Below are 66117 nucleotides of genomic sequence, written 5' to 3'. Positions count from 1 at the left end.
AAAGCAACAGCAAAGACATCTTTGACTATTTAAATAGGAATGATTTTTGAACACAGGGTGTCCAGCTAAGCATTCCTAGCAAAACCTTCAATGAATTCACAAGTAACAAATTATTTAGGTTTCACATTCTTGCTCAGCATTAATAAATTTTCAAAACTCAGTTGTAGAAACAAATTTTGACCACTATTTGATCTCCATAAATATCTTTGCTATTTTAAAAAAAAAGTATATACTTTACTCGGAATACTAACAGACTTATTTTAGTGATCATTCTGACATCCTTATAAAAGCAAAGTCAAATTTCCGCTTCATGCATTTTAGACATGCCTAGTGTACTTGGCTTCACCTTTTCTTGGGAGATGGAAGGAGATAGTGCAAGAACAGGGATATAACTTTTATAGATCAATCTCAAAACGCTGCAAACTTGATCATTAAAATTTAAAAAGTAACTTAATGACTTTTGGTGATCATGGTATTATTCTCACATTTTTATTTAAGCTTGTATGCCACTTGCATACAGGGGAATATGGAGATTTGTTGATAGCAATGTTTGTTAGTGATACTTTAAAAAAAGTTCAGGGCATCTATTCCAAACTGAAAGCTTAGTTTACATCAATAGAAAAAGCTATAAAAAGAGTTCATTTAGTACACAGTCATCCTTTCTGTTTACCAGACTATTCTCATTATGCTCCACCTATCGTAAAAAATAAACCCCTCCCTGAGCCAGCCCAAATTCTTAAAACTAGAAAACACTAAAAACACTAGAAGTGTTTTTTCAAAATGATCACTGTTCAACTGTGGAAGGTAGGGAACAAATCTGACGGCAAATCCTGCTGACAGACCCCGTCCTTCTCTACCGCATATGGACCATATTTTAGCACAAGCATCCCTGGCTACTGCAAGATCAGTAGTATCACTGTTGGTTAAAAAAAAAAAAAAAAAGTCACTGCTCAGTAAAAATTTGATGCAAGCACTTAGGATTACCTGTTTATTATTTGGTATTGTTGTGTGGAGGTTTTTGCTGATGCCAGTATTCTGAGGTCCTCCAAAGAGGAAGTGTAGCTCGGAGTCAAGCAGCACAGAAGTCAGTCAAATACCTTGGGATAACTAGATGGGGGGAAACAAGTTCCAACCCGAAGTAATTTAAGTCTGTCATTTTTCCATTTTAACCTTTTTGTCACTGCAATTTCCATCCTTTACAGAACATTACCAAACCTATCATTAGCTTTTCTGTGTTTTCTGAAAATCCTCCTCCTGCAAGAAAAGTACAAAATACAAAATAGTGGCAAAATACAGCCACTATCCCCCACCGCTCTGCAAGCAACGGGTTTAACCAGTTTCCAAAAGAAAGGCTAGTTAGGGCAGGGACAGAGAGCCACCACATCAACAACAGGAGCTGTTCTAAATTTTTATTCCCTCTAGCTGCTTCTCTAGAGGGTCTGTCCTATGAGGAACGGCTGGGGGAACTGGGACTGGGGATGGGGAACTGGTAATCCTGCTCCGGCAGGGGGATCGGACTAGATGATCTTTCGAGGTCCCTTCCAATCCCCAACATTCTGTGATTCTGTGATTGTTTAGCCTGGAGAAAAGGAGGCTGAGGGGAGACCTTATCGCTCTCTACAACTACCTGAAAGGAGGTTGTAGCAGGGTAGGGGTCGGCCTCTTCTCCCAGGCAACTAGCAACAGGACTAGAGGACATAGCCACAAGACGTGCCAGGGGAGGTTCAGGTTAGACATCAGGAAAAATTTCTTCACAGAAAGGGTTATTAGGCATTGGAATGGGCTACCCAGGGAGGTAGTTGGGGTCACCATCCCTGGAGGTGTTTAAGAAAAGGCTAGATGTGGCACTTAGTGCCATGGTCTAGTTAACACAGTGGTATTAGGTCAAAGGTTGGACTCGACGATCCCAGAGGTCTCTTCCAACCTAGTTGTGATTCTGTGTGATTCTTTCCAGTCTTCCAGAGGCTGTAGCCCTCTGCCCGTGGAGTGGAGCAACCACCCATCTGTCCCCCTGCAAAGGTCGGCAGCTTCACCCAGATTGCTGCAGCTGCAGGTTTAAGTAAATGATGTGACTACTCACACGAGGAACTTTAACTAGTCTGTATAAATATTTGGATGCTAAAAGCCAAAATGATACGATTGGCCTTCTCCCTTGGCAAAACTAATGCTGGGCATCAGCAACTTAACTCCACAAAGGGGAATGGCAACAGCAAAACAGTACTTAGGTAAATGCCTTTTTCTGGAGTTGTATAATGATTTCCACGGGTTTTACTTCTGAGATGTTCTGCATGCTGCAAAGGGCAAGAGATCCAAGAGCTAATACATACCTCCACTCCGGAAATGCTCTGTGTTCTCAGAACAAGCTTCGATTTTCAAGCAATTATACTTCCAGACGAAACAATAAAACCCTCTTAAATCCTATACTCACATACAGCTGCTAGCCAACGTCTATCAATTTAAAACACTTTTAAAGGCCATTATAAGAGGACTGGGACTCTGCCCATGCCCAAAATAGCACACTGATTTTTACACTGATTACCTTTACCTTGGGTTCTTAGGCAGCCTACAGGCATTCAACTGACAGCAAAAGGAAGAAATGATTTGCTAATACCAAAGTGGATTTAATCGTTGGAGCAGTAACTGATGCCCATTTTTACACTTTGTTTTACAGTCCTCGGTCTTTGTTATTCAGTCCAGCCTTGATCCTCGTGATGAGCCTGAAGAACACAGGACAAGGAAGAAGCTCTTGAACCTAATCGGCACCTTCTCACCCTTGCAAGACAATATGATACGTTTTAGATCAAATTCAGTTTGAAAAGTAGTCAGATTATTATTTCCCTTCCCCTAAGCATATATATATTTATGTGAAAGGTGTTAGAAGTTGACTTTAAATATCAGGCTTTCAACTGTTTTGTTATGTCAACTTCTTTTCACACCTTATAATCCCCTCTCTGACCACATATTTGTATAATAAGCATAGCCTAACAAAAAATGGATGGCAAAAAGATAAACCCACCAAGCTCTCACTTAAATTAATCAATTAAACAAACCACCTCTTCATCCATAGAGCATCTAATTTTTGCACTATGACAACTGTGCAGATACAAATTATCACAGGGAATTAGGGGAGAGGTCGTTCTGTCCACTTCAAAGTTGAGGGCTATTTGGAAGGAGTGCTGATTTATAAGGTGGCTAGTACTTAAAACAAAAATACTAGTGCAATCCTTCTCACAAGCACATTAATACCTTCTGCATCCCTCCTCTTCTTCATATCAGATACCGTCAGATTGTTGGTAACAATCTAGTAACACACTGGAAGTAATTTAAATGAGCCTTTTTTTTTTGAAATCTTTTTTTTTTCCTAAAAGCCCCCCATAAACCGATTTCTTTTCCTCTTCCATTCATCCAGAAGTATCTATCACTGTTATTGTGTTCCAAAGTAAAAACTGCGGCTACTATACTAGATCCATAAAATCTTTTCTTTAGTACTACAGTAAATATCCCCTTGTTTTCTACCTTGCACCAGAGTAGCATTTTCTCAGGTAAGAACAGGCATTCAGGGAAAAAAAAAGGCACTCTGTTGGGTAAAGGTGAATTTTATTGAAGTGATGGCCACATGAAAAGGCCAAAGACATTTCCAACCAAAACACTTCTCTGTTCAGACTAGCAATTCTGAAATTACTACAACAAATATATTTTTACTTCTTCATACGTTTGGTTTCTCAGCTTGTGGGTGGTGACTGCTATTTGCAAAGCTCCTAAGGGAGATATTTTTACAGTACCAGTAATAGTAGAACTAGCAGGGAGTTCAGGAAGTAGAGGTGCACTTGGGTGAAGCCAAAGCAAATGAAGCATAGGTGGTTATGCTGTCTTCAAAGCCACTAAGTACCAATTAAGGAGAGTTTTTGAATATTCCACCGCAATTCCAGGATATATCATCTGTTATCAGACCAAAAGGATGGAGGGGAATAGCCAAAGGAAGATTTAAATTTAGAAAATAATCTAACCATGTATTCTCTCAATTATGCTTTGGGGAAGGAGGGTCAGGAAAGAAAAAAGCAACTCTACTCTCCCGTGTGTCACTTCTAACACGGGTTCCCTTTGGCCAGCCTGAACCCCAAATCCAACTGGCCACATCCACACTACAGCCTGACAAGCTCTGGTCTTCCTGTCTTTCAAATGGAGCACGTTTCGCTTGCACAGATGGGTCTCCCTTCTGGGTAAAGGGATCATGGAAGGCACAGAACTCGTTTCCAATACAGCCAGGACAGGCAGTTAAAAATGCAGCTACAGTGCACACACAGGCCTGTGAACTCAGAATCACTCCCATTTTTGGTTTTTAATTAATATGTACTCTGCATAGTGACAGTAGAGTCTTTTTTTTTTTTTTTTTTTTTTTTTTAATTATGCCTTCCTCAGGCTTGGGCTGAAGGCTAATAGAAGAGTAAAATTTGGTCCTAAGCTTAAAAACTCTTTGGGCAGGGGTTACATTTTCTGGGAAACATCCTAACAAAATATGGCACTATAAAGAAAACAAACAAAGATCGAGAAAGCAAAGTCAGCACAGTGCTCTTCCAAAAAAGAACACCACGGTATATCAAGAAGCAGCAGTACTAGTTACAATTTTAAATTGCTTTCTGAAAGCAAATTACAGCTACAATGCTGTACATTACAAATGCAAATATATGACATATACAAAGTTTTCTATGCAAAATAATCCTGCTTCCAGTCCACATTCTTCTATGCCATTTACTGCAAGTGCATATTAAAACTTTGATATATTTGCTTAGAGACAGTTTATTGCCACAAATGTAAGTTCTGGCAATCTTAGCAACAGAACACAGTTTAGTAGCAGTTATTAAAATATCTCTACTTTAATTAAGATCTTAATCTTCCATCCTAAAAAAAAAGTATATATATAGTAATGCAAGAGGTGTCCATTACATTCATAAGTACAATACTTGAGTTTTACTAAAAACAGTGAGCATGCAACTCAGACCTGAAAGAAGTCAATAAGCAACTGGTATTTAATACAGCCAGTGATATATGTCACTTGGATATATTTATTCACAGCTTACAATGTTAAATAATCTACAGTTCTGAAATATGTGCATTTTAAAAGGAACTTGTCAAGCTCTTTAGAGATGGCTGAGCAGGCATTGTGCAGAAGAGATTAAATCAGGTCAGCTGCAAACTGGGTTTGAACTAAGTAAGACAAAGTTGTACCCTTCCACTCACGTGCTTCCATTGTTAAAATCACAGCAGGAGAATGACTTGCACTTATTTTTATGCATATTTCAAATCTCTCCTGTCACTCTCTTTTGGCATTCTTTTGAGTGACATTAACCAAATCCAGCTGTGAGTAAGAAGTTAGAATTCAATATCCGAGATCCAGAGCAAATCGTGAATGTTGAAGATACGGTAATCATTTCAGAAGCAAATGCAAGAAAGCCTAAACATAGTCGTGTATTTGCTATCTACATTTCCAAACTACAGATGCCTAAAAGGCTCATCCCCGCACTACCATTTATCAGTTCTGCAATCTGAAAGTCCACAGAGAATGTTTTCACAGGTAGCCCAAACCATAAAGATTCCAGTTAGAACACATATTGCAGGGGGAAGGAGAGGAAAAAAAAAAAAAAAGGTGCTTAAGACTGTGGAAAGAAAATAAAATATCTAAATAAAGCCTGTTGGCTTTGTTGATTGTGTACTGCGATATATACAAGCAGCAAAAAATTAAACCAAAAGCACAGTTACTGAACAGTTTATTCTCAATGTGTGCTAACTTTCTGCTGTTCTTATGTTCAGATTAATCTCAGTCTGAATAAGGTAATATTAAGGAATGAGCATCATTTCCTCAGGGCCTCAAGTTAGATAGGAAAGAAAGAATACTATTTCATATTGGTATGTATACCAGGGAATGATTCACTGTAGAACAGCACAGAGTGAAAAAGAAAGGCTCTTGTTGGAAGGTAAGCAGGGTTTAAAAACATGTGTATGCATTTTAATAATTTACAAATAAATTAAGATGGTCAAAGGCAGCGTGGACTAGAAAGGGGAAAAAGAAGACTGAAGCTAAAAAAAAAAAGGTGTGTTGATAATAGAAAAAGTAATTCTATGGCAGAGATGTATTTTTCTTGGAAAAAAACCCTCAAACAGTCTGTTCAATAACCTGGAACAGAGATTCTCTCATCTATGTGTAAGATTTGTGCAAATGACACGTGCAAACACAGAGAAGCAAGAGAAGGATATAACATCTTCAATCATTAGAACATTTAAAAGATGCATCTATTGACAAAAGTTCTGTCCTTTTCTCTCAGAAGTTATAGTTAGGAGTCAGACCTATGGACTCAGATCCTTCTTTTAGTGTCTTCAATATGACTACATCAGTATGAGTAGTCTTTTCATCTAAGCACAGGCATCATGACAGTAACGAAACATTTCGTCCTGGTCTTGAACACAGACTTTGAACCTCAGGGTAAAAAGCCATAGCTTAAACCCTTTCTCCCAAAGCTTCAGCTCGCTTAGGACCTCTGATTCTTGGACTACTATCCCAAGACTTCCATAGACGCCATTAATCTCTACTACAGTACCACGCCGCAGATGTGCTGAGCATTATATCACATATAGTTTTAGGCACCCTTTACATTCTGTGGGTTTGCGGAAAAAAAAAAAAAAAATACAACCAAGACAAACAATTTAGTCAAGTCAAAGCAGAAAATGCTATTTCTGTTTCTTAATGATCTTACATTTTGTAAGCATCACCAGAGAGGAAATAACTCAATTTTAATTTCTCCAACGTGCAGAGAACAACACTAACCATATAAATTAGTGAGCTGACAAAAATATGTGAAAGAAACCGTAAACACTTCAAAACCCTTTAAGTCTAAAGTCTAATTATTCCAGTTACTATATTAGATCAAGTTTTTAAATCAGCATCAGATGATATGTCACAGGTTTGTCAAATTCTGTTTTCAAGCAATTTGCAATTAATTTGTCACTTCTCATTATACTTCTGATCATCAGCTTTAACATTTCCAAGAGGATTAAGTTCACTGCTGTCAAAGCATAATATAGGACAGTCTTTCAGAGCTACTGAGGGCTTCTTTCTTAGAAGAGCCTAAAAAGCTGAAACTAACACACAGAAATAAAATCCTGTAGTTCAATGCTACAACACCAACAGATTGTTGTTCTACATTAAGATTTCTCTTTTTGCAGCTGTGGAATGTGTTTAAAGATTCAGTGTTTCCACTGTCTCATCGAAGTCCCGACCAGCTGTGGAGGTATGAAGCCCACCCAGAGGGCCGTGAGGTACTCTCTTCCTCACCTGAAGGAGAAAGAAAAAAACATACTTTAAACCAAGTTTATGTTAGACATTGCATTATTGATTATATGACCTTGTTTACCCCCCGCCTCTGTCCTTTTTCAAATGCTGTAGTAAACTTGTTTTACAGAGGTAACATTCAACACTCACTCTCAGGCTACCATAGATGTGTTCATGGATTTTATCACTAAGTCTACTTTACTTTGGGTACTTAAGGATGTTTTAAAGAAGCCATTTATCACCTTTCTCGAGAAAAATCCAGTAAGTGTTCATTAGAGTGCCAGAAGAACATCAAAATGCTATGGACTTAATTTACATCTCATGTTTCCAAATGCAAAGCCTATCATGGAATGCAGTACTTTGCCACTTTCCTTATTCATGTGATTTTGTTCATGAGTTTTAAGTGCTTATATATACACACGGTACTTACTCTTTATAATAATTCTAAAATAAAGTATAGGTCAGTTGCTAATGAAGTATAAGAACCTACAGGTTGTTATTGAGAAGTGACAAACAATACCTTAAAAAGTGTTTTTAAGGGGACAGATGCTCAAACAGGGTATTTGAAGCAGAGACAGAACGTTATTATGCAGTCAGCTCTTGGGTTAATTTCTTGCAAAGGCTTAACTCTTTCTTTCCTTCCCTAGTTCCTTTATTTCTTAAAGGAAAAGCATATTTTCTTGAAGAAATTTTTAAAGTTAATATATTGAAACTAATATTAGATCTGCAGTACTGCCTTGAGAGGACAACTTTAATTTAACTTCTATAAGTTTTTAGAACATCTGCCAAGAAAGTAATTCATTTATAGTAACTGCTATTTTAAGGTCACTGACAGAAATCTTTAACCCTACTCAAAACATGAACACATTAAATCTTTACAACATACTATCGTCTTCCTAAAACGTGTATGTTTCAGAAGAAATTATATTTTACCTGAATTTTATTTATATTTTTGCATATTTGTTCTGTTTTCTGAAAACTGAGTAGTAACTTCCCAACAGAGCAAAATGGTTTTATTGCTAGCTCACTGGCATGCTGCTAAGCTTTATTTTTCCCTCAAATGTCTACATAAAAGAAAGCACAGAACTTCAGTTGCCTTTATTTCCACTTTGCCTTTTTTTGCGACAATGTTTTGAACACCACCTACCTTGGGCAATTGCAACTAGCTTCCCCTTCTCTTCAGGGCTGAGATGCAACATGGTGTCTATTACTGGGAGCAGCCTTTCTTTCTCGCTTCCTGATTTTAGAAATATGAACTGCAATAGAACATTCTTCAAGTATTCTAGATTAGCCACAGACTTTTCTCTCTCTTGATTTCTTTCCAATCTTCTTATTTCATTCTTAAGAAGCTGCAGATGAGGGAAAAAAATATGCAATATTGTTTGCTTCATATAATGAGCAATTGAACAAAGGTCTTTTGAAGAGCTAAAAAGCAAATTATGCAGCTTGCTTCAAAAAGAATAGTGTGTGCATAGCAACATATTCTGGACAAAAATCCAGTGAAACTTGAACACGTGATAATGTTGTCCAGAATTAACTTTTTATTGATCAAAAATCACTTTTTTTTGATAAAATCTGTGCAGTAGTTATAATGATATATGGTACTAACTAATCAATTTCAGTAATAAAGAGTAAGAATTGAACAGTTAAATACACAACGTGGATCAAAGATTTAGCAATATTATTGTTCATTAAGAAACATTTTATAAAAGAAAGCTTAGCATGTTTAGAGAATATGTTAACTCAAAAATGTTTTCAGAAAACTCAGGGAGGTACAATCAAATCAAACTCTATTAGCACATGTATCTCCTTTTAACTTAAGACAGTTAAAAGAGGTTACAGGAAGAGAAACCAGACAGTGCTTCCCTTGGAATTTACTGCTTTCATCTAAGTGAAAGCAGTAAAGGCACTTCACTAAACATTGAACTTTCAAACTCTTGAGGGTTTTTTTGTAGCAGCTTTTAGTCCTCCGCCCAGCCTGACTAGAAACTGTGAGGGGAAAAAAGAAACCAGAAAATGGAAGTCAGCTCTGGAAGTGCTAATTAGTTATGTGGAATAAAAGCCTTTCCAAAATTAAGTTTTACATCAATACATTTTTATAGACTGCGATTTTCTCAAACATTTTTGGTGTTAAACATTTGGTCTAGGAAACAGACCATAGGAATTAGAGCTGTCCCCACATTTCCTGCATGTCTGCTAACCTTGATTTGTTCCATTAGGATTGCATTGGTTGCTTCTGATTCACGAAGTAATTCATTCAAGTGATCAGCACTCTTCGCTGTTGTGTTTAGCTTCTGAATCAGTTCATCCTTGGTGAGTTCTGTTTGCCACGGAGATAGTTCTGCAATTAATCGGAGAAGAAAATTGAGAGAAGGAAAAAGCACTTGCATCTACTTTATACTAACTTAACATTAGGACTTGATTAATGTAGTTTCTTAGAAAGAAAATCCATGCAAAGTCAGACTGCAAAATTAACAGGCTTCATTGCTGCTGCTGCAAGCTTGTTTTGTGATCTATTTTTGTATATGTAAGTATATTAAAAGGAGATTGGCAAATCAGTTCTAAGTACATCGAGATATATGGTTTTAATTTACCCCTTGTTTCCTCCCCATAGATGTAGATTTTCAACAGTTCTCCACAAAGTGTTCAGTAGACTTTTAAAACATGATCAGACGCTACCATATATTTTTCTACTTTTTTGGGGGACACTTAGAACACTGTTCTTCATGCTGGCTTTCATTTTCCTAGAAGAACAGGAATTTATTCATAGTTTTTAATAAGCCACATTAAGATGAACTGACATTTTACCCTTGCATTAATGAGAGTTAAATCAACACTTAGGTCTCTCTAGCAGAGACTAGTCTAGAATACAAAAAGTTCTGTAACTATGCACTGACTTGCTCATCCAGTCTTTTCCCTTTAGAAAGTCACAAATACGAAATCTTTAAATCACTAAAAGCTGTACCAGTATTTTATTGTTAGTTCTTACTCAAGGACAAAACTTCTACAGAAATTCAGTGGAGTGTATACTTAGTGGCACTTAAGCACTCTTGTGACTTGCCCCTAAAAGCAAGAAAACACAACATTCTCAGCTATTTTGAGGGCACAAACTTCTGCAACTTATGTAGGGAAGTGCTTCAAAAACCCACATGTTCTACCTACCAAGTTTTGATTCCGTGGAGTTCAGAAGTTGTTCCAAGGACGGTACATAGGTGCTGGCTGAAGAAACAGACTCGGTGTCTGTTGTTTCCATACCTTCTCCCTCTTCCCTAGCTACAGTGTGCACATCGAGAACAGGAAGGTCAGTGTTTCGCCGTTCTCTTAAGTTCTTCGTTGCTGGATTTGAAACAGCTGGACCTGAAAGATACTTACTAATGTTTGCCATCAGAATGCAACTGATATGGCTATTGCATTGGTGTGACTGTCTCAAACTGGAGAGCAGTATATAAAAATAGTCTTCAAAAGCAAGGGGAGGAAAGGTGAAGAAAAAGAGAGAGAGCGGGCCCGTAACAGGCATAACATTTATAATAGAAAATATAGCCTTTCACCTCCAAATGACCATGCCAATCAAAACCTGTTTCTAAATCCAAACTTGACTGGCAGTTTTTATTTCAGTGACTATGAAACCTTCATGCAGCTCTCCCTGATAATGTATTGTAGCTATGACAAGAGTGTCAAATGTTTTTAATGCAAAACAGAATTAGCTTTTCTTTCAACCACTCCTGTGGGAGGTGTAAATTATTCTGTTTTAATATTGTGTGCACTATCCTGCTGCTTCAGTAATATATGGAAAGAGTAAATTCTTAAACCATTACTGGTGCTTGGCATATATCCAACTACGTCCCAATTAGTAACTTTACAGATATGAAAATAGTGGTATCAGTGATTGATACGGCATGCTGTACATTCTCCAGAAGTTTCCGGTGTATTACAGAACCATGCACTATAAGCACGTTCTAGATTCAGATGCAGGTACACAAATTTGTGTCTAACCCAAGAAAACCTGGTATTATGACTGAAAGTTACCTCTACTGTTTGGTTCACTCTTGAGTTGGAAGAGCTGAGCTTCTACTCTGGACAGCTGCTGCTGAAGTGTCTCTACTGTCTTCCTGTGCTCTTCTTGCAGATTTCTGACCTGATCTCTGAAATTGTTCCGGAGAGCTTCGTTCTGGGCTGTCAGCTGACTCAGCGTCTGGGCATGCTCTGTTTTCATGACCATATTCTCAGACTGTATTGTGCAGAGCCTGAAAACAGTGTACACACAAAACGTAAGAAATGAACAGCAAAACACTGTCATTTTTACATTTGAAAATTTTTAGACTTTACAGTAGCTTTCAATTTTTGTGTGTATGATTACCTTAGAATGACCGTGCAACTTTTTTTCCATTTAAATTCCTCTTTTTGCAGGGAAAATCTAAGACTGAGAAAGTTCCACTTATTACCTATCATATGAGTGCACTGTGCTATATAAACTCTTGATTTCTATTTCAGAAAACAAAATTCACACATCTTTGGGAAAAAATGAAAGTATTAGAGACACTGTGGTCTAAACATTCTTAAATTCTAAAATTGCAATATGACTGTTTATAGTGTCATACAGGGCAGGACACTTACCTTATACTCCACTTCCTTTAACATTTATTTACCAAACACTTATGCAGGACTTCTGAAAATATAAGTTTCTAAGAAGCTAAGTTTATTTTTTTAAGCTTCAACTCTCAGTGCAAAAGAGGGTAGAAGAGTGTAGTTGTTAGCAAGAAAAACGTCAGTAACACATCAATTGTAGTTGGTTTGGAGGTACTCCAGAAGCAAGACAAAATTGTCACAAGCAATTAAACAAGTGCATGTATGGAAAGACTAAGCATAGGACTTGCTCTTATAAGCATACAAACTTAAATATAGCCAGAGTAGCAAAGAGCTAGTCTCTCTGGGTACAAAGGAAACCTACTGTGATATAGCTTATTTGCAGAAAAATGCAGAAGGACATAATTTAGTTGATTACAATGAATAATCATGTGGCTATCGGGAACAGAAAAAACAGTACAAAGATAAGAGACAAGAAGTCAACAGTTCCTAATACTAAGCTGTAGTTTCTAATGAATATTTCATGTGAACTCCTTTGTACCCTAAATGGAGAAGAAAAGGCAAGGAAAGACCCTTTTTGAAGAGCTCAAGTATTAGGTACTTTTTCAAAAAGTAATACAGATTAAACAGATTCCTTTCATTTTGAAAGAAATAGCACATTAACATTGTGGCAAGCATAGACTTAAAAACCAGTACTTTCTGTAAGAAAGGCACTTGGGTGGATGCAGGACTGGATATTTTATCAGTGAAATTGTCTGCCCTGCACTTAACTACCTTATTTTTCTAACATGAAACATGCATAAAATTTAGTTGAGCAGTCCAACACAAACGTAGTGCTGAGCATTGGACTTAAAAACAGTCAACGCGCTTAAGAAAGGTTAATTTTTAAACTTGACAGTTAACAGGTAGAAATATGGCAGAAATCTCAAATTCCCTGATCAGCTACTACTTTGTTTTCATTGCAGAAACTGATGAAAGTTTCTGAAGGCTGATGAAAAATAGCTAACAATCGTTTTGAAAATTCCTTTAACTTTGAAAGTTAAAGTTTCCTTGAACTTCCCTTTCATTGGGAAGTACAGTTATAGGCCACTGCATGCCCAGCCCTTAAAGTTCACACAAAATAAAATATCTATATCTATTCATCAGCAGACCATACTTTTCACGGAGTTCTGCCTCTTTTGCAACAGTCTCTTGCAGCATCTTATTGTGTCTTTCCAGCAGGGTGTCGTGTTCAGACTGCAATGCCTGGAGCTCGGATGCATTCATCTGTGAATTATGCTGAGCATCTTGCAGCTTAACTTTAAGTTGATCTATCACCATTTCCAACTGTTCTCTACAAGAGGAAAAAAGAAATAAACAACATACATTTATAAAGAATTATATTGTTTCAGAACCTGTATTATATCCACAACATTTTGGATAGCTGATCCAAATTGCTATTAATTAAATCAATACAGCACCATGACCAAAAGAATCTTAGAATGTGACTGCAGCAGAAATAATGAGGAAAGTTCTGCTTGTTTTTCAATATAAGTACAAATACGTTTATCATGTCCTATCTGAACTGCTGGGAACGTAACTATTGGGCTAGAAAGTGTGGAAGTGTGACTACCACTTTCTACTTCAAGCTGATTTGGAGGAACAAGACAGAAGGAGAATAATATGTGGGATGCAAATGGGAGAAACAATTTCTTCTTTAATGTGGTGGAGGTTTTTTTGTTTGTTTAGTAAATACTCATCAGTTCAATGAGACTGAATACAGGAGACAAATGGTTGGAGGAGATTTTGAGCAAAGGACTAGAAAGCAACATCAATGCATAAAAACAGATAAACTCTGTTGAACAGAAATACATCAAAATCAGATATACCAGGAGGAAAAAGTCTTAAGTCACACATATTCTCCTTTTATGCTTTCTGTATTTATATATGCAGACATCTCTATTATCTCATGAACTGTATCTCATTAACCCTTTGAGTTGATACTTGTAAATCATTTCTTTGAAAACTATTTGCCATCTGTTTATTGCTTGATTACTTGTCCATTTTGTTTCTAAGGTGGCCCTCTTTCACAAAAACCTAACAATACCAGAACTTCTCAAAATTCTGCAAAAAGGAGAGAGAAAGAAATGCGACTCTTGCAGTGTGCTTGCTTCAAAGAAAAGAAGGGGTAGCTCTATTTAAAAAAAAAAAACGAACAAACCACAAACACAAAGTCCTCTTCCAAAGCACAAGTCTCCCTCTGGTGGATTTTCAGCAGCAATTGCATGTACTGGTTTAAGAGCTGTGTCAGAAACGACTTCTGACATCTCACACATGAACGCCCAGCCTGTCACCAAGGGCAGCTATCAATAGCTTATAACTTACAGAAACCGATGTACTTTTGCAGTGGGTTCAGACATTTTCTGACGTGAATCTGAATATACCTGGCTTACAACTATACTTAAATGATTTTCAGGGAACTTCTGGCAGTGTAGCTTTTTTGGCAGTCTTTCCTCTTATAACAGCTGATAAGACTACAGTATTTTGTAAATCTGCTGGAACTGATGACTGAATTGGCAGCCAAAGCTTTAGCCACACTAAACCATTCCTTCCAGAAAAAGTTCAAAGTGAGCTAAGCTGAACAGTACCAATCTGTTCTTTTCTTCTTGGTTGGAAATGGCGGTTTGCTGCAATACTTTATGTCAGAGACAATGACATGTCAAGTCCACACAGACGATGCTGGCTAATTTCTGCTTGTAAGAATCATGAGAACCTTCCTAACACCTTACTTCTCCCTCTGACTGTAACAACAGGTGATCTACACAGAAGCAAATGTTAGAAAAGGCCAATCAAGGAATTAGAAACTAACATAGTACCACCATAGTACAACCTGATGATCTTTCTTCTATTCAGATAGGTAGAGCCACAGTTAGATTACAGATCAGATAAAAGTTTATAGAAATAAAGAGCTTTTTTTTTTTAAAAAAAAAAACAAAGTAACTGGGGAAGCCAACTGCCTCCCTTCCGATATTTTCCTTATTCAAGCAAAGAGTTAAACAGTGGAACTTGCTTGTTGGTCAGAAATGAGCAAAGGCAAGCACAGTAACTTGAGTATCAGTATTTTTCTGTATGCATATAAAAATTTTACTTTTACCTTTCTTGCTTGGCTCCCTCAGATTCTGTCTGAGCAGCAGATTTATTCTTTTGCTGTTTTAGAACATTATGAACACGGACTTTGTAGCTCTCGAATTCAGATGTAACAGATGCTTGTTCAGCCTATCACATAGAAAACAAACCCTTAATAAGTTATGCTGTTGACTATTGCTCCCTTATTTCTCTAAAATGAAACGCATCTGACACTGAAAAAACCCAAAGAACCACCTGTAGCATTTCCTTCTTTTAAATGGATAATTAAAATTGTGACTACCATAACGGATCATGTTTCTTTAGACTTTAACTGAATATCATAAAATATGAAACTTAAAAGAGACACTGATTTTCAACATACCAGTATTCAAGAAAAGAAAGAATACTTGCAAATTCAAAAATTGCATTCCAGAGATGCACAAGCAAGGGGTTCTATCAAACGGCTTTTAATGAAGGCAAAGGTGAAGGAAAAAAAAAAGGGATAAATCTGTTCTCCTTTTATACTACACAGGTGACAAAAATCTAACATGCCTTAAAGTTATACATAACTTTCAGGAGCTAAGTCAGTCTTGTAATGGTAATACACAGCACAAGATACAATATTCTAATTGATTGCAAGAGTGTTTGTTCTGTCTTCTCTTCCAAACTCAGCTGATACATGAGTTTCTGTGGACATCCAGAAAACTACCTTACAACATAGTAGCTTCATCCTTGACTACACTATACAGCAAGAATTATTCCCATCCTTCAAGTACTCATGTTATATATTTTTCTGAGAAAACACAGATGCAAGTTTTCATTCTTGCATCTTAGGAGAAACTAATGGATTCGTTATTCATCCTTAAGATGACTGAGATGCTCTCATCTTCAAGAGGAGGACTTTGCAAAGCTTCTCTTCAGCTGAACCGGTGAGTGAAATTCCACAGTGCTGACCCTGACTAGCCACTGCTCCAGCTTTTCTGGAGTCTGTAAGATTTCTGGGCATTTTCTTTAAATTAATTCTTCTCTTTTCTTCCAGTCAAACTATGTGACCTAGAATATTCCTAAGTCCTCAGGTACACAGCCTTAAATGTCAGCATGACCTTTGCCTTCTAACCTAGTATCTGCTTTGGTGTCCACCTTTCCTTTAGACAGAATTTTCCTTTGTTAATAACCTTGTAATAATATCTATTTTGTAGGTGTAGGGCACCTAAAAAGGAAGGCTAATCTTCCAACAGCTTCAAGCCATGCCATCATGGAAGATCTACACCAATCAAGGAGCAAGTCACCACTGATAGGTACCATAAGTCCCTAGTTATGAAGAATGCATTTGTAAAACCATGATCCATATCTACCAGTATGACTCGAGCAAGCCTCCTCTAGCAGCCACCACAAAGTTTGTCCATTTCAGTTCACCTTTTAAAATTTAGAAGTTTTTTGAGAGGGCTGCTTCAACTGTTACTTATCTGCAGGATGCACACCTATCATACAAAAGGGGCCATACTGTGGTGCAGTAATCTCCATAAAGATAGTTTGAACATAACAGTCTGAGCTGATTTTGTCTGGGATAGAGGTAATTTTCTTTGCAGTAGCTGGTATGGCTATGTTTTGGATTTGTGCTGAAAACAGTGTTGATAACACAGGGATGTTTTAGTTATTGCTGAGCAGGGCTTACACAGAGTCAAGGCCTTTTCTGTTTCTCACACCACACCACCAGCAAGTAGGCTGGGGGTGCACAAGAAGCTGGGAGGGGACACAGCTGGGACAGCCGACCCCAACTGATCAAAGGGATATTCCATACCGTATGACGTCATGCTCAGCATATAAAGCTGGGGGAAGAAGAAGGAAGGGGGGGGGCGTTCAGAGTGATGGCATTTGTTTTCCCAAGTAACAGTTACGCGTGATGGAGCCCTGCTTTCCTGGAGATTGCTGAACACCTGCCTGCTGATGGGAAGCAGTGAATGAATTCCTTGTTTTGGTTTGCTTGCATGCGCTGCTTTTGCTTTACCTATTAAACTGTCTTTATCTCAAACCACAAGTTTTCTCACTTTTACTCTTCTGATTCTCTCCCCTATCTCACTGAGGGGGAGTGACTGAGCGGCTGCGTGGGGCTTAGCTGCCGGCTGGGGTTAAACACAACACAGTCCTACTATATTCTGAATCTGTCTGTCTCCAATGCCAACACTAGATTCCAGGAAGATATAACACAGTGTCTTATCAACAAAAACCCAGAAATAATAACCACCTCAGCAATAGTGTCAGTTTCACATGTAGCTCAGCTGCCAATTAAGAAGTTGCTCATATAGCACTATATTAAAAGGTGCTTGCAAATACGTATTTTCACAGGTTTGGTTTTTTTGTTTTTTTTTTTTTTTTTTTTTTTAAGTGGTACTTGTGTTAACTGCTTTTATATGGACCAAATTATATTCCTTTTTTGTTTAAAGACATCTCTTTTTCCCGCAGTGTATACTTGCTGATAATCTTAAATAAACTCCGACTCCTCACTACCACCACAAGGTTTTCCCTTTAAGAGTGCAGTCCAGACGTCCCACCACAAGGGACACATGACAACAAGGACAGAGTCTGGCTTGTCCTCTATACCACCACTCAAATACATTAAGCACTGGGATAATTCCCAATTCTTGACAGACAAAAAGAGAACAGTGAAAGATCTGCAAAAATATTTTTAGAGAAGCAGACAGAGAGTGCAGTAAATCTTCCTTCTAAAGTCTCTGACATTACTTCTTCCACTAGAGTACCTGGGCTGCTCTGCACTCTTCTTGCAAGGTTGCAATTTTTTGCTGGTAAGCACTCAACGTACGCTGGTGTTGCTCCGAAGAAGTTCGCAGGTGTTCCTGAATTTTATGCTTTTCTGATGTTAGTACAGCCACTTGAATCTGAAAAAGTCAGTTGAAAACTTCACTATGACAAAATTTTTTCTTCGCTCTCCAAGGAGACATGCCACAGAGAACAGGATTCTACTACAGTAGTTCCTGCACAGAACTGATGAATATAAAATTAAAATCCAATAAAAATAGAATAAAAATAGACATGGGTTACCATGTACTTAATTTTTAAAATGTATTATGTTGTTTAAAGAGAGAATTGAAGATAAAATTACAGTAGTGGGGTGGCAGCATTTAAGAAAGCCAACCCCTCTCCCTTTCCTGCTACCTTTCATTACATTCAATTCCTATTCTGCCCAACCAACAATATTTATACAAATGGACAACACTTAAGATTTTTGCTGACAATGTTGCATTCTTCTGTTTTTAAACTGAGCAACTTCCATTTTTAAATAAATTATTTTAAAACATATCCCAGTTACAAGCTTCAAACTACAGTCCTCTCTTTTGGTGGAAAGGGAAAGGAAAGAGGAACGAGGAAGGGTAAACCTGTTTAAAGAACATCACAGGGGAAATATTTGGGGAAAGCCGCAAACAGACAAAATTCATTTAAGAAAAAGAACCAGTGATGTAGTAGTAAAAATAACACCTTTTCATTCTTCAGCCTATATTCCATCCGCCCAGTACAAATCACACCCTTATTACTTAAATAAGAAACCTTATACTAACAAAAAAATGAAGTTTCTTGCCTTATAGGCTTCCACTTGCTGTTGACTGGCTTCCAGTTCCCCTTTTAATGATGCCTGCAACACTAGCTGGTCATTTTCCTGCACGATAAAATTAGCTGGTTATTAAAAAATCTCAAACCTCAGCAACTTAATAATTCAGCTACCAGCCCGTTTTTTAAAAGTTAGCTTAAAAATGGAATACACAGTCATTAACATCTGGACTTACAGCCTGTTTTGAATCAGCCAGTTCTTTTTTGGTTTTCACCAGGAGTTGTTTTATCTTGGCATTTCTTTCCTCATCCTGTTGCATAGTCGACTGAAGTGACTCTAATGCAGAAAACAGCAGTTACATGCAAAGGAAACTTCCCCTCCTATATTTGCTTAAAAATATTGGAAAATATTGAAGCAAATTCTGACAGATTTAAGAGCTGCAAACAAGTAGCTTACAGTAAGTTTAGTATCCTATTTCCAGGTACCACAAAGATCTTCAAAGAAATTAAATTGCTTTAAGACTTAACACTTAAGGACAGGAAGAAATGAAATTTTTAACCACACGCTAACTAGTAAAGTTTTGTGAGTGTGGTATGTCAGAATGAAAACCCTTGTCAGTAATGAACTTTCAGAACTTACGATTAACTTCATCAGGTAAGAAACACAGTTTATCGGGCAGGCAATTGGGCTTTTATTTGCTGAATACTAGATTAAGTCACTGAAAACCTAGTAAAGTTTCCTTTATGGAAAAGTAATTTTGACTATGTTAACTGTTTAGTATCCCCTGCAAACCTTACTCTCACTCATTGACCTGAGAAATTGTTTCTGAATTGTACTTTTTATCATTACTAACTATACCATAGTGACTCTTGCTGTTTATAGTTTACTCACTTATTTCTTCCTGTAGGGTCTCTTGCTTCTGTTTCTGAATCCCCGTCTCTTGCTCAAGATCTTCTATTCTGCCGTCTTTATCAGTAATCTTCTGATTAAGTTCTTTTACTAGCCTTTCATAATCAGCTATTTCCATATCCATCAGTGTACTCTTTTGAGCATCCTGCAAGTTACACAGAAGGCAGTTACAGCTTACGATCTGCCTTGGCTGCTATAATTTTTTTTTCCTTAATTATATTAAAAAACTATATTGTCCATCTAACAAAAAGTTTATAATTATCCCTATCCACAAGCAACACCCATGCATCAGGTTTCCAGACATCTGAATTCTATTCCTATTTCTACTCATGACAGGCCACATAACCCCAGCCAAAACAAACAAACAAACAAACAAGAAAGAAACCCCAAACCCAAAAGTATACATCAGCTCTCCAAACACAAAACCAGGGGTAAAAGCCCTCATGTTTTCCCTTTTGCAAACTTTGGGCTTTAAAATCCTCAGAACAGAAAGGGAGGCATTCAACACAGCAAGATGGGCCAAAATCTTTGGCAGTCCATTAAGCACTAACATGAACAGCAATTCTACCTTTCTGGCCAGCTCTAGTTCTTGCATAGTCTTCTGCAGATGTTTCTTTTCCTTCTGGAGTTGCATCTGAAGCTCCTCCATTTCTCGGAGAGCACCATTATGTTCCTGAAATTTAAATACGTCTCAATTATGCAGTCCAATTTCAAAATAATGTCAGCATCTATTTACAGATATACACACACACACACACTTAGGTTGTACAAAGATAATTGATTCCTTTTTTAGGAAATCACTGGCAACCAAAGAAAAGCCCAGAAGATTATGAAGTGTTTTTCACATTCTGTAACAATGTCACTCTAAGTAACAGCCTTGCAAAGTTCTTTCAATGAACAGACCAAGTCTTCAAAAAAGACCGAGTCAAATAACAAGAAGAGAAAGTATGGAACTTGTTCTATAAAAACACAGTTTACAAAGGTCTAACAGAAGTCACATCCAGTGAAAGTAATGCTTCAGCCCATTCACCATCTCTACAGAGTACTACCTTTGTTTTCTGTTCTTTTAGAAGCTTTTCAGCTTCTAGTTCTTTGTCAGCCTTTGTCTTGGCTCTTTGTATCTCCAGTATCTGAGCTTCCAGCAGCTTAGCATTATGTTGCAGTGTTTCAACACGAGCCAGGAGGTCTTCATTAGCAGAGCATAACTGATCATGCTGAAATGATCACAGTCAAAAGATAAAAGTGTAAGCTGAATTTGTGTGCAACTTTGACAGATAAGATACTGTCTATATTTAAAAAACAAATATCGGTTTCTATCCAACTCCCTTACAAACAACACTCCTACAGATGAGTCTTGTCCATCTTAATTGTTTTAAACCAGAATAAGAAATAGGTTAAATTAAAGTCACTAGCACAATTTGATCATTTTATTCAGAGTTCATTTGCCCAGCTTTCTGTAAGATGGCTAGAATTACAAAAAAACTGGAAACAAATACCCCAACATTTATGCTTTCTGCAAGAACCACCTTCCTCCCTCAATAATACACAACGTTTGAGTACTTATTGTCCCACTTCAAATACAGCTGCTGTATTTATAAATAAATGATCATACTATTAATTGCTAAAAACGTTTTAACTGCAGCACCATCAAGCCTTCAACGAGATCATATCAGTACATAGTAAGAACTTCTCCTGTATCTGGGCTATTTTTGCAATGATTTTAACAGATTTAATTTTGACATCTTCAATGTTTTATGTTGGTCTATATTATGCAGATTAAGAATGAAGTATAAGTGAAAGAAGCTGCCAATTACCTAAACAGTGTTTTTATTTACAAAATACTTCATAGCAAACTTGAAAAATTCAATGCCTGCATAATCAGCAGAATATATGCTACTATTTGTCATTTCTTCCTACGCTATTCACTACTAGCTTCTGTTTATAAGGAAACGGTGGCCTAGGTGGATCTTCAGTGTAATCATGTATGGGGCCTGGGAGTTTAAAACCTAAATCCCAAACCCATTGCAGTTAGCTCTGCAAAAATGTGTCTCACAGCTGCTTAATTACCATCTTAGACTCTTCTGAATGCCACTATAGTACTCTACAATGCATCCTAAAGTCTCATCCCTGTGAACGATGCAAAAAGCCGTAATTTATTTAGTATGTTTAAACACTCTGTTGATTAAATAACAAAACTACATTTTGTCTAAGAAACAGAAGGAAAAAAATATAAAAGGTTCCTGTACTTCATGAGAAGTGTAGGTGTGAAATCAGAGAAATAGTGCAAGTTTGATACTTTGTTTTTATATCCGGTATATGCAGCAGAGTTCTATGTCCAAACCAAGCCAGAGGTGATCACCTGCTCTTTTCTGTGAGTTGACCTGGGGTAAATTAAACCCTTTCAATTGAAAAAGCCAGATGTTCTAGATATATTTACCTTTGTCACAGCCCAGATGAGATATCAGATATTGAAAAAGAAAAACCCTCTGAATTTCAAGTCACTATCCAAAATGCACTTAGGTTATGAAACTATATACAGTAACAATTACAAGAATAAAACTTACACTCAATAGGTAAAATAATTTTTACTGTAATTATCAACAGATCAGACACACATACAGAACTGACCTGCTGCAACGACACCTGTAGCTGTCTTGTGATGTCATCCATCTGACGTTCAAGATTATTTGCTCTGCCTTTTTCAGAATCCAGCTGTTCTCCTTGCTTATCATATTCCATCAGAAGATTCTTAACATACACAAACACAAAACCATCATTTTTTACAATATGCATTGCATAAGCACATTCTATACCTCAGATGCGTATTATCTTCCTAATATTTCAGCATATGAGTTGTCTTACCGCAATATCCGAAATATCAGAATGAAATGAAATGAAAGCTATTGTTCCATTACAGGCTCTGGCAAAAAGCCTTTTCAGTTCATGAAATTTGAGAATAATTCAGGTTGGAAAAGACCTCAGGAGGTCTACATTCAACCTCATGCTTAAAGCAGGGTCAGCAGTGAGATCAGATCAGGTTGCTCAGAGCTTTGTCCAGTCAGGTCTTTCCAAGGACCTGCTTCCAAGGATGGAGATGGTATTACACCTCTGGGCAACCTATTCCAAACCTCAACCATCCTCATAGGGTAAAAATGTTTATCCATGTATTCAGTCAGAATCTCTCATTTCAATTTAGGACTACTGTCCCTCATCTTGCACCACCATTAATAACCTGACTATTTCCTTTATAATGCCTTTGTAGGTACTGGAAGGCTGCTGTTATGTCCCTTTGAAGTCCTCTCCAGGCTGAGCAATTTCTCAGCCTTGTACATCACTTATTCCAGTCCCTGATGATCCTGGTCACCCTCCACTGAAATCACTTCAGGTTATCCATGTCTTTCTTGTATTTGGGGGAAGAAGGAGGAACCGAGACTGGTTGCAATACTCTCAGTGATGTCGTAAAATCATTTAGGTTGGAAAAGACCCTTAAGATCATTGAGTCCAACTGTTAATCTAGCACTGCCAAGTCCACCACTAAACCATGTCCCTAAGGACCACATCTACATGTCTTTTAAATACCTCCAGGGATGGTGACTCCACCACTTCCCTGAGCAGTCTGTTCCAATGCTTGACAACCCTTTCAGTGAAGAAATTTTTCCTGATATCCAATCTAAACCTCCCCTGGCACAACCTGAGGCAGTTTCCTCTTGTCCTATCGCTTGTTACTTGGGAGAAGAGACCAACATCCACCTCGCTACAACCTCCTTTCAGGTAGTTGTAGAGAGCGATAAGGTCTCCCCTGAGCCTCCTTTTCTCCAGACTAAACAACCCCAGCTCCCCCAGCCGCTCCTCATAACACTTATTCTCTAGAACCTTCACCTTCATGGGAGTGCTGACCAAAGAGAGATAATGACTTCCCTTGACCTACTAGCTGTTTTCCTGTTCTTGCAGCCCAGGATGCTGCAGCTACCTTTGGTACAAGAACAGTTTTCTCATTCTCAGTGCACTGCCTACAAAACCTTGAAATGCATTTCAGCAGCCACACTCTTCAGCTTGTATCAAGGAGTTCCTCTCTCCCACATGAAGAACTTTGCATCTGTCTTTGCTGAACTTCAAAAGGTTTCGGTCAGTCCATTCCTCACATTTGTCTCTGTCTCTCTGAACAGAAGCCCTGCCTCCAAGTCTATTGACTGTTACCAATTAGAAATAATCTAAGAACTTAATGAATTTGTACTCCATCACCTTCTCCAGTTCACTGTTAAACAGGACAGGTCCCAGCACAGACCCCTTTGGTACCCCATTTGTTATTGGCATCTAGTACAAGCCATTAATTGCTACTCTCTGAGCCAAAGCATGAAACTTTTTTTTTTTTAAGCACTCATTCAGTTGTTTATCCATTTAGTTCACGATGTCCTAGTGCAGATACAAGAGTAGTGAGAGAGCATCAAAAGCTTTCCTAAAGTCAAGATAAGTGACATATGCTGTTCTCTTCTCATCCACAGCTCCAACTGTTTTATCATGGCAGACAATCAGATTAATCAGACACAATTTACTCTTAGTGAATTGATGCTGACTGTCCTCAGTCACCTGCTTCTGCTTCACGCACCCAGAGATATGCTTCAAGAGGACTCGCTCCCAGGGAATTGTTAGTTTATGTCTTTATCACTTAAGGACTGTCTAATGAATTCCCAATTTAACATATTTTGAAGAATTCATAAGGATTTATGTTTTGCCTCAGCAATACATTGTTTGATACATACGATACTAGATTTAAAAGATTTAAAAATACCACCCAGTAGAAAGGAAGTGCCTTACCTTCTTCTGACTGCAGCCGCACAGTTCTTGTTACCAGAACCTTACATTTCTTGATTTGGGTACTCAACTGAACTGACATAATTTCTTTTGCCAAACATACTTGTGCATGTAAATAGCAATACATATCCAGGCTAGTCTTCAAAAGCAAAGTATTTTCTGACAGTTAACTGGCTTTTGTAAATATAGTACTATTCTTACCTTATAGCTTTCAGCTCCTTGAATGACATCTTTCATTGAAGCAGACAACTGATCTTTTTCTGATCGAACCAACTCCAATTCTTCCCTCAGAGTCTGCATCTTATTACAAAGAAGTGTGTGTTATTAAAACAGAACCCCACATGCAGAATGTTCTTCATATTAAGAAGCAGTCAAGGTACCTCTTTTCGGCTGGCATCTAATTCTTTCTTTGCTTTCACAGCAACAACCTTAATTTTATTTAGCTTCTCTCCTTTTTCTGCAGATTCTTTTTCCAGCCTTCCTAAAATAAATAAGAAAGTGAAAAAATACACCTCCCCTCTTCCCCAAGAAATGAAATGCAATTCAATTCAACTACAACACGAATACCAGCATGACTTTGAAACAAAACAAAATATAAAGCAGGGGGAGATGTTCAAATGTTTCATTCAGTTAAGCATTTAAATTTAATTTGAAGCTAGAACATCCAGCTGCACACACAGCTTAGGGACAATCCTTCCCTGTTTCAGAGGTTTCCATCACAGTAATGTTAAAAGCCATATTCCTGTCTACTTCTACGTACAGTTGTAACAACTTGGAACTATTTTCTTCCTAATGTGTTGGGATAACTACAATGAAACAACAGTAGTTTTGGCAAAGTGTTGCTTTCCTCTCCTCTTGGCAGCCTTACGGATTCTTATTGACACAAATATTTCCCATACTTAAAAAATAAACATGAAATCCACTACACTGTTTATAGCCAAATCTACACTGGAAGAAAAAAAATCTTAAGAAAAAAATCAAGTGATAACTGACTTAAGATTGCTAACAATATTTTAAATCCCTAATGGAAGGAATATTGTAGAAGTTGTATTGATATCTACTTCCCCACCTTCCTTGGCTTGCAGGAAATAGGGGACAATCATGCAGAGAAAATAAAACTAACAATCCAAAAACCCCAAACTGTTTACATAGAAGAGAACAGTGAGAAAGATACCAATTTTTTCTTGAAGCTCTGCTACTGAAGGCTGTTGATCAGTTTTCTCAGTCAATGTCTCCATTAAATTCTGTATTATAAACAAAAGATATAGGAAGTATTACAAAAATTTCTTTGCGATATCTGTTATTCCCCTAACAAGCCACCAGAACTTTCAGCTACAGCTAGACTGTCTACATTCTTCCTACCAAGAAAGTCTTTATGTGCCATTTCATATCAGCTTGGTAACTGAAAAGGATACTTATGTTGAAAAGAAAACATTCCAACCTTTTAACAGCTGCTTTCCATCCTGTCCGAGGACAAAAAATGGGAGACTATTAATTCTGCAGTTGCCAGTTTTACATAACCATCAGTTCCCAGGACCTGAAGCTAGCAGTAGCTAATGCAGAACAAGCAGGAGTTTTGTTTGAGATGGAGATCATAGAATGTTAGAGGTGAAAGATTATGAGGTCAGTTAGTCCACCTAGTTAAATGATCACTTTGAGGGGTATTGATAGGAAGAAAGGTTCAAGTACAAGCAACTTTTATCAAAATAGCACTATGACTGGTTTTGTTTGGTTGTTTTTTTTTTCCTGGGGGGAGGGAGGGGATTCTGAGGTGCTAGGAAACTTAGAAACATGTGCTTTCTAGAAGGGAAACTCACTTTGAGGCCAAGGAAGGGGGGGGTGGGGGTGGGAAGAGAGAGAATTGAAAGTATTTTTTGAACCTTAATTCTGAAGACTTTAGAGGTTTAGTCTGTATACTTCAATAACAAAATATAACCTTTAGAGAACTCAGTTCGTCTTTCACATTTCTAAGTTCAGTTTCCTTTTGTTCCAGAATGAAATTGAAGTCGTCTTCTTTTTCTGATCCTTTTTGCTGTTCTTGCATTTGACTTTCATAAAAAGCAAGTTTTTGAGTAATATCTTCAATATTAGCTAAAAGATCTTGATTTTCAGTCCTTGTTTTTTCACTGGCATTCTTCAGCTCCTGGATATCATGTTGAAGTGCTTCTTTTTCAGACAACACTCCTTCCAATTCTTCTCTCAGGAGATCCTTTTCTTTTTCAAAATCCTGAATCAGGGATCTATGTTCTGTATATTGAGCTGCATTTTCTTCCTCTAGTCTCTCAACTTCCCGCTGCAAATGAAGAACTTCCTCCTCATTCTGTAGAGCAAGGCACTGCTCTTCTTTCATTTTTGACAAGCATTCATTTGCAATTTCTAACAAGTTAAGAGAATCATATTCTTCATTAGAATCAGAAACGCTGGACCCCACTTGCTCAAGCAAGTGGTACAGCTGAGTTCTTACAAGGGATCTGTGCGCTTGTTCACTTTCAAGTAACGTTGATATATGGTCTTTTTCTGTGGTCATCATTTGTAGTTTCTTTTCTAAGTTTGCAGACTGCTCTTTCAACACTAACCAGACATCTTTTTCACATGTAATCTTTTCCAGCTCTTCACTTAATTCGCCTTTTTCCTGAATGATTTTCTTATTTTCCTCACGAAGAGTATATGCTTCAGATGAAAGGTTCTCTCTTTCACGCACCAGAGATTCAATCTGGTTTTCCAGTTGCTTTAGCGTTTCAGCATTTTCACTCTTACTAGTTAAAGCTTCGTTCAGTCTCTCTGTTAGTTCCTCCACCTTTTTCTTCAGGTCACTATTGTACTGGTTGGCAACATCTACTTCTTGCTGAAGTTCCTGAATTTTTCCTTGTTCTTGCTTGCACCTTTCCTGTAGGGTTTCTCTCTCTTCACCCAAGCATTTTACTTCATTTAAAATATCTTTGTTTTGATTAGTAAGAGCAATGATTTTCTCTTCCAGTTCTTTTATAATAGTCTCTTTTTGGTCATTGGAGCTTGTTATTGTGTTATTCTCCTCCTGAAGACTAACAATTTTACATTTAAGTTCTTCTATCTCTAGCTGATTAGATGGCAATTTTTTTGTTTCTTCCTGGAGACGATTCACAGTTTCAAGAAGAACATCCTTTTCATTGAAAGCAGTCCGGAGTTTCTGTTGCAGTTCACTGACATCAGAAGCTTGCTGTTGTCTCATTGATTCAAACTCCTGGCTGATCTTTCCAGCAGATTCCCCTAGCTCAGTCTGTAGAGTTTCCATTGTTTCTCTCAGGCTGTTGTAATTGGACACTGCTTCTTCTTTCTCCTGAGTTAGCTTTTCAAGTTGTTCTCTAAGATCCTGCATTTCAAAAACCAATGCCATCTTTTCTTTTTCCAAATCAGACAATAAAGTTTCATTTAGTTCAGAAATTTCTCTCTTATGTTGCTCTTTCAGAGTCCGAGTCTCTAACTTATGCTCTTCTACAGTGGTTTCACAGTGCTGTCTTGCTGCTTGAAGCTCCAATTTTAGTTTTTCAATTACACAACAGTAATCTTCTTTAGTAAGTTGCAATTCATTTATCTTAAAGTCCAAGTCTTCCCGCTCATGAAAGTACTCATCCTTTATGCGATGGATTTCCTCTTCCAGTTTTAGTTTAACATTACTCATGTAAGTTAACTCATCTTTTAATATACTATGTTGGGACTGGAGCTCTTCTAAGCTAAGCTCCAGGTGCCTAACCTTTTCTTCCACTTTTGCTTCTACACAAGGTTCTTCTTGTGTATCTACAACATCTATCTTCTTTTCTACATTTTTACTTAAGACTTCTCTCAGCTGCTCCAAGTCATATTCACGCTGGTCAGTATGAGCACACACTTCATCCTTCACGTCTTTCTCTTTTATTAAGCCCTCCTCTGCCAAACTGTGCTGTAACTGATTTATCTGATTTTGCTTTTCTTCATTTTCTTTAGATGATATTTCAATCTGATGCATCAACTCTGACACCTCTTCCTGATGGGCAATTTTTAATTTTTTAAGCTCTTCATTCAGATTTTTGATTTCATTATGGTAGCACTGAGAGTTGTTTTTAATGGTTTCTTGCAGATTCATCACTTCCTTGTTTTTGTCTTCATTCACAGTTTCCAACTGCTTGCTCAGACACAAAATTTGTTCCTCATAAGTAGATTTAATTCTTTGAACATCATCTTGTAATCTTTTAACTTCTTTTTGACTATCACTATGACATTCAATCTGTTCCACCATTTGTTTCTTCACTTGTTCCCCTAATTCCATTTGCAGCTTTATTAAGTCCTCATTGTGTTTGCATTGTGCATTTGCTAATTCACTCTTCAGAGCTTCTATTTCTTTCAGAGAGTCAATACTTGATTGCTCCAGTTGCTTCTGCAATTCTTCTGTCTTAGCCACTGCAGCCTAAACAAACACGCAAGTTATTACATACTGGTCATCTAGCACACTGAATTTCCAAACAAACTGTTTACAATAATGAACTAGAAGATTTAGGAGTCCTTAGTTTTAAAAATTGCTATAGTTTTTAAATATCTAACTATATTAGGACAAGTCAATTCAGGAGACACTGCAGAGAGTACAAAAATGTTTGCAGAATGAGAAAGGAAAACTAAGTCTTAAATCATGTTTACCAGCATAATTTCACAAAATGGTCATGACAGATTACAGCTTTAGCAGCTATTCTGATAATGTATTAGTGAAGACCAAATTACTTTTAGTCTATCAAATTCAAGTTATCTGGAATATAACAATGTTCATCAACTGCAAGCAATTCACTCTTTATTATTAATTGATATTACTGATATCATTTAGATGCCTCAGCTAACAGGCTCCTTCCTATGCATATCTGAATATAAACCTCCTATTTCCCACGGAAAGACAGAGCTGACTGATTGAAGCCATCACATGTGTAGGCTACTAATGCACAGACTGAATTAATTTTGAACAGCTGTGGATCTAGCTGGTGCATATAAGAATTTTATATTTATTGTCAGTCCTATAAAAACTATAAATTAGGGGTACAGAGAAAATATGCTTTAACTTATGAAGCCTTTATATTTTTAAAGGTAAAACAGAATACAGGTAAGTGCAGAAAAAGATTAAAATGAAAGTGAAATACACAACAAGCAAAACTAGAAAACAAACGTAATTCTGAAATATTTTGGTAATGCTCTAATGTTCATTTCAGTACCTCCGCTTCTTGCTTTCTCTGAATATTTTCTTTTTTCAGAGCTATGCACTGCTGCTGACTTTCAGCTTTTTCCAGAAGTACAACATCCAGTCTTTCTGTGAGAGCCTAATTTTAAGGGAGAAAAATCACTGAAATAAGGGTTTCCTAACAATGGAAGCCTGAACAATTTTTGCAAACCGTAGGAACTCACATATTGGTCATTACTTTTTTTGTCAATTAAACAGATCAGTCTGATTTTAAAAGTTACTTTCCACCCAAATATGACAGATATGGAAGATGCAGACTAAAACAATGATGCTGAGTAACAGATTCTGTTCAAAATCCTATTTCTGATCAGCTAATTTTTTATCACCAGGTGGTGGTGGTGTTGGAGGAGCTCCCCTTCCACAGAAAAGAAATCTCCATCCAAATTATTAAAAACGATTTTCCGGTTGATAAACTCCTCCTCACTACCAATTTTCATTTTCATATGCTATAATCCTTTTTTTGAGAAAGACAGATGTTCTTGCCACTTAAAAAAAATTCCAGTTACTTTTCTAAAAGTATTTCTTGTGACATGCAACTTTAATTATGTTTTTCTGATCTCATCAAATGACTGTCTCAGAAGTTTTCTAAATGGCTGAAGTCTTTCTGCAGTGGTCATTCCAAAACAAACAAAAGCCTGTCTAACCAGCTACACAAGGAAAAAGTCTTGCTGAAGAAATTGTACTATTTTGTACTATTCCTCACAGAAGTGACAGTGTTTTCTGAGAAGCGAAGTAAGGATGTAGGGGAGGAGGAAAAAAAGAGGTTTCAGGAAGTGTCCTGAATTTGTGAAAATTGGTTACATTCAATTTGATTAACAGTTTAAAACCTATTTACCAAATTATTTCTGTAGATTTATTTTAGCTAACATTATGTAATACATTAGAAACCCATTACATATTCCTACCTGAATAATATCATCAGCTCCTCCAGTAGCTACTTTAGATCTGAGTTCTTCAATCTCTTTCTCTAGTTCTTAAAAAAAGCACAGAAATTTCACAGTATGAATTGATGCTCCATCACAGCAGCAAATTACTAGTAAATCCAGTGCCTAACAACACTCCTATTCAAATCAGACATGTCTTTTATTTCATCAATTTTTGGTTGTTACTGAGTGATAGAAAGGGCTAATGGAAAGAGAACAAACACTCAGTACTTCTTCAGTCCTGACATTTAGCATGGTTTCCTGAGGAAGCAAAGCTTCCTTGTTTGGGTGGAGGGACAACAGAGAAATTCGATGATTGTCTTACCATCTATTTCATGATCAATTTAAGCCACAGAAAAGATACTCAGTTTCTACTGGTTCTCTAAAAATAGGCAGCAGGTAAAAGAACAAGATCTGATGAATAACCCCAGGAAGGAATAACTAGGAAAAGTCTAGTATAGCCCATTCCCTATCCTTATTGTTTCGCTGGGCAGCTACCAGCAGTCAGCATAACTAACTCCAAACAAGGGAAGTGAGACCAGTCCGAGTAGTGGGCCACTGGAGGAAAAGGGTCAGAGAGGAGAGGGACAGCACATGAGACCACAGATTTACACAGGATACTTTTAGGTGGTTAACGCAAAATTTTGTTTGGTATATTTTACATTTTCTTGTTAAAGAAGGCAATGGTCAAACGTAAAGTAGCTAACTATTTTAAAGAAGCCATTGTACTCTATAAGAGTACTAATTATGCAAAAATCTATCAGAGACATTCCTCCTCTCATCTGCTTCCTGAAAAGCAACAGGTATCCCTGCAACTGACGAGGGGAACAGACAATGGCAAGTCCCACTTTGACTCTTGCACAAGCTACATTGTTCCATCATGCCAGACTGCCAGATAAAAATTAATCTAATACCTGACAAAAGCAATGCTTCTTTTTCTTCCCTCCCTTGCTCTAAGGACTTCAGTCCTTATCCTCCCAAAAAATACTGAAATTGCAGAAAAAAAATCTAGGATATTCGCCTAAAATTTAAATCTACCTAGCAAAAATATGCAGTGATATTATGAAAAGTCAGATAGCACCAAGCATTAAGACAGACATTGTTCTCTTTCCAGTAAGGTACCTGTACATCTTGACTTCACTTTCTGTATAAGCATCACTTGCTTTTTTGCAAACTTGATGAGATCTTCTTTGGGCAATGTGTCCAGCTGTAAAAAAGTACATATTAGAGGAACCAGCTTCCTCTAACCCAGAGGTAAACAGAAAACAGGGCATTTTAGCATCTGACTTCCAAGAAGTTAAATTTTAGGGTAAGAAACTGTCCTACCACACATCTGCAAGAACAATAACAGTCCAAGTTGCTGCTGTTCTGTTATACAATTCTGTTATTTCCAGTGCAATAACAGAATCTACTCCTAATTCTGTGCTTTTCTGAAGTTGTTCTAGAGCACACAAATGGCCAGCATCAGTTAGACAGGAAAACTCAGTTGGGAAGGGTTACAATTCAGTAATATAATTTGAACAATGTTTTGAAAAACAGCATGCTGACCTAACATTGACATTGTTTAAATTTACTTCCAACATATGCAAAGAAGTCTGTGTACATTATGAAATAGACTACTGCCAAAACTGGATGGTATATATTTTATCAAATATTGTAACAGGAAGTGAATATATCAATAAGAGATTTTTTTTCCGCGTGTTTTCCAAAACACCTTAGCCTAGTGTTTATAAATGAATTTTTTTAAGAAGTCTAGAAGACAGGAAACTGTTTAAAAATACCTTTATGTCTTCATATTAGTCACAGCTTGCATGCTAAGCTGTAACCCTTTCAACTACTGCTATCTAAGTTAGATTTGTGAGGACTGATTACCTTTGATTTCCCTGATCCTGATGTGACAGAAGACGCCACCATCTCTTGCCCAGCATCTTGAACCTACAACAAAATAAACCACAGTCTGTGGTAACTGAACTTTTTAATGTAAGACTACCAAAAGAACTAACTGAAAGTCTGCAAACACCGAGAATAACTGAATATAGTGAGAGCTCAAGAAAAAAAATTTAAAATGTATTTGTAGGACTAGTCAGAAGGATAATGGAAAAAAAAAAAAAAAAAAAAAAGATAGAGATCTGTTGTGATTAGTACAATGAAACAGCAGAATAAAAAACTGATTTCCAAACCAGTGTGACCTTATGATTCCATTACTGAATTGACATCTAGAGTTGATACACTACTGAAAAATCATCTTATTTACAAGAGGTTACAAAGGCATGACTCACTATCTTGTTCTTAAAAGACTGATTAAAAAAAAGGCATGAATGAAAAAAACTTGTAGAGGAGTAGCAGTTGAATCAAACTTTGGGAACTTCTGAACCACATACAAGAAAGAAAAAAAAGTTGAGGCATAAACACACTGGTTATCACTCAAATATTTGGCCTAACAAATATATTTGAAAAGACTCTGCAAAGTCAGGGCTCTTTTGAACAAAATACAACCCTCCCTCCCCTGTTTTTTTTTTTTTTATTTTTTAAACACACTGGTTAGCACTAGAAGTGCTTGCATGACAAACGTATTTGAAAAGGCTCTGCAAATTCTGGGCTCCCTATTCCTAACACACACGCATAATGCCGCCTTCTGTAAATTTCCACAGATCTAATCTGGGAGACTCTATGCTACTTTATAATGGTTTATATGAGATATGCTTACCTGCACGTTGGGGAACATGAAGAAACATACATAACTAAGATAGGGCAAAGGAAAGGGAACAGACACTTCCAATATATTAAGGGTAGCATTTCCAAGCTTTGACCTTTACCCTTCTTTTTCCTTCAAGCTATCCTGGGTATATAAAAGTGAAGAAGTATATATACAAATATTTGTATTTTGATATATATCTGTGTTTGTGTGTGCGTGTGTATGTATACACACATACCTTCACTTCTATTTTGCTACTCTCTTCATTCTGACAAAAAAACCCCTTATAATAGAAACTAAGGAAAAACCAAACTGGACTTAAACACTACTAGAATGGAGAATCACTAACAATTTAGAGAGAACAGCTGATACAGATAATAAGCAAGGTCATAATTAGAAATATGAGTTCAAGTACTGACCAAGGACAAAGGCCGTTACAGTTACCTCTCTCTGTATCACATGGGCTAGAGCTTTTTTTGAGATGGCAAAAGCAAACATCAGAAAATAATGTGCCCGTTAAACACAAATACATCATTTTTTTTAAAAAAAAAGCTATAAAGTTTAAGTTCAGATTTTCTTGGTACACAACACTTTGTCAACATTTACATCCTTAATATTTCAGCACTGCAATTAGCAAAACACTGTCACTACAAGCAGAATGCTTACACAGTATAATTAAGTACAAGAAATTTTATGTGCTGTTTAGAAAATGATAGCACGTCTCTCCATGCTACAGTAAAGTCAGATGAATCTACACATTACTTTTTTTTCTCCTTTAAGCTAATATGCCCAGAGGCAGAACCACGAATCATATAAGACAACGCATCCAGTTTTGCTGTTCTGGTAACAGAAACCATGAGCAGCTCATACAGAGGGCTTCACTCATTTGAATTAGAAGAACAATGAGGAAGATGAGTTACTAAAAAACACTAAACTTTTAATTGATTAGGTGCATCTAAGCACAACACTGATGTCTTGCAAAGATTGTCAAGTTTCTATTCCACAGTTCTGAAACCAGGGTATGCGTCCATACTTCACATTTACCCCTTACTTTTGCAATAGCTAAACATACTCTCTTAGAAAGCCATACCGATGTATAAATGCAATGTATTAAAACTTTGATGTGAACTGTGGCAGTAACAACCATTATGAACAGTGATTTTCTGAGCAGTTTGCAACTTTTAGACATCACCAGCTCTCATCATACCAAATAACACCAAAACACATTTTGAGTTGTGATCACTTCAGCAAACAGAGGCACAGTTAGAATGCACACAGCTCAGAAACTACCAGGAGAGTTAATTTCAAACTCTTCAATGTTTCCTTCAGATTTGCTGCAGTGGTTATGAAAGCTACACTAGATACACACACCTCACTGATTTTATTTGCTTGCGCTAGTAGGTGTTTCATAGTTGACGTACTGCTAACGCATCAGGTCACTTCAGTGGACAAGGAACGCTTGTTCACCCGTGGGTACTTCTAAAGAGTCACCCCTCAACACGTTCACTTGTCATCGGAGTGTTTCTTCCCTTGAGTCAGCACCGCCTGATCTCCCCCAGCCCGTGCACACAGGACGACAACCCCACCTTCTAGTAGGAGGCGCTAAGCATCCCCAGAAGCCCGCACCGGCGCTCACACCGCCGCAGGGCAGGACCACAGCACCCATTCCCACCCCCGACCCGGCCCGGCCCGGCCCAGCCCAGCCGGGAGCGCGGCGGGCTACGCACCGCACCCCCTCACAGCTGCGGCCCAGCGGGGCTGCGCCACCCCCGGGGGGCAGGCGGGGAGGAGGCGAAGGGGCGCGCAGCGGCCCGCGGGCTACCCTGCCCGCCACGCTGGCTCCGGACAGCGACCAGCGGCGGGCCCTGAGGCGAGCGGCGCCGCCCGCCAGCCACGACCGCCCCGGGCGCTGACGGCCGCCCGCCAACGGCGCGCGGAGGGCGCTGCGCACGAGCGGAGAGGCACACCTCCCCCCTCCCCACGAGGTGCAGCCCAAGGTCACGCACCGCCCCCCCCCCCCCCCCCCCCCCCCCCCCCCCCCCCCGCGCCCCGCGCCCCCCCCCCCAGCAATGGACGCGCCCCCCCCACCGCTCCCGACGTGTCCCCTCTTCCCCCGCCGCGCCGCGCGCCCCGTTACCTCCATGGCGGTGCCGGCTGGCTGCAGGGGCGGGGAGATCGCGGCGCCGCAGCCGCTATCAGCGCCGCTACATCCTCCCCGGCCCACTTCCGCCTCCGTCATCCCCGCACGCCGGTAATGTGAGTTAACGCACCTCCCCTCCCCCGAGCCGGGCCGGCTGAGGGTAAGAGAACGTCCGTCACCCCAGCCCCGCCCCCTCGAGGCCAGCCCCGCCCCCGGGCACGCGGCGCAGGCGGTTTAACGCCTCGCTTGCGCGGAGGCGGGAGGAGGGAGGTGGCGGTGGGGTCTGCTGCGGTACGGTCACGCCGGGCAAACGTCGCCTGACAGCGCTTCGGCTGTGGCCGGGCTGCTCCGGCGGCAAAACCGAGCTGAACAGTGGCTTTAGGCAGGAGGTGCAGGTAGCGCTGCCAGCCGCACGCTCTCCGTCTAATAAAAACGGCACCGGGGAAGGGGTACGGCTACAACACCCCACCATGTCCCATTCCTGAAGGGCCCCCGAGGGGTACGCGCTGCTGCGAGGGCACCTTATGGTGCCGGGAGCCTGTTATTGGGCAAGTCTGTCTCTCACTGTCACCAGACGGAGAGCATGAGGTGATCGCCTGTGTGCTCAGACAGGTACTTCAGGGTTTAAGACCCTGTTTTTAATATCTTGATGGAAGCAGGGAGCGATTCAGTTATTTATCAAACGTCAAATATGAAGGACTGTACCACAGCAGATAGCAGAAGCCAGGTATTATGGCTTGTAGTTCTGTGTTTGTTTAATTAAGAGGCATTTTTATGGCCATTTGGGTAGGCATTTGAGGGGAGCAATGCCTACTTTAAAGTGCACACGTTTCTTATTCTAATTGTGCATGCACTATCAATAATGCCTGAATTATTTTTGACATTTTGTGATAAATAATTGATTTCTAATGAGAAGTTGCCTGGGAGAAACAATTTAGGCATATTATTCTATTTACAGTTCACCGGATAAATATTGAATGTCACTGAATCAATTACGGTGTCATGAGAGAATATTATTTTAATAGATATTAATATTTAATTTTAATAATAATTTATTATTTATTAATTTAATAGATATAGATATTATAATTATCTAATATTTTAATAGAAAAGATTAGTCAAAATACTGCTGTCAGAAGAATAATTTGCATTTTTCCAAGTCTGCTTATTGTCATTCTTCTTTTAAAATTCAAATGACAAATAGTGACGAAAGGCAGAAATGTTCTTCACAGAACCTCAGAAATTACTTCCTTGTCTTTTTTTTTCCGCCAGTGCATTCACTGTACATTATGTGTATTTATTCTATATTGTAATATATGCAGGTACACAACTGCAGCAAGAGCATATGGTTTCATGCTCTCACAGAGGTTGCTGGCAAGGAACAGATCTCCCTAACCAAGCTGCAAGAAGTTGTTTTTCCATTACTTCTGTTTTTGTACCTTTTAGAAGACTCACAGGCTACTAAACAGATTGAATCTTTCTTTTCCCATCCACTTTGGGAGATGCTGAACTGGATACCTACGCCTGCGCTGCCGTGGTCAAACATGGAGGTTTCACACAACTTCAAGAAGAGCCTTTCTAGATGCAGTCCTTCCAAAAACATCCTGTGGCAAAAGCTTTTGACCCTAAACCATGCCATACAGCACTGCTTTGTCCTTCCAGGGCAGTCTCCGATTGAAGTTGGATGTCTGGAGAGAACGCTATAGGAAAGCTTACCTTCTTTTTTGGAAAACCCCAGATAAAACAATGTTTCATGTAAATTTGTTCTTTTGTCCTATTCCCAGAAAACATATTATGATCCAACTCTTGGGTCATCTCATGACTTAGCCTATGAGGAAATTGATTTTGGAGATCATCCCAGGCAGACACACAAAGGGTTTTTGGATGTGTTTATACTGAGGACAGTGAACTACCAGCTCACTCATCGCAGGCTTTCTGAAACTGATTCTAGCTAGAGAGCACTCAGCCCTTGATAAACCTCCCTGCTCCTGTAAGCTATGTTTGACAGAGACAGGCCAATTCTCCCCTCCCGCCCCCCTCCATTTTGTGCAACACAATTTAGGTCTATTTCACAACTGAGATTGTCTTGACAGTCTTTCGTTCTGGTCTTGAATTGCAACCACAGTTGCAAAGCATTCTGGTTAGGGAATGGTAGAAGAATTTAAAAAGCTTCTAGAATAACTGGAAGAAAAAAGATTGAGGATTTTGAGTGTTGATTGTTTCAACTTGTTACAATAAAGTACAAGTTGCTCCATATTTTGTGGGAAAAAAATGTCGATTCATACCTGCAATAGTCTTACATAATTTTCTTAAACAGTTTATGAATTGTATGTCTTACCTATCCAGAAGGAGCCAGTAAGTTGATACAGATTGCATGCAGCTAATTTGAGACAAGATAAGTGAGAAAAACAAAAATAATTTATGTGCTCCATATATTCTGTGATTTTGTTATCTTTGTAAAAGATAATTAGTTCATTTTTTTAAATAGCATTGTTTATGTAAAACAAAATTGCAAAGATGTTTATGTGAAGTGTTGGGACAGAGCATAACAAACTTTAAATCCCGCTTTTGTTGAGAGGCCAAGTCTGACAGGGCTGTGATTAGCCCTTACATCAAGGCAGGGTACAAATGCTTGTTCACTATCATTGGAATTATTAGACCTGCAAGAATATTCTGCAGAGCACAGAATGAGAAAATTACTGTAATTTTGCAACTGCGGAATTTGTTTCCAGCATACAAGAGTTGATGCTTTAAATACTTGCCACTGTAGAATCTGCCTTTCCAACAGGTTCTGAAGATCACAGACCCTTTTGCTTGTGAACCATGCCGGGCCAGTCAGCATTCTTGCTTTGAGCTACTTTTATGGCTTTTCTACATGAAAAATTAGTATAAAGGAAGGCAGAGTATGAATTTATAGTATGTTAACTGTTCTTCTTTGGAAAGTATTCTTGCTGCTCTGTGCAAGTGAACCATAAATTCTTTGGCTGACTATGGTCATTTTGGTCGGCTGGGTTCGGGTTCAGTAGGTTCCCGCTGGAATGGTAGAGGCTACAGGTACAGTGAAAATGTTGACAAGGTGTAAAATATGAGGCTAATCTGAATGTTTATATGAGAAATAAGATGCAAGGGCAGTACTCCCCTTTGTGTTTATCTCAAAACTACTTTATGTGTGAAGGATTTGGTTAGGTATTAAAAAAAAGAAATTGTATATGTAGTCCTTAATTCTGGTCTTAAATTTCAATAGGAAGCTGAAAGAAGTTTGATGTTCTATTACTCGTCTGCAAAGCCCACCAAGCCTGTTGAAAGATTAGTGTGAAACTAAAACAAGGAAACTAACATTTTGTTTGAGCACTTAGGGTTGGGTCTGGCTATAAAAGATCGTTCCATTGTTAACAGAACATGAAAATCCTTTTAACTGCACGCAAAGATAGCAGCAAATATAGATGAGTGAGTGTTATTGGTACAATAACGAGTTACTGTGAATCAAAAGGCCCAATTTTAGCCAAAAAAATTAGTTACGTTCATTTTTAGGTGTCTAACATGAGACTCTACCTATGCCTGTATTGCCTGTACCGGAGCAGAACCCAGTGTGGCTTGCTTTTGACATACTCTCCTTGTCTCCACGGTCATGGTAGATTGCTATAATTCAACTGTGAGCCTTCACACAGTCCTAAAGGCATTCTGAGCTCACACTGCTGATAAATACCAACTGCCCTTGCAGCAGGCTATGCTGAAGCCCTTCTGCAAAATAATTCATGAGTAGTTTGCCTCTTCAGCATTAACCGTGGGACACTGCTGCATGACAACATTCCTGGTCCACCTACACAGTGCCTAAGTCTGTGCTTGGTCTGGAGGGCAGGCAGAGCCTTGTTATCCAGCCTAAGCCCATGGCTTTAGGTCTGGCAGCACAGCATGGTTGCATCCTGTGAGTACGAAGGGCTTAACTTTCTCTCTCCACGTGCCTCTAGGCTCACCTACAGCCTATATTGAGACAGGGCTTGTATCACTCGTTGAGGATGTGAGGGAAATGGAAGCTTCAGTCCAGGCTTAAAATATAATGTTAATGCACCTCTGGAAAATTCCAGAATTAATTATTAACCTTGTTGTAAAGATAAGGCTCTTTGTGAACATGTTGACATAAATCATTATAAAAAACATATAATGTATATATTACAGGATAGATATCCATATAGGATATGGATATTCTATGGATAGGACAATAGGACAAATTAAAGAAAAAGAAAACTAAAAAAAAAAAAAAAAGAAAAACTGCTTCCTGTCTATGATCTGTTTCCTAACTGGAGAAACAGTGACTTTCAATCCAAGCATGAAGCAGGTCATCTATGGTAAAATTAGCGGAAAGAAAAGCAGTCACCCTCTGCCTTTGAATGCTAGCTAAGAAGATAGAACAGCTGCTTCTCTGTCTCTTTCTTTAATTTTTTGAAGCTTGATGATTCTTCCAGTCTATTTCGTAAATGGTTGCATTCCATGTGAAAGTAAAATGGCTCCCCTAGTTGCTATCAACAGTCAAGCTAACGGGTGATCGTGACTACCCTGGAATTAATACAGCAGTTCCCGTTAAAAAGTCTATATCGAAGCAGGAATCTTCAGTCATTCCTGTGGGAGGATTTGTTTTGGTAGTTGTTAATCCAGAGCTACAAAATGGAACCATGTGAATGGTTAACGTGTATTAATCAACACTGATTTTCAAACATTTGTTAGAGATGAATCACAAAGTTTCTCTGCTATCAAAACTCAGCAAGTAAACTTTCTTAGACGAGACAAGCAGCACTGAAGAAGTTTCTGTGGGATTGCATTAGCTAAACCGACAGGAGTCCTTTTTAAACTGACATAGAAGAAGTTGCACCTGTGTAAGAAGGTTAGTAAAATCACGCATCTAGGTAACTGGATGAAAATAAAGCATAGGTGTATGTTCAGGGCATATGTCTAATAGAGCTTTGCACAGAGCTCTGTCACCATAGTAAACAGAGTCATTTGTTTGCACCAGAAGCTTGACAATAGTTCAAATTGATTTGAAATAATTTAGCTGAACGTGTACAATCTCCTTCTGCAGGTGCTCATTGATTTACAGCATCTTATGTAAAAATAAAAATAAACCTCTTACCAACTTATGTCGGTATTAGTAAACAATACAAACACGTCGTTTAAAGCTCTTCTGTACATAAAAAACTGACAAATCTAAACATATGTAAGTTAAAGGCGCTCTAGATGTGGGCACCCTCCAGTCATCTACCCAGAAGCATATGCACATCTCTATTGACATACTGTCATGATAGACACCAAAGCACGGTAATCTCCAGGCCCATGGGGGATGCATACAGCCTATTTATCCCTTTCCCAGACTTTCCTGGTAACTAGAGATCCAATCATTTTCACTGGTAACAATTCACTGTTCCCTGTGGTTTTACACTGGTATAATTAATAACATTTTACAAATTATGACTGGATCCACAGGTTGATCTCTTCAGCTGCGGTGGCTTGAGAGGGCATAAAAAGCAGAAACATTTCACTTTTCTATCCCCCTGCTAGCTATGTTTTGTCATAAAGGTTAATGTTTCTGTCTTTGAATATATATAAGGATAACAGCAATAGAATAAGAAAAGCCAGTTTTTATGTAACTACACACCCAGTGTTTGTTTCCCCCCTTTTATTTCTTGGACTGTACTCTGACCCGTGTTACTTTTTATCTGTTTTTCAGAGCAGCTGAATTGCAGCTGGGTTAAGAGTTCCCTAAGGAAGTGAGAGCAAAGGTGACTTTTCCAATGTGATACGAGCCCCATATTATATGGTACCTTTTTCCTTGCGGTGACTGTGCAGCTCCCTTTCAGACCAGGCTTCAGCTACCATTAGCATTTTGCACTTCTAGTAGATTCAGACATTTCAGAGGAGGAACAAAGAGGTCGTCTGTGCGACCTTTTGTGCAGCACCGCTCATAAAACGTCACCAAGCTACAGAGTTAAGCATGTTTTCCATTTACTGATAGCTCTTATGACACTGAATGAGGATTAGATTGACAAACTGAGCTGACTTGTGGTTTCATGGAGCAATCCAAGAGGATGGAAATGTGTCAGAGAGCAGGCAACGCCTCTTCCTCATACTAGCAATAGTAAGATAGAAAATCAAGTTAATCATAAACAAAAACCAAACAAGCAGCAGAAAGCTCCCCAGGCTGATATTTAGCCTTGCTGCAATGAACAGCATCGCCTCTGCCAGATGGTTTTTTTCTCAGGTTGTCAATTTACTGAGACATCCTGTGTCTGTGGGCAGGAATCTCCATTGACCCAAAGCCCTTCAGTTGCCTATGTTTGCACTAATGTAGCAAATGCCTGTTTCTGGTTTCAGTGTTTTTTGCATTTTTGGGGGAAAGTCGGTGGGCCAGGAACTGACAATATAACTTCTACATTTAACAGGAAGCTTTTCATTTGTTTTCAAACTTGATGCAAAATATTGCTGCCCTTTAGAGAACTTCATTCATTTCAGATATTTGGATTAAATCAGTAGCCTGAAATGAACTGTGCATGTTGACAGCTGCACCTATTACTATATCATTGGAACTCTCCACAGGCCAAAGAGAAAATACCCCCAGCAAACATTTTCTGTGTTAAAGTAGACTAAACTAGACTAAATAAGACTAAGACTCCAGCTGCTGTCATCTATGTTGTTTTCCCTCTGGCATTCGGAGTGCAAACCCAGTTAAGCAGGAACTCTTTGCGGCCTTTCTTGTGTGCCAAGCTCCATGGTGGCACTTTAAAAACAAAAGTGGGTTGGTAACAGTTGTCTATAATTAAATGGTCTACAAACAGTTGTCTATAATTAAATGCGCTACAAATCACTTCAGTTAATTTCCCACAAGCTCAAAGCATGGCTATAGTGCTGGTACTAATGCTAAAGCAGAACTGGTCTTTATTTGATAATATTGACCAGGCCCTATTGCAACTAAGCCCTCAACGGGATGTTTGTATGTTTGGTTAACAAGTGAAGAGTAAAAGAAAGGAGGAGGTAATAATGTGACGCATCTGATGAACACTTTTACAGTGGTGGAGAAGAGGGAGATGGTATATGCAGCACTGACTCTTGACCTGGTTCATACCAACTTTCAGAATTCTCCAAATATTAGCAGAAGATTATGCTATCCATTTCAAAAGGCAACAGTGAAAAAAGTTTCTTGCCTTGATGCCATGGGGACTAGTGCCTCCACAGCTGGATTGTAGATAAATGCCTCTATGTAGCCCTTTAGCAAGTTTTATCAAAGGAAGTAACGGGTGTTCAGTGTTTTTGGAAATGGTGCTTTCATGAAAAAATGATGTTGCTTTCATTTGAACATGAAAGCAACATTGGAAATGTTGCTTTTCGAGACCAGCTAAGGAACCTGAAGGTGCACAAGTCCATGGGACCTGCTGAGGTGTGTGTGCAGGTCCTGAGACAACTGGTGGATAAAGTTGCTAAGCCACTATCCATCATTTTTGAGAAGTCGTGACAGTCTGGTGAAGTTCCCACTGACTGGAAAAGGGAAAACATAACCCCCATCTTCAAGAAGGGAAAAAAAGGAAGACCTGGGGAACTACAGGCCAGTCAGTCTCATCTCTGTACCCAGCAAGATCATGGAAACTATGCTAAGGCACATGGAAAATAAGGAGGTGATTGGTGACAGCCAACATGGCCTCACTAAGGGGAAATCGTGCCTGACAAATTTGGTGGCCTTCTACGATGGGGTTACAGTGTTAGTGGATAAGAGAAGTGCAACTGATGTCATCTGCCTGGACTTGTGCAAAGCATTTGACACTGTCCCGCATGACATCCTTGTCTCTAAATTGGAGAGACATGGACTTGACGGATGGACCACTCGGTGGATAAGGAAATGGCTGGATGGTCGCACTCAAAGAGCTGGGTTCAATGGCTCGATGTGCAAGTGAACACCAGTGCCAGAGGTGTTCCTCAGGGAACGGTATTGGGACTGGCACTTTTAACATCTTTGCTGGCGACACGGACAGCGGAGTTGAGTGTGCCTTCAGCAGGTTTGCTGACAATACCAAGCTGTGTGGTATGGTCGACACGCTGGAGGGAAGGGATGCCATCCAGAGGGACCTTGACAGGCTTGAGAAGTGGACCTGTGCGAACTGCGTGAAGTTCAACAAGGACAAGTGCAAGGTCCTGCATGTGGGTTGGGGCAATCCCAAACACAAATACAGGCTGGGTGGAGAATGGATTGAGAGCAGCCCTGAGGAGAAAGACTTGGGGGTGATGGTTGATGAGAAGTTCAACAGGAGTCAGCAATGTGAGCTTGCAGCCCAGAAGGCCAACCGTATCCTGGGCTGCATCAAAAGCAGCGTGGCCATCAGGTCGAAGAAGGTGATTCTGCCCCTCTACTCCGCTCTCATGAGACCCCACCGAGAGTACTGTGTCCAGCTCTGGGGCCCCCATGGTAAGAAGGAGATGGAGATGTTGGAACGAGTCCAGAGGAGGGCCATGAAGATGATCAGTGGCTGAACCACCTCCCATATGAAGAAAGGCTGAGAGAGTTGGGGCTGTTCAGCCTGGAGAAGAGAAGGCTCCAGGGGGACCTTCTAGCGGCCTTCCAGTACCTGAAGGGGGCCTACAGGAAAGCTGGAGAGGGACTTTTTACAAGCATATGTGGTGATAGAATGAGGGGTAACTGTTTTAAACTGAAAGAGGGTAGGTTTAGATTAGATATTAGGAAGAAATTCTTGACTGTGAGGGTGGTGAGACATGGAACAGGTTGCCCAGAGAAGCTGTGGATGCTCCTTCCCTGGCAGTGTTCAAGGCTAGGCTGGATGGTGCTTTGAGCAACCTGGTCTAGTGGAAGGTGTCCCTGCGCATGGCAGGGGGGTTGGAACTAGATGATCTTTAAGGTCCCTTCCAAACCATTGTGTGATTCTATGATTCAAGTCAACGGCATTTATGATGTCCATCTTAAAATGAGAGAAAAAGAAAATTATTATTCTTTGTGCTCTTCTATTGCTCTGTTCATACTTGACCACCTTTAAATTTGTTTATTTTTATTTATTGATTAATGTTCGTACAACATGTGAATAACATAAAGTGCCCACACTTGTTCCACTCTTTTAACACCTTTTTTCCTATTGGTTCCTAATTCGTGTTAGAGGTTGATTTGAAAATGCTAGCAATGTTAACTGCAGTTTTACAAAGACAGAAACTCAAAGCATGTCTGAAATATTTTTGTTAATGCTGAAAGTTACTGTGGGAGTGATGAATGAGAAGTATCCAGTGGGATTATTTTCTTCATGGAGACCAACCTAAACTTCCACATAATTTGAGCACTCTCATGCTAATGAAAAATCAGTGGTATGTGAAAGAGAGATATTGCAGTCTTAGGGACACAGGCATTTTGTGAAGGAAAGGCCAAATGTATAAAACGGAAAAGGCTGAAGATCACAGAGAATAGTTTCCATTGCTAATAATCACAATTCCGTGCGAAAAACAAGAGAGGTATCAGCCATTTTCTTCTTATAATCTTCATCAAATCTCTTATTCTGTGCCACAGTGAAATAATTCTTCCAGTCCCCGACAGCCCCTAAGAAACAGCAAAGCAAAAAAAGAAAAAAGATTAATTTCCCAGTGTTTCCTGAAGCCCATTAGCCATGTCTCACTAGATACTTGTACTTCAAGGTTTATTTCAAAATAGAACGACAACCAGGAAGACAGAGTTGATGCCAGTAACAAACCTCAGTACCTTTTCTCATGAATGGGGAAATGGAGTGATCCATTACTTCCTGAAAATCCTTAGTGTAGTTTGCCATGGGATTTTCCTTCATTATCTCAAATGAGGTGTTATGGAGTATCTTGTTTAGAACCTCCTGATTCACATCCTTCTCCAGGAACTTCAGAATCTTCTGAATTTCTTGCTTTGGATTCTGCAGAGAGAATAAAATGGGATAAGATACAGAGCCAGGAAAAGCAAATAAATCAAACATAGTGTTAAAGTTACAGTTGTTGTCAGGGTGAGACATCAGATTATCTGAAGCTTTACTGATACAGCTGGCATTGCAATACAAAACTGTTGATCATATGTATTGTCTACTGGACTTCTAGATTTCAGAGCTCTATAAACACACATTCAGCCTTTTACCTCCTTCATATCTTCATAGAAGAGGTAGAGAATACGGTGCTTGTCTTTTGCCTTCCACCATCCTTTTACATGGTCGTACCAGGAACCCCAGAGCACTGAAAAAGGAGTGTCATCATCAGCGGCTATAAATGCCCAAACTGTCTTTAGGTATCTGTGGCATTCATGTTTCCCTCATAACCAGTGTCTGGGCATTTGCCATCTGGTTTTGAATCACTGTGGCCATGACTGCTGTGCGCTGTGCTTATCACATCATTCACGTTATTAATCCCTCAGACATACAGATGCTCAGAGCAGGATTCACGTGTAACTTTAGAGGGCAACAAAAGCAGATGCTTATGCCTAAATGAAAAATTCAGGTTGCCCTTACGATTGATGGAGAGAAACAGATGTTTCCAGAGTGATTCATCTGATCAACTGGACAAGAGCAGTCTTACTTGACCCTGCTTTGAGCAGGGGGTTGGACCAGATGGACACCAAAGGTCCCTTCCAGCTTGCGTTGTTCTACAATTCTAACTGGTTTAAATATTTGGTATACTATCAGAAATGCCTGTTTCTCTCCAGCAGGTATCAAGATGACCAGCTTGGACAGAGGTAGCTACGTTCTAGATGCCTGCACTGGGACAGATGGCTCCCAAGTCGAGCTGGTCAAACGCAAGATCTCCTTTAGACATGAGACTCTCATGCTGGTCCAGACAGTGGTGTTTCTAGGCCTATATGGTGGCAAAAATATTAAGGACCTATGGAGGCTTTACTGACCAAAATTACAGACTGCCATCCACCTGAGAAGGTTTTCTTTCTTGGATTTGAGCAGCTTTTTTTATACAGGTGGATTTAGGTAAAAAGACCAGGTTTCTTTTAACCTCAGAAAGAAGAGATTAAGCCTGAAAATTATCACATCTGTTTCTGAATGATAATAGAATAATAAGTATCTCTTTTTTTTTTTTTTTTTCAAAATGGGAATGTAAAGATAGAATTAATCCTTTAGGTACTGATAAAAGCCCATGAATGAAGATAAATAACTACTGAAACACCTTAAGTAGATATCCTTCTGTGAAGTGTGAGCACTAGATTTCAAAACATAGCTGAAATAAATAAATCGATGTCATGCATTTTTTAAATCAACAAAATCTCTTATACAACTGATTGCAGTTCATCACCTTTTCCAGTCATGAATTTCTCCATGAACTCCTCCCAGGTTCCTGGGTCAGGCAGTGCTTTATTCATCCTGTGGAAATGGTAGTATGACACCAGGTTGTCTTTTGCATTTCTCGCCACATAGATCACCTTTATTGATATGAAAAGAGAGAGAGAGAGAAAAAAAATTAACTTACACATGCTTGTATAGATATTGAGGATCTCCTGGAGTTTTCTCTTGAAGCCTGATGACAGAGGCTTAAGAGATTTTGCTTTGAAACTGCCATTTTTAAAAATCCAGTGCAGGTAACTTAGTCATGACATCTTTAGTTTCACACGGGCTTCGCACATTAAAGGGAAAATATCTGGGGAGACCTTTGGGTTTTGCAAAGATTGTGGGAACCATATTCAGTCCTGGTTTATGTCACTTTCTTTGCAGGTGAAGTAGAATTGAGTCCTACCTCTTCAGCCTTACCTTACAGTTTTGTTCCCAGAAGGAGGGAGGCACCAGCTGCACAGGAAGATGAGTTTTTATTGTTCGTGGAGAAGGCATAGCTTCAGCTAACTCCAGGCCTGTGGGATGTTTCATTATGAGATGTGACTTGTTCTCTAAATTGTGCTAGCACTTCTTTGCCCTTCTCACATGTGGGATTTTGACTGTGACCTTTCAGCAGTTCACCTTGTAACAATCATCTCCAAAGCAATTACATAGCAGTGTAACACATACAACATTGCATAAGCACTTTCAGTGTTTCTAGAGAAATTTTTACCTATTTATTCAAGGAGGAAAGGGAGAACACTGATTCCTATCTTCTTCTTGCTTTCTTGGGCCCATGTCTAACCTCTGCATTCCAAGGGATAATGATGAATACTAATTTATATTTACCCAACCAAAGTTTTTTCTTCACAATATTTAGTGATCTCCTTTCACTTTGCAGGTAAGAAATTTCTGTTTCTTCCTAGGATGCTAGAAGAATAGACTGGCTGACTAGACTTTCTGGATAGCACATAAAGGTAAACTAGGAGAATGATGAACAGTGGATTTTGAGTAGCTGTGGATATGTGGGGATACTTGGGAATATCTGGTGATATGTGGAGATGTGTTATCCCCTCCCCCTCTCCTTTTTAAATGCCTATCATGACCTCTGTAATTTTTTTCCCTATCATTGTCTATCATCCTCTGTCATACTCTATCATTTTTTTTGTCTCTCTCTGTGTCAACACAGTCTAGCTTAGAAGAGGAAAAGTAGCACTTCTGCTGCAGAGTTAGTCAAGCTTTTTAACTTCAAATGTGAAGAGAGTCCGACTTAAAGATTTGTGTGGAATGGGAGCACTTGCTGGGGGAAGGCTCTTGTAGGAAACTGTCTTTACAAAGCAGTTGGGCCTGCTGGTTGCCTGAATTCCCCATAGCTTATTTAGATGACTAAACCCTAGAATTTAACAGCAGTTACTCAAACCAGTAGCAAAACCACTGAAAACATTATCCACCTTTTAGGAACACATCCACGACATACAGGTTTCTCTTCCATACAGCCCCTAATCAGAGAATGGGATTCAGTTGCTCCCACATTGCCATTTTATGCATATCTGCTGCTGTTTTGGGTACCGTGGAGTATCACACACAGCTTTCAGATGCCACTCCAGAACAGACAGCGTGGTCTTCAGTAGTGCCTGACTCACATTTGCCAGCCTTGCATCGGCTTGAGTAGCACTAGGTGTTTATGTTAAAGCAACTGAACTGATCCTTAATACCCAACACGGTGCATAGTTCAGTGACAAAACAAGTGAGACTTTTCCCAGGAAACCTGTGGCATCAGCACTGGGTGCTTGTTTTGTTTCATTTTGTCTAAAATACAAACCTATTTGTATAATATTCACCTGAGTAACGCGCAGTCAAAGGCTCTTGGATAGACCACTCAAGGAAAGGATGGCGTCTGTAAGTAGTAGCGCGTCTACACTTCTCAACATCTCCATTTTGTTGAATCATATCCACTATCTCCTGTGTCCATGTGGTACCTGAAAATGTCAGTGTTTAGAGGTTTCCCTCAGGGATAGCCAAGAGTCTCTTCTGCTAGGGAACTGAAAGCCAGAAGGATGGACACTGCATGAAAGGAGGAAGGAACAGCACAGAAGATGATGGACAAAGTGGAAAGAGAGGATAATGGAGGAAAAATGCATAATTAGGAATACAAAGGTAGTTCCCACAGCACAGTTTCAGGGCTTCCGTTTTAGACAGGCTTCTTCTTGCCAACAGAAATAGCCCCCACCCCTATGCCAGTAATGAAAAAGCTCTGGGATAAACTCACTATTATTTGGAGATTGTATTATTTGCAGAGAGGAATGAAATTCCCTCCTCCCAGTTTTCATACCTCACAAAAATTCAGGTCTTTCGACATTTGTTTTCATCCTGAATTTGAATGCAAAAATGAAACACCTGAACTTTGAGTGAGTAAAAAATTCGTACGATTTGAAAATACAAAAAAGTTGCAGTATTTTCAACATTCCCATTTGTAATACTCTAATGAAGGTCAGTACAACATTTCATCTGCCTGAGCTACTGCCATATCTTGTAAGAGTTACAGTATCGTGTCTCTCGTCTGCCTCTTTCCCCGTATAGCTGTGATCACCGCATCTCCTCTGACGTACTGTGGCAGGTCAGCTAGGGAACAGGCTAAGGGATAACTTGGAAAGCAATGTGGGCAGGAAACTCAGCCATTCTTAAGATGCTTGAATTGTGCATCTCTGGCAGATGCAGCATAATGTCAAATGGACTCCTAACTTAATTCAGCTCAATGGCTGAGAGGTTTTAATCCAGGCTGGATAAAATAACATGTTTTTGCTTTCAGTATACAGGAAATAAATTAAAAGTTTTCACGTTTTACAAAAAGAAAGGCAGGGTTTTTTTGTAATAATATTTTTTTCTTCCCTACTGAAAAAAAGACTTAAAAATTCAATTAATTTTTTTTTAATGATCATAAAATGTTCCCGAATCAGTTCCTGAATCCCCTAAACTGTACATGTTTTTATTCATGCAGGGTTAATATTGATGCTTGTTATTCATTGCTTTCCTGTGTAATAAGTATAGAGTCTGTACAAGAGGAGAAATAGTAATGAGCTAAGTGGCCAATCACTGAATAAAATACCAGATAGCTAACATTAATGGTGAGTATTTTATTTTATTGGCTGAAATTATTAAATGAATTTGGTTATTTCATTAAAATAATTAACCCGTTTCCAGAAATCAGTACTGGTTTACACACCAAGTCATTCCCCAAATACATAATACAATCTCTATTTGTTCATTCAGTTTCTATTATTCCTTAGTAATGATGACTTTTACTAGGCTTTGTTAAATCATTACCTATTGGTGGAAAACTTCTATTGTTGCCATTTGCCATTTATATATATATATATATATAATATCTAAATCAAAGGAAACATTTCAGTATAGGTAATTAGACTTGGACCGTTTGAACTTCAATAGATGGTTGTTACTTCTGCCAAAGAAGTCAGAAGTTACTAGTCACAGCTGACAGAGCTTCACGTCTTTAAAATATGTCTGGTTTGGGATTAAACAAATATCATTCACGATAGAAAAACGTGATTTTCAATTCCAACAATAAGCACTATCCCAGACTTTTCTATTCTGTTTTCTACCCACACCAACCTGCTTTTGCATAGGTTGCGATGAGCAGATCGTCAGGTCTGGCTTTGAACTTCCACACTTGGTCCCATACACTGCATACTGGTTTTGTGAAGGGAATGCCTTCCACTTCACCTATCTCAACTCGGGACACTGGTTGTTTCAGACTCAAATCTTCCATTTTATCCAGGGCCATTGAGCACTTCATGAAGAAAGAAAGGTTTGGAATTAATATGATTGCTCTGAAAAAAGTCTAAATTTACTCATCTACTTTTGAGGTCTCTTTTATTGACTTCTAGTTCCACATCCTCTGATTCCTTTGGTAAGGATTTGGCCTATCTGGATCTCCTTAAAGCTGGATCTAATTTTCAGAAATGCTTGATATATTGCTGGTGGTGGTTCTCAGCATCTCTAAAAATCAGTCTGTTTACTCAGATACAAAAAGAGAAAAAAGGCCATTATTCTCATCTTCAAACATTTTACCAAACATGTTTATGTAAATTCTGACTGTAAGTATGTGACCTTTGAAAGGCAAGAAAAAGTAATCAGAGGCATGATTCAAAAGAAGGCAGAGCATAACAGCTCCGACTGAAGTCAGCATGGACTGGACGCAACCCTTCCTTCTTGAAGAAAATAAACAGAAACGCCTGCTAACACCCTTTGGGCCTCATACTCATAAAAATATTTGCAGAGCTTTTCTGTGTTTCGTTCCTGAAGCTTTTCACTCTTAGAGCTCTTTGCTGTATATTGAAATTTGTTGCAGATAAATAATCTGAACTAGATAGATCATTAACTAAAGGTTGTTAGACTTTAATTATTTAAATTGATCTAGTTAAGTCTACTGGCTATTGTCCAGTCTTACAATAACTGGTTATCGATTTCTGGATTTCTCTCAAGGAGGCTGCTTCTTAGCCGTAACCTTCAGAGCTCCAGAATCTGGTCAGAGGAAAGTTCTGCTTAAGGGGAGGCTACAGAAATCATCTCAATTAAATATATCAGCCCGAAAAGAGAAAAGACATTTCAATCCCAACAGCAAACATTGCCAAAATGTTTCCTTTCGTTTCCTTGTTTACTCACACCCGATTTCACACAGATTCAGTTGAGCAGAGCGAGAGGTGGGCAGCAACTCAAGAAATTTAAAAAAAGAAGGAAAAAGAAACTTGCCAGAGAATTTTTCCCGCTTGAATGTTTTCAGTCCTTGGCTGTATTGATGACTGTGCACCCACTTAGACCTTCAGGCAGAAGTAGGATGAAAGCGTGGGTGGAGTTTCTGTTCCTCCCTCCTATGAGCGGGAGGAGAGCAAAGGAGGAGGTACAGCAACAGCCAACAGCTGAACAGTTTTTCTGACTTGGTTTGTGAACTCCTTTTTAATCCTGTGAAGGAAAAATACTTTGAATTCTCATCTCAGGTATGATTCTTTACTGGCAACAACATTAAATGTCGATCAGTCTTGTCTCTGTCATTGTCAACAACCTTGGAATAATTAATTTTCTTCCTAGTGTCTCATCTAAATTGCAAAATAGTTTATTATTTGTTAATACCTAAGATCAATGAGAATGGATGACTTAAAATGAACTTGGTTCTGTTTTCACCATGTAGTGCACCATGCTCATTTAATAGGTGTCTAAGGGTCTGTTTCATTGCTGGGGCCAGCCATTTCTGTTTTATAGCGCTTTCTAGACAGGTTGGAGAGGGACTTTTTACAAGGGCATGTAGTGACAGGACGAGGGGGAATGGTTTTAAGCTGAAAGAGGGTAGATTTAGATAAGATATTAGGAAGAAATTCTTGACTGTGAGGGTGGTGAGACATGGAACAGGTTGCCCAGAGAAGCTGTGGATGCTCCTTCCCTGGCAGTGTTCAAGGCTAGGCTGGATGGTGCTTTGAGCAACCTGGTCTAGTGGAAGGTGTCCCTGCGCATGGCAGGGGGGTTGGAACTAGATGATCTTTAAGGTCCCTTCCAAACCATTGTGTGATTCTATGATTCAAGTCAACGGCATTTATGATGTCCATCTTAAAATGAGAGAAAAAGAAAATTATTATTCTTTGTGCTCTTCTATTGCTCTGTTCATACTTGACCACCTTTAAATTTGTTTATTTTTATTTATTGATTAATGTTCGTACAACATGTGAATAACATAAAGTGCCCACACTTGTTCCACTCTTTTAACACCTTTTTTCCTATTGGTTCCTAATTCGTGTTAGAGGTTGATTTGAAAATGCTAGCAATGTTAACTGCAGTTTTACAAAGACAGAAACTCAAAGCATGTCTGAAATATTTTTGTTAATGCTGAAAGTTACTGTGGGAGTGATGAATGAGAAGTATCCAGTGGGATTATTTTCTTCATGGAGACCAACCTAAACTTCCACATAATTTGAGCACTCTCATGCTAATGAAAAATCAGTGGTATGTGAAAGAGAGATATTGCAGTCTTAGGGACACAGGCATTTTGTGAAGGAAAGGCCAAATGTATAAAACGGAAAAGGCTGAAGATCACAGAGAATAGTTTCCATTGCTAATAATCACAATTCCGTGCGAAAAACAAGAGAGGTATCAGCCATTTTCTTCTTATAATCTTCATCAAATCTCTTATTCTGTGCCACAGTGAAATAATTCTTCCAGTCCCCGACAGCCCCTAAGAAACAGCAAAGCAAAAAAAGAAAAAAGATTAATTTCCCAGTGTTTCCTGAAGCCCATTAGCCATGTCTCACTAGATACTTGTACTTCAAGGTTTATTTCAAAATAGAACGACAACCAGGAAGACAGAGTTGATGCCAGTAACAAACCTCAGTACCTTTTCTCATGAATGGGGAAATGGAGTGATCCATTACTTCCTGAAAATCCTTAGTGTAGTTTGCCATGGGATTTTCCTTCATTATCTCAAATGAGGTGTTATGGAGTATCTTGTTTAGAACCTCCTGATTCACATCCTTCTCCAGGAACTTCAGAATCTTCTGAATTTCTTGCTTTGGATTCTGCAGAGAGAATAAAATGGGATAAGATACAGAGCCAGGAAAAGCAAATAAATCAAACATAGTGTTAAAGTTACAGTTGTTGTCAGGGTGAGACATCAGATTATCTGAAGCTTTACTGATACAGCTGGCATTGCAATACAAAACTGTTGATCATATGTATTGTCTACTGGACTTCTAGATTTCAGAGCTCTATAAACACACATTCAGCCTTTTACCTCCTTCATATCTTCATAGAAGAGGTAGAGAATACGGTGCTTGTCTTTTGCCTTCCACCATCCTTTTACATGGTCGTACCAGGAACCCAAGAGCACTGAAAAAGGAGTGTCATCATCAGCGGCTATAAATGCCCAAACTGTCTTTAGGTATCTGTGGCATTCATGTTTCCCTCATAACCAGTGTCTGGGCATTTGCCATCTGGTTTTGAATCACTGTGGCCATGACTGCTGTGCGCTGTGCTTATCACATCATTCACGTTATTAATCCCTCAGACATACAGATGCTCAGAGCAGGATTCACGTGTAACTTTAGAGGGCAACAAAAGCAGATGCTTATGCCTAAATGAAAAATTCAGGTTGCCCTTACGATTGATGGAGAGAAACAGATGTTTCCAGAGTGATTCATCTGATCAACTGGACAAGAGCAGTCTTACTTGACCCTGCTTTGAGCAGGGGGTTGGACCAGATGGACACCAAAGGTCCCTTCCAGCTTGCGTTGTTCTACAATTCTAACTGGTTTAAATATTTGGTATACTATCAGAAATGCCTGTTTCTCTCCAGCAGGTATCAAGATGACCAGCTTGGACAGAGGTAGCTACGTTCTAGATGCCTGCACTGGGACAGATGGCTCCCAAGTCGAGCTGGTCAAACGCAAGATCTCCTTTAGACATGAGACTCTCATGCTGGTCCAGACAGTGGTGTTTCTAGGCCTATATGGTGGCAAAAATATTAAGGACCTATGGAGGCTTTACTGACCAAAATTACAGACTGCCATCCACCTGAGAAGGTTTTCTTTCTTGGATTTGAGCAGCTTTTTTTATACAGGTGGATTTAGGTAAAAAGACCAGGTTTCTTTTAACCTCAGAAAGAAGAGATTAAGCCTGAAAATTATCACATCTGTTTCTGAATGATAATAGAATAATAAGTATCTCTTTTTTTTTTTTTTTTTCAAAATGGGAATGTAAAGATAGAATTAATCCTTTAGGTACTGATAAAAGCCCATGAATGAAGATAAATAACTACTGAAACACCTTAAGTAGATATCCTTCTGTGAAGTGTGAGCACTAGATTTCAAAACATAGCTGAAATAAATAAATCGATGTCATGCATTTTTTAAATCAACAAAATCTCTTATACAACTGATTGCAGTTCATCACCTTTTCCAGTCATGAATTTCTCCATGAACTCCTCCCAGGTTCCTGGGTCAGGCAGTGCTTTATTCATCCTGTGGAAATGGTAGTATGACACCAGGTTGTCTTTTGCATTTCTCGCCACATAGATCACCTTTATTGATATGAAAAGAGAGAGAGAGAGAAAAAAAATTAACTTACACATGCTTGTATAGATATTGAGGATCTCCTGGAGTTTTCTCTTGAAGCCTGATGACAGAGGCTTAAGAGATTTTGCTTTGAAACTGCCATTTTTAAAAATCCAGTGCAGGTAACTTAGTCATGACATCTTTAGTTTCACACGGGCTTCGCACATTAAAGGGAAAATATCTGGGGAGACCTTTGGGTTTTGCAAAGATTGTGGGAACCATATTCAGTCCTGGTTTATGTCACTTTCTTTGCAGGTGAAGTAGAATTGAGTCCTACCTCTTCAGCCTTACCTTACAGTTTTGTTCCCAGAAGGAGGGAGGCACCAGCTGCACAGGAAGATGAGTTTTTATTGTTCGTGGAGAAGGCATAGCTTCAGCTAACTCCAGGCCTGTGGGATGTTTCATTATGAGATGTGACTTGTTCTCTAAATTGTGCTAGCACTTCTTTGCCCTTCTCACATGTGGGATTTTGACTGTGACCTTTCAGCAGTTCACCTTGTAACAATCATCTCCAAAGCAATTACATAGCAGTGTAACACATACAACATTGCATAAGCACTTTCAGTGTTTCTAGAGAAATTTTTACCTATTTATTCAAGGAGGAAAGGGAGAACACTGATTCCTATCTTCTTCTTGCTTTCTTGGGCCCATGTCTAACCTCTGCATTCCAAGGGATAATGATGAATACTAATTTATATTTACCCAACCAAAGTTTTTTCTTCACAATATTTAGTGATCTCCTTTCACTTTGCAGGTAAGAAATTTCTGTTTCTTCCTAGGATGCTAGAAGAATAGACTGGCTGACTAGACTTTCTGGATAGCACATAAAGGTAAACTAGGAGAATGATGAACAGTGGATTTTGAGTAGCTGTGGATATGTGGGGATACTTGGGAATATCTGGTGATATGTGGAGATGTGTTATCCCCTCCCCCTCTCCTTTTTAAATGCCTATCATGACCTCTGTAATTTTTTTCCCTATCATTGTCTATCATCCTCTGTCATACTCTATCATTTTTTTTGTCTCTCTCTGTGTCAACACAGTCTAGCTTAGAAGAGGAAAAGTAGCACTTCTGCTGCAGAGTTAGTCAAGCTTTTTAACTTCAAATGTGAAGAGAGTCCGACTTAAAGATTTGTGTGGAATGGGAGCACTTGCTGGGGGAAGGCTCTTGTAGGAAACTGTCTTTACAAAGCAGTTGGGCCTGCTGGTTGCCTGAATTCCCCATAGCTTATTTAGATGACTAAACCCTAGAATTTAACAGCAGTTACTCAAACCAGTAGCAAAACCACTGAAAACATTATCCACCTTTTAGGAACACATCCACGACATACAGGTTTCTCTTCCATACAGCCCCTAATCAGAGAATGGGATTCAGTTGCTCCCACATTGCCATTTTATGCATATCTGCTGCTGTTTTGGGTACCGTGGAGTATCACACACAGCTTTCAGATGCCACTCCAGAACAGACAGCGTGGTCTTCAGTAGTGCCTGACTCACATTTGCCAGCCTTGCATCGGCTTGAGTAGCACTAGGTGTTTATGTTAAAGCAACTGAACTGATCCTTAATACCCAACACGGTGCATAGTTCAGTGACAAAACAAGTGAGACTTTTCCCAGGAAACCTGTGGCATCAGCACTGGGTGCTTGTTTTGTTTCATTTTGTCTAAAATACAAACCTATTTGTATAATATTCACCTGAGTAACGCGCAGTCAAAGGCTCTTGGATAGACCACTCAAGGAAAGGATGGCGTCTGTAAGTAGTAGCGCGTCTACACTTCTCAACATCTCCATTTTGTTGAATCATATCCACTATCTCCTGTGTCCATGTGGTACCTGAAAATGTCAGTGTTTAGAGGTTTCCCTCAGGGATAGCCAAGAGTCTCTTCTGCTAGGGAACTGAAAGCCAGAAGGATGGACACTGCATGAAAGGAGGAAGGAACAGCACAGAAGATGATGGACAAAGTGGAAAGAGAGGATAATGGAGGAAAAATGCATAATTAGGAATACAAAGGTAGTTCCCACAGCACAGTTTCAGGGCTTCCGTTTTAGACAGGCTTCTTCTTGCCAACAGAAATAGCCCCCACCCCTATGCCAGTAATGAAAAAGCTCTGGGATAAACTCACTATTATTTGGAGATTGTATTATTTGCAGAGAGGAATGAAATTCCCTCCTCCCAGTTTTCATACCTCACAAAAATTCAGGTCTTTCGACATTTGTTTTCATCCTGAATTTGAATGCAAAAATGAAACACCTGAACTTTGAGTGAGTAAAAAATTCGTACGATTTGAAAATACAAAAAAGTTGCAGTATTTTCAACATTCCCATTTGTAATACTCTAATGAAGGTCAGTACAACATTTCATCTGCCTGAGCTACTGCCATATCTTGTAAGAGTTACAGTATCGTGTCTCTCGTCTGCCTCTTTCCCCGTATAGCTGTGATCACCGCATCTCCTCTGACGTACTGTGGCAGGTCAGCTAGGGAACAGGCTAAGGGATAACTTGGAAAGCAATGTGGGCAGGAAACTCAGCCATTCTTAAGATGCTTGAATTGTGCATCTCTGGCAGATGCAGCATAATGTCAAATGGACTCCTAACTTAATTCAGCTCAATGGCTGAGAGGTTTTAATCCAGGCTGGATAAAATAACATGTTTTTGCTTTCAGTATACAGGAAATAAATTAAAAGTTTTCACGTTTTACAAAAAGAAAGGCAGGGTTTTTTTGTAATAATATTTTTTTCTTCCCTACTGAAAAAAAGACTTAAAAATTCAATTAATTTTTTTTTAATGATCATAAAATGTTCCCGAATCAGTTCCTGAATCCCCTAAACTGTACATGTTTTTATTCATGCAGGGTTAATATTGATGCTTGTTATTCATTGCTTTCCTGTGTAATAAGTATAGAGTCTGTACAAGAGGAGAAATAGTAATGAGCTAAGTGGCCAATCACTGAATAAAATACCAGATAGCTAACATTAATGGTGAGTATTTTATTTTATTGGCTGAAATTATTAAATGAATTTGGTTATTTCATTAAAATAATTAACCCGTTTCCAGAAATCAGTACTGGTTTACACACCAAGTCATTCCCCAAATACATAATACAATCTCTATTTGTTCATTCAGTTTCTATTATTCCTTAGTAATGATGACTTTTACTAGGCTTTGTTAAATCATTACCTATTGGTGGAAAACTTCTATTGTTGCCATTTGCCATTTATATATATATATATATATAATATCTAAATCAAAGGAAACATTTCAGTATAGGTAATTAGACTTGGACCGTTTGAACTTCAATAGATGGTTGTTACTTCTGCCAAAGAAGTCAGAAGTTACTAGTCACAGCTGACAGAGCTTCACGTCTTTAAAATATGTCTGGTTTGGGATTAAACAAATATCATTCACGATAGAAAAACGTGATTTTCAATTCCAACAATAAGCACTATCCCAGACTTTTCTATTCTGTTTTCTACCCACACCAACCTGCTTTTGCATAGGTTGCGATGAGCAGATCGTCAGGTCTGGCTTTGAACTTCCACACTTGGTCCCATACACTGCATACTGGTTTTGTGAAGGGAATGCCTTCCACTTCACCTATCTCAACTCGGGACACTGGTTGTTTCAGACTCAAATCTTCCATTTTATCCAGGGCCATTGAGCACTTCATGAAGAAAGAAAGGTTTGGAATTAATATGATTGCTCTGAAAAAAGTCTAAATTTACTCATCTACTTTTGAGGTCTCTTTTATTGACTTCTAGTTCCACATCCTCTGATTCCTTTGGTAAGGATTTGGCCTATCTGGATCTCCTTAAAGCTGGATCTAATTTTCAGAAATGCTTGATATATTGCTGGTGGTGGTTCTCAGCATCTCTAAAAATCAGTCTGTTTACTCAGATACAAAAAGAGAAAAAAGGCCATTATTCTCATCTTCAAACATTTTACCAAACATGTTTATGTAAATTCTGACTGTAAGTATGTGACCTTTGAAAGGCAAGAAAAAGTAATCAGAGGCATGATTCAAAAGAAGGCAGAGCATAACAGCTCCGACTGAAGTCAGCATGGACTGGACGCAACCCTTCCTTCTTGAAGAAAATAAACAGAAACGCCTGCTAACACCCTTTGGGCCTCATACTCATAAAAATATTTGCAGAGCTTTTCTGTGTTTCGTTCCTGAAGCTTTTCACTCTTAGAGCTCTTTGCTGTATATTGAAATTTGTTGCAGATAAATAATCTGAACTAGATAGATCATTAACTAAAGGTTGTTAGACTTTAATTATTTAAATTGATCTAGTTAAGTCTACTGGCTATTGTCCAGTCTTACAATAACTGGTTATCGATTTCTGGATTTCTCTCAAGGAGGCTGCTTCTTAGCCGTAACCTTCAGAGCTCCAGAATCTGGTCAGAGGAAAGTTCTGCTTAAGGGGAGGCTACAGAAATCATCTCAATTAAATATATCAGCCCGAAAAGAGAAAAGACATTTCAATCCCAACAGCAAACATTGCCAAAATGTTTCCTTTCGTTTCCTTGTTTACTCACACCCGATTTCACACAGATTCAGTTGAGCAGAGCGAGAGGTGGGCAGCAACTCAAGAAATTTAAAAAAAGAAGGAAAAAGAAACTTGCCAGAGAATTTTTCCCGCTTGAATGTTTTCAGTCCTTGGCTGTATTGATGACTGTGCACCCACTTAGACCTTCAGGCAGAAGTAGGATGAAAGCGTGGGTGGAGTTTCTGTTCCTCCCTCCTATGAGCGGGAGGAGAGCAAAGGAGGAGGTACAGCAACAGCCAACAGCTGAACAGTTTTTCTGACTTGGTTTGTGAACTCCTTTTTAATCCTGTGAAGGAAAAATACTTTGAATTCTCATCTCAGGTATGATTCTTTACTGGCAACAACATTAAATGTCGATCAGTCTTGTCTCTGTCATTGTCAACAACCTTGGAATAATTAATTTTCTTCCTAGTGTCTCATCTAAATTGCAAAATAGTTTATTATTTGTTAATACCTAAGATCAATGAGAATGAATGACTTAAAATGAACTTGGTTCTGTTTTCACCATGTAGTGCACCATGCTCATTTAATAGGTGTCTAAGGGTCTGTTTCATTGCTGGGGCCAGCCATTTCTGTTTTATAGCGCTTTCTAGACAGGTTCACTTCTTAACTAGCTTGGCATTATGGGGTTAGGGATTACTACATGTTCAGAAATGTTCTTTTATAAGATTTAAGTCCCTGCCTATCTTTAAGTCTATGTGAGATACTGGGAGAGATAATGACATGCCCCAGACTAGCCACAAACAGCATAGTAACATTGGCTGCCAAAAGTATGCCAATGACACTTTTATATCTAGTTCCCAGCTGTTGCAGTCATCCTGAGATGTTTAATTGCATCAGGAAAAGCTGTTCTTGGGTAAAAGGTAAGTCACTGCAGCTGAACTCAAGCAAGTTTGAATGGATCGTGTTCAGAAAGGAAAATTATTTTGAAACAGGATTCCTGTCAGGCATTGCTTCTGTCTTCCGTTGAAGGCATGGAAGCACTATCAGTACTCAAGGTCTTTTTTTGGTCATCCTTTGGATGGTCTGGCAACACTTGTATCTAAAATGGCTTTCTGTTATGTCATTTTTTTAAAGACACTTCATATATCCTAATCAAATGAGGATGTGGCCATCCTTGCAGTAATCCCACCCTCATGTGAGGGCCAGTCAGCGTGACTAGTGGAGCCTATAAGTGATTCAGTTGACCAAATGTGCACTGACTTGCTCTGCAGAGTCCAGGAACTGTATGGCTTAGCTCTCCACTGACTGTAGGAGGAGCACAGATATCTAGCTTGCAAATACTCGCTTATATTTTAAGGCACAGGTGGGAAGTGCAGATGTTCTGCCCAGGGGTGAGGGGTGAAGTGAGAGTGAGCCAATGCAGGGCTCTTCTGGATCTCTATAAGAAAGGTCTGACAACAAATGGCCTAAAACAGCTGTTCTAATGAGACAGAATAAGAAGAGTAATATAGATAGTGAGTAAATCTTACGTCCCTTCAGATGCTGGAAACCTTGTGTTTGTGCAGTATCAAATGGAGCCTGGGTGGATTTTTCCCAGTGGAGAGAAGTTCCTCCTTTTTGGCCATTCAAGCTGTTATATAATTTTCTTACAAGAAAACAATGCTATTCATGAAGGACGTTCACAGGAGAACTTCTTGTTGCTCTTTTAGACAAAGGCAAGGCCAGGCAGGAGGTGTGACCACCGGTACCTAGGGGGAGCTGCCTGCAGGCTCCTGTTTCAGTGAGGTGGCTGAGTTTATCCTGCAGCCAAGCACAGGATAAACTGTGCAGTTGCTCAATCTGTGCTGCACAGCACAGGCTGCGCCTGCTCAGGTTAACTGTGATGTGGATCTCTGACTCCTCAATGTACAGTGGTCTCCTGGTCAGGATCACAACCTTCCATCCCTTGGTCCACATACAGGTGATGACTTTCCTCACATAACTCACAGCGTGGAAGTAGTGAGTCCCCATTCATGGGCTGTGGGAGTCAATTAATTGGTTCAGTGTTCCCTGAACAATTTCAGGAAAAGTTTCTAAAGAATCAGGAAACAAAACAAGAAACCAAGAGGACTGCTTGACTGGCTTTAAGCCAACCACTCGGTCTTTTTCTGGCTCTGACACCATTTTTTTCTGCTGAAGGCTGGCAACACCAGAACTAACAAATAACACAGAACAAGCAGAGAATATACAGTTAGGGTATGATATTTCTGCTTCTGTTTGTGTTTTTTTTTAATGTGACCATTACTTTCAAGTTCTGTCATGGGAGGATTTGCCGTTTTCCTCTCTGTGTTAAGCCTGTGCTGATTCTGTTTGTCCTTCTCACACCTGCACCTGGCAGTTCGTTTGCTGGTTTGAAATGGTATTCACCCTCCTTTCAGTTACGCAACCATCCCGATAATGCAGTAATCCCCAAAGCACATCAGCTGGCATGTCTCAACAAAGAAACACCCAAGAGCTGCTTATTGAGTGGTTCTCTTTTATTGCAGCTGTGAATCTGAGTAGCCTGTGAACAGTACACTGTGCCAAATGAGCTAGAGTGAGGTCAAAACCCACTGCCTGCACACTTAAAATTGCTTTCAAAGTAGGCAACGGGTGATGGATTTCTCCTGTTGTGAAACAGGGAGGTGAGAGGTGAACTGGTCAGCACAGGGACTGGGTTTCTGGGTTGGGATCATGGTTTGCTGGGCCACCCTAAAAAAAAGACCAGGCACTCTCTGCAAAGAGCTTCCTCCAGGTTTCCACTGACCTTTTCCTGAGTGCAAACTGCTGTCAGGTGTTTCCTCGTGTAAAATACACTGGGTTTATTTTATTTTATTTTAGCTTGGCTGAAAACACTTAGATCTTTACTTGGAATGGAAAGCTACAAGCCACTCAACAGAAATAGTAATGGGAAGAGACTGCTGGGTGCTCACAACATGGAGACAAGTGACTGCAAATCAGGAATGTGTTTATCTGCCCTTGGAAGTATCGTTGCTATATAGCATTGTGAGTTGGGGTAGTTAGTGTTAGGTTTCATAGTCACTGGGCTTTGTGAAATCTGCATCTGATCAGCAAAAGAAGTACAAAGGGAGAGTAGAGGTACCTTTATCTTACTTTTGTCCCCATCTCACATCCTTAAATCTACACATGGTAAGCCAACAAGTTTTCATTTATCACAGTGTGATAATTGTCTACGAGTCTCTCATTTAGTTCCAGGTAAAACTGTCTTCTCAGCACATAGCAGTTTATAACAGCGACAGAGGGGTTCAGGAATATTATTGCACAAGGTAACCAAGTTGCTGGGGTGGCTGCTCAGAGTGCTGGCTTGTGACCTGGGCTGGACTGCCTCCTCTTCTGGTCCATGTCAGGATACAGCTTCACTTTGGCATGGCGTCACCGGAGTTGTTTTGGGGATAATCCATGTTTGAACTATTTACTTACATACTTTTATTCAGTGGCATAGATTTATTACCGTTTCTTCTATTTTTCTTTGGCGTGAACTGAAAAACAGACGTGTATGTCCTGGGGACTCTCAGGTATTTGCTGGATTCAGGGATCCGTTAATACATTCTGCCGCTATGCTTCAGGTCTATCCATGCCCACACCATGCTCTTCTTGACGTTAATGTGACTACTTATATGAGCAGAGATATTCAAATGTTACCGACTAGAACATCTGAACGGAGTTAAGCAAAGATCAACAGCACTACAGTGGAGTCAAAACTAGAAGAAAGCTGATGGATAAAGACACAGTTTTCTTCTGTTAGCCCTCCAGACTCTAGAGTCGGGTCTGTGTTGGTTTTTTTTTGCTGTTCTTCAGGTGAGATCTCCTGTAAAATCTCTTCTTTCATTCCTATTAAATATATAAGTTTTAGGTTTTCTAGCTTGGAAAAAAAAAAAACGCAAAGAGATTATCTAAGAAATAAAATATATTTCCAATTACCATCTGAGGCTTTCATTTTTTTTAAATCATTAGTAGAACATTTCTTATGGAATATAATTCTGCTATGAGATCTCTGGCAAAAGGTTCTGTTTTATTAACTCATGGAAAGCCCTGGTGTTTCTTTATTAGCTCTTTTTCTCTCCCTGCATGAGTGTTTCAGGGATCATTTCTATATAGAGGAAGAAGAGTTGAAAGAATGCGGGTAGCTCGAAAACTCACGGAATGTATTACATCAGATTTTAAAAACATCTGACAGAAATGTGTCTTGGACAAGAAATCTGTCTCAGGCTACTGGACATGAATAATAAACAATTTAAAGGCAGAGAAGGCTGCTTTTGTTCTAATTTTTATGTTGGATTTGAATATTTTTGCATTTAAAATTTAATCAGGAATCACAGTAGGACTTTCAAGTCATGTTAGAAAAAGTGTGTTTTATTTTGTTATTTGCACAGGATCAGACTTGAAGTGGGATGAAGGCTACAAATCCTACGTCAGTATCAAGCATTATAATATGGTTTTAAGTCTGATTTTCATCAGATTTTGACTGTATTTAGCTGTCTCTATGATCTAGGGTACTATGTCTTATAAATTAAAATCTATGTTAAAATCTATAGCTGATACGTTTGAGTTAAAGAATTTTTTTCCTTGTTATGCTTAGTGTTTGGATTACATTTGTCTAAAACTCTGGTCTCCCTCTGCTGGACAACACACAGCCTGTATTCCAAAAAATATGAATGTCTTTTAAATTTAACATTACACTTGAAAGCTATTGAAATCCTTCAATAGTAACTTGTATTCCTCTTTCTGAAAAATGCATACTCTGGAGAAATGAAAGAGGACTCCGGACAGGCCAAGGTTTCACTTTCAGGCTTCTTGACTTTTAAAGCTGGTTGTCTGCATTCGTCTCTTGGTGACTGAATTAAACTGACCTGACTATTAGTCGGTGAACAACCTTAGGCAATGAAAGCTTTTGGTATTGTGGGATGCATCTAGAGGTAATCACAAATATGTCCTGTCATAGACTCCTGGCTGTCACAGCCCGTATGTTGTCCAGAACAATCCTGCAGGTTTGTAAAATAGGAACAGTACTACCAATCTTGTGATGGTTATTTAATGAACGTCTGGGTTGCAGCCAGATACAGTTGAGATAATCATCACAGATATATTTGTGTAATAGCAAAATAAATACTGAGGGAAATGTTAAGTGTAAACATGGAATGAAAAGTCCTAAGGCTTTAGTTCGGCAACACATTTAAGCACAATACTTAAGTGCAGTCCCTATCAATAAAGCACTTATGTTCCATTACCATCACATTCCAGAAATTTCTTTGCTTTAAATATCCCCTGTCCAGCAGAGTTTCCTACTAAAGGAAGTGTTGGAGCCCACAGTTTGTATAACTCTGACCAGCTCTGCACATGTTGGGGTCACAGTCATATTAATATACAATCTTGTTATTGTGGGCATGCATAGCCAGGTGATAAAGTTTAATTGGACTCCTGCAGCTTTTTCCAAATACTTTTCCCAAGAAAATATGCATATGAAACACTACAGTGTCACCCTGTCAGTGGCACTACATGCTTTTGGCATTGTTTCTGGAAATTACTTTGTAGAAATAAAAGGTCAGGTATTCACTATGCAGAATAATGCGTTCCCACTTGTAAATGAGATTTGTTTTAGAGCTACAGGGGGAAAACAGAAACTTGTAATAAACAGTTACAGAACTTGGTGCCCTTTGTATATATGAAATGAAGGAATTTACTTACAAACATTACTTAGCATGTTAATACATGATTCAGAGTTGGCTGCAGACTCCACTTTGCTAGCAAGCTCAGTGTGGACAATAATGCAGGCAGCATTGCTTGATATAGACAGGATAGAAGCTGTTTATGTATCTCAGGCTTAAAAGTAAACATGGGTGTAGCAAAAGTCTACATTAGAGAACTTGGGAGCACCGCTTAGTTTTAGGTGCCTGACACAGCTGTGTCCTTGTGTTTTCTCAAAGGAAGCCCCAGAATTTGTGCCAGATGCTATGGGAGACTGATACACCAAGACCCCAGTTCGTGCTGTGATGAGCAACCAGAGGTAAAGACAGATGTGGCCCAAGAGCAAATGTAGCTGAAGAGCCTATGGATTGCATGAGAAGGGTATATGTCCAAGCTTCCAGGCAGCAGACATGCGTGGCTTGATGAACAAGTGCTAAATGAACACTTACGGTCCTTTTCCTCGGAGCAGTACTAAGTGGGAAAATAATTTATTTTCTCCGTCCTTTCCTGTCAACCTGCCTTGCAACTGCCAAATTATAGTAGGAATTAAATGCTTTTTAAAATATGCGCTCCAAAAAATAGCGTAAGTTGTCCACGGCTCTCTGCTGATTCCTTTGTATCAACAGATGAATCTCGTTCTTAAAGCTGGATCCAGGATTCTAGTTCTCCTAAACAGAGTAAGTTGTTATGTACTGCATTTATGGATCCAAATACAAGCTTCATGCCACAGCAATAGCGGGAGTTCTTTTAGCGACTGTCTTGATGAACTGATGTGAAAATATTTCCATTCAAGCCAAACATCTGCTTTGTAGCACAGCTTCTCGTAAACACCTCTACTTGCATTAAGTGAGGTTATTCAACAGGCTATTTGCATAATCACTTTATTGAGCCTTCTTTCTGGATGTAAGCAAACCTTCTTTGAAGGGGACTTTGTGAAGGGGACTTTCATTTCATATCTGTCCTCTTTCAACTGGCCTTTATTTCTGAGGCCTCAATTTGACCATTCGTTCAGTGTTTGTACCACAGCAGCAGAACAAAACAGCCTGCGAGCCAGGGAAAATGCATTTGCCCTTAAACGCCTATGTACACCTATATATCTTCTATACACCTTTACACAGGATGTGATTGAGACAAAATAGCTTCATTGCTTTGGATTCACTACTGCCATATGGATCCCCTGGGGCTACTGCCAACTGCAG

At 39.1% G+C, this 66117-nt stretch overlaps 3 protein-coding genes across 5 annotated transcripts; all 3 read right to left on the bottom strand.

Moving 5' to 3' along the window:
* Nucleotides 1-6765: 6765 nt before the first annotated feature.
* GCC2 (GRIP and coiled-coil domain containing 2) lies at nt 6766-35389 on the bottom strand. Its single transcript, XM_068425154.1, has 23 exons — nt 35288-35389; nt 32328-32390; nt 31578-31662; nt 30438-30505; nt 29507-29611; nt 26236-28719; nt 25474-25543; nt 24680-24780; nt 24501-24599; nt 22116-22235; nt 20537-20701; nt 20056-20160; nt 19470-19632; nt 18814-18914; nt 18609-18686; nt 17773-17910; nt 15042-15163; nt 13065-13241; nt 11351-11568; nt 10487-10681; nt 9526-9665; nt 8472-8673; nt 6766-7327 (listed from the first exon to the last, which is right to left on the bottom strand). The coding sequence occupies exons 1-23, from the start codon at nt 35387-35389 to the stop codon at nt 7257-7259; spliced, it is 5172 nt and encodes a 1723-aa protein (XP_068281255.1). The 3' UTR covers nt 6766-7256.
* A 9362-nt stretch (nt 35390-44751) lies between these two features.
* On the bottom strand, nt 44752-50392 carry LOC137675290 (sulfotransferase 1C1-like). 2 transcript variants are annotated; one of them, XM_068421300.1, is made up of 7 exons: nt 50221-50392; nt 48432-48569; nt 47029-47126; nt 46577-46703; nt 45420-45514; nt 45024-45204; nt 44752-44864 (listed from the first exon to the last, which is right to left on the bottom strand). In XM_068421300.1, exons 1-7 carry the CDS (start codon nt 50390-50392, stop codon nt 44752-44754), a joined length of 924 nt encoding a protein of 307 aa, XP_068277401.1. The 2 variants fall into 2 exon arrangements, with proteins under 2 accessions (XP_068277401.1, XP_068277409.1); XM_068421308.1 differs by having other exon boundaries at nt 48441-48569.
* Nucleotides 50393-52718: 2326 nt separating this feature from the next.
* LOC137675305 (sulfotransferase 1C1-like) lies at nt 52719-58359 on the bottom strand. Of its 2 annotated transcripts, none has more exons than XM_068421322.1 (7): nt 58188-58359; nt 56399-56536; nt 54996-55093; nt 54544-54670; nt 53387-53481; nt 52991-53171; nt 52719-52831 (listed from the first exon to the last, which is right to left on the bottom strand). In XM_068421322.1, the coding sequence occupies exons 1-7, from the start codon at nt 58357-58359 to the stop codon at nt 52719-52721; spliced, it is 924 nt and encodes a 307-aa protein (XP_068277423.1). The 2 variants fall into 2 exon arrangements, with proteins under 2 accessions (XP_068277423.1, XP_068277432.1); XM_068421331.1 differs by having other exon boundaries at nt 56408-56536.
* Nucleotides 58360-66117: the final 7758 nt, after the last annotated feature.

This window comes from Nyctibius grandis, chromosome 2 (genome assembly GCF_013368605.1).
Source record: "Nyctibius grandis isolate bNycGra1 chromosome 2, bNycGra1.pri, whole genome shotgun sequence".
NCBI lineage: Eukaryota > Metazoa > Chordata > Aves > Nyctibiiformes > Nyctibiidae > Nyctibius > Nyctibius grandis.
This window is presented reverse-complemented; position numbering and strand designations above follow the sequence as displayed.

Excerpts from the sequence above, each read along its gene's own strand:
- GCC2 (XM_068425154.1), bottom strand. The coding sequence starts at position 35,389 with ATGACGGAGGCGGAAGTGGGCCGGGGAGGATGTAGCGGCGCTGATAGC. Across the intron at positions 13,242-15,041 it reads GAGGGAGCCAAGCAAGAAAG|AGAACAGTTGGAAATGGTGA; the intron begins GTAAAAGTAAAA and ends TTCCTCTTGTAG. Across the intron at positions 9,666-10,486 it reads CTCCACGGAATCAAAACTTG|AACTATCTCCGTGGCAAACA; the intron begins GTAGGTAGAACA and ends GATTAATTGCAG.
- LOC137675290 (XM_068421300.1), bottom strand. The coding sequence starts at position 50,392 with ATGGCCCTGGATAAAATGGAAGATTTGAGTCTGAAACAACCAGTGTCC. Across the intron at positions 48,570-50,220 it reads CGCAACCTATGCAAAAGCAG|GTACCACATGGACACAGGAG; the intron begins GTTGGTGTGGGT and ends TGACATTTTCAG. Across the intron at positions 46,704-47,028 it reads TCTGGGAACAAAACTGTAAG|GTGATCTATGTGGCGAGAAA; the intron begins GTAAGGCTGAAG and ends ATATCAATAAAG.
- LOC137675305 (XM_068421322.1), bottom strand. The coding sequence starts at position 58,359 with ATGGCCCTGGATAAAATGGAAGATTTGAGTCTGAAACAACCAGTGTCC. Across the intron at positions 54,671-54,995 it reads TCTGGGAACAAAACTGTAAG|GTGATCTATGTGGCGAGAAA; the intron begins GTAAGGCTGAAG and ends ATATCAATAAAG. Across the intron at positions 53,172-53,386 it reads TCTATGAAGATATGAAGGAG|AATCCAAAGCAAGAAATTCA; the intron begins GTAAAAGGCTGA and ends TTCTCTCTGCAG.